The sequence below is a fragment of the Streptopelia decaocto genome, assembly GCF_964273445.1.
Source record: "Streptopelia decaocto genome assembly, chromosome: 14".
Taxonomy (NCBI): domain Eukaryota; kingdom Metazoa; phylum Chordata; class Aves; order Columbiformes; family Columbidae; genus Streptopelia; species Streptopelia decaocto.
The window spans coordinates 11,169,888-11,241,976 of NC_138669.1; the positions used below are offsets into that span (position 1 = coordinate 11,169,888).

At 38.9% G+C, this 72,089-nt stretch overlaps 2 protein-coding genes across 2 annotated transcripts; both read left to right on the plus strand.

Moving 5' to 3' along the window:
- Positions 1–1,938: 1,938 nt before the first annotated feature.
- On the plus strand, positions 1,939–26,137 carry LOC309446235 (formin-F-like; the record flags this gene model as incomplete). Its single annotated transcript, XM_082065784.1, has 16 exons — positions 1,939–2,010; positions 2,191–2,277; positions 4,196–4,369; positions 5,720–5,868; positions 8,025–8,198; positions 8,814–9,240; positions 9,433–9,595; positions 12,016–12,127; positions 15,785–15,875; positions 16,452–16,538; positions 18,318–18,470; positions 20,070–20,199; positions 20,334–20,366; positions 22,114–22,217; positions 22,733–22,816; positions 26,033–26,137. 16 exons carry the CDS (start codon positions 1,939–1,941, stop codon positions 26,135–26,137), a joined length of 2,145 nt encoding a protein of 714 aa, XP_081921910.1.
- A 16,075-nt stretch (positions 26,138–42,212) lies between these two features.
- CBLN4 (cerebellin 4 precursor) lies at positions 42,213–47,136 on the plus strand (the record flags this gene model as incomplete). Its single annotated transcript, XM_082065497.1, has 3 exons — positions 42,213–42,488; positions 44,015–44,131; positions 46,886–47,136. The coding sequence occupies 3 exons, from the start codon at positions 42,213–42,215 to the stop codon at positions 47,081–47,083; spliced, it is 591 nt and encodes a 196-aa protein (XP_081921623.1). The 3' UTR covers positions 47,084–47,136.
- Between the last annotated feature and the right edge of the window lie 24,953 nt (positions 47,137–72,089).

Genomic DNA, 72,089 nt, shown 5'->3' on the forward strand with positions numbered 1-72,089 from the left:
TTGTAGGAACCTTCTGTGCCTCGGCAAGTGTGAATGAATTATCAGACTGCTTTCATTCTTTCCTCACTGTTCACATTACTATTTGCAGCTGGGAGCTATGCCATAAGTTACCTTTATATTAGCAATGAAAATTCCAAGGCTTTAAAAACAACATATTTCTTCTTCTTTTACTCTCAGTTTTTATTTGTAGGCTGTAAAAACATACAGTGTGTCTGCTGATCAGAAACTGCTTGAGATGTTAGAAATTTGGTAAGCTGAAGTGCGTTTGGCGTAGTGTGGCTCGGAAAAAGAGAACCTGGGGATTTACCGGTCCCCGACCTCTGTGGTGTGACTGGTTATTTTAGTGTTGCCCATGACACTTGTCCTGTGTGACTGGTGCTCGGATGGTCAGAGAGGATCTTGTTCTGCTGCAAGGCTGCGTTGCTGGGGTGTTTGGCAGAGAAGCCGCTGCATCTGTGGGGAGCTGTAGGTGTGGGTAAAGCGGCTGGTTAGGACAGGAAGGTGCTGGGGGTGGCAAAGCAGCTGCAGCTCTGCTGCCTGCCCTGCCTGCATCAGGCAGCAGCTTGGTGGCTGCTGCTGGGGCAGCAATCCTGAGTCTGGGGTGGCAAAACTGGCAGCTCCCAGTAGACCTGAGTTCTACCCATCCCAGCTCTTCCAGGCAACAGACCTGGTTCTCTAGGGATACCTGTGTTTAGCTCTTCGCTTTCTTTTTCCTATGGCAGGAACAGCAAAACCCACTCCAAGTCTTGGTGCCTCATCCTTGGAGCAGCCAAATTCAGGTTGGCTTGTAATGCTGAGATGCTTTGAGCTGCCTTGCTCTGAAGGTGTTAATCTGTTCAGAAGCCTCAGCAATAGAGATGTAGGGGAAGGCCCATTGCCTCTGTTTGGGACATCTCCTGCTCAGCCTGGGCAGTGTTGCTGGGGGGGGACTCTTCACCAGGATGACCATGTGGAAGAGTTTTCCAACTCTTTCAAAAGACACAAAAGAAAGATTTTACTGTAGTAACTGGTGGTGACTTTGTTCTCTGGGAGTAGGAACGTTGGCTATTATAATTAATTGAATATTGTAGCTAAGCTACTGGATAAAATCACAAGTTCCTCAGCTCTGGCTGTAAAACCTACACACTCCTTCCAAATTCCCAGTTCTGCTACTGTTGAAGAATGGATATCCCACAAGGGAATTCTGGTTTGTCTCAAAGGGAAGTTGTTTATACCTTCTACAAAGTCTGTGAAAAAGCTTTAGCAACAGCGTGAGCAGCTGTAGTTCTGGGTCCCTGGTTACTCCACTTGCCTTTTTCTGTGCTTGATTCCTGTTTGGCATTGCAATCCTCACCTGGTTCACTTAAGAGTGACATAACATTTTAATGTAAGCCTCTCAGCAGCGCAGCCTCCTTTTTGGGTAAAAGAAAATGGTAGTGTAATGCTGGCTCATCAATGTGTTTAGATAACTTTACGTGACAGTTGTACCTATTGGTACCCACACCAACTTTCCCCCTTTCACCCTGAAAATGTCAAATGGTCCTGGTTTTGCTTTGATGTTGTCTGTGTGCAGTATTTTACACTAAGGGTAAGACACAGACAAGCACACAATATTGAAGTTTTTGCTTCTTGCCAGATTTTCTAACTAAGAAAGGTTTCCTCTCGGCAGTTCTCTCTCCAGATAATACCACCCCATCTTCTCAAATTGTAAAAGCCCCTGTATATTTGATATCTTGTGGACTGTCACCTGTTTTGAAACGGAGATTATATTTACTGGGCATTTTGTTGATAGAAGATAAAATATGAATGAAATTGTAATTTTATGGCAGATACTGTAGCTGTAACTGTCACAAGTGCTCTGTATCCTCAATAGCAAGATGAAAAAAAACAGTATCTTAAAACATTTAATTGACTTTTTTTTTCCAGTTAAGCCAGGAAAAAATCCTCAAAATTATGAACATGGTGAAAAATAAAGAAGTGAGTATTGAAGGAGCTTTGCATTTGGCACAGAAAGAGGTGTTTGCTGCAAAGGTAAGGTCACTTCTTTGATCTATTTTGCAAGACATTTGAATGTATGAGCATGCTCTGGAAAGCCTGGATGAGTGTCAGGTACATGGTTCACTGGGGGAGGTTTTGCCTGAGAACAGGATTGGAGTTGAGTGGACAAAAAATAACATCGTGGACATGTTGCTGATTTCTGTTGTTTTTCAGGATTCACAGCTTTTGCTAACTGGCTCACAGTTTAACTTCAGTATCTACAAATACAAACATTACCGGTGGCAGAAGCGAATTTTACAGGTAACTTTAAAAATTCTCACTTTTGAAGAAATACATAAAAAATAGGATGCTTATGTTGCTCAATAAATGTTATGTTATAGCTTAATACATCCTGTGGTTTGGCAACCTGTCAGAGAGGTACAAAATATTAATCAGCTTTCTACCTTTTACACCAAAGATATTCTGGGGGGTAATATCTGAAAATCCCTCCATTGAACCCCTGGCAGTGCCGTAGAATGGATGTGATTATTTTAGAGGTTATTTCACCTCTAAAAACATGATTTGTCACAAAGATGCTTGATTATAATTGGCTCTGCCTGGGAGTTGTTCTTACTAGTTAGCAACAGTAAATGTGTATGAGCGATTTAGAAATACTTAGATATCTGTCCCTCTTGACAGGACATGACTTCAACTGCTATGTCTAAACCCTTGGGAAGCAATGTTCCTGGGAATATGCAGAAAGTTCCCTTGGCAGGCAGTGTATTTAATATCTGGTTACTGTTCTGTCAATTCTTTTTTTGACATGATGAACCCTTAAGGCTTTATTGACTTGCTGTGTTGTAATGGGACAACACTTGGACCAAACTAAAGCAAGCTTCTGTTGATAACACCTGCTGGTGATTTCCTGATTCCATGAAATCAGTGACAAAGTTTTCATGCTGTTTCCAGGAATCTGGTTTTCACTGAATTTTTCCTGCAGTTTGCACAAAATTTGAGAATGAGCAAGTCCAAGTCCATGCTAGATGGTACATACATCTCAATTGTAGAAAGGATACTCTCCTTATTTCTCTCAATATCCAGTTTTTGGAATTAAAAGATTATTCATTTAGACATAAAAGTGATGGAGAAATGGAGAAAGCTATATTATATGTGGAAGTTATCAGCTTGGGAACCTGGAGTAGTTTAATTCCAGTTCTCTAGTTACCAGTAGCCTTCAAAAGTCAGAGACAATAACGCGAATCATTCTGCTTTGGAGATTTCCTGCTATAAACAACGGAGGGAAAGGCCATGGTGTTAGCATTTGGTTGACGTGGTTTGCGCTATAGGAATGAAAGGTGCCAGGAGTCATTTGTGACCAAAGGTAAATCTCTAACTCAGGCAAGATCTGAGACTCTTTTGAATTTGTCTTCTCTGTGGGCTGCGTTCACTGAAGCTGGGCAGTCAGATAATATTCACATCTTATTGTATCAACAAAGCTGTTTCTGCTCAGCAGGGACTGACACATAGAACAGATACTGGAGTCTGCTGTACCAGTTTTTAACACTGCAAATGTAGATTATTCTTCCACTGCACAATCATGTTCTGAAGCAAAGAATTTTTAATTGCCATAGCTGTGAAGCAGCAATAAAATCACTTTATTGGCTATTATCATTCCTCCTTTCATCTATAAATGCACAATTGTATATACATATGTACAGACCAAGAAAACAACAACTGTGTTAGAGAAGATCTAAAATAAAACACAGTAATATTTATATCAGAAAGTAATCTCTCAGTAGTATCCTCTTCCTGACTCAGAGATGGCTGTTATAAAGTAATCACTTTCATTTTAGTACTGGGGCATACGTTGAACCTCTGAACTGAAATCTCTGCTGAGATGGTCGTGCTGCCACTGCTGCTGAATGGGATGTTTTTGCACTGGGTTGTTTAAGACAGGGAGAATTTAAAAAGAAATAATAGTTCAGGGTGATAAATTGATGCATATTAATCAAAAGAGACAAGGAAAGAGTTACAATGAATATCTGTTTGTTTTGTAACTAAAACAAATATAATACAGTATTTTGATGATGGAATGTCATTTTTTCTTCTATGCATCGGCAAGATAGATACATATTCCAAAGTGGTACTTTATTCTTGCGTGGTAATATCGGGGATGCTGTCTTTCCCTTTCAATGGAGAGAAGTGATGGAGCCAAGTAATGAAGAGCTTTCTATTCCAGATTGATTTCAACACAGAGACCATTTTTAACATTGAAAAAGGAATTATTAAGAAACAGTTCCCTTTCTCACAAGTCAAAGCCTGTGAAGATACTGAAAGGAGGCGCTTCAGCATTGTGTTTCATGGGCGACAAGATTATGAGCTGGAAGCAGTGTCTCTTGATGATAAAAGGAAGGTAAGTATTTACCATGCCATAGACAGATTGCTATAAATAACAGCTGATGTTATGGTAGTACCCAGTAAATCTCAATCATAAATGGGACTTGTTATGCTGTGCATTGTGCAAGCAAAAAGTGTCTTTATTCTGTGTATGTTTGTACATAGAACAAAGGAAATGTGAGTTTGTGATAAAGTTTGGCCTTAGGATTTTGCCACAGTTCATTAAGACTGAAGATGTAAAGCCAGCTCAAGATGTGACTTGAAAGTTGATGCATTTCTTCAACCGTACCTTGAATGCAGCTGGTCTGAGATTGTATTAAACAAGCAAAGAAAACTGATGACACACACAGTTCAATCTTAACTGACATTTTCTAAGCAGTTTTTTTCTATATGTATTTATTAAAATGCATGCTTTTAAGAAGAATGAAGGATGCCATTCTGATGCTGTGGAAAGAAAAAGACCTAGTAGTTAACCTTTTACCATCAAAATACGCTGAAATGATAAAATTTCCAGAGGAAGACAGCCTAGGTACAACTAGATATTTGTTTAGTTAAATAGTTTAATGTTGTGAGATTTTGTATGAGCTGTTTCATTTTGAAGTCTCAGCTCCTTTTGAGTTCTAGGTTCAATTAAATATTCTAAGGCGTTAGTGCAAACAGACTCTAAACTGAAACTTGAGAGACCCAAGTCTTGACATGAGTGCTGGCTTTTCACCTGAAGGCGAATATCCCGGGTGTTCAGGGGTGACCAAGTCTTGGAGTTTGTGTCATCCCACTTCTGAGGTCCTGCAGGCATCTGCACAATTTAGCCCAAGATAAAATGTCTCAAAAAGCATGGAAGTGTTTGCATTCAAACTTCTGATGTGACCGTTCTTAAGGGGCTTTTTGCAGAGAGATTCATCCCTTGTGAAACTTAATTGTTCACTCCATGTGCAGAAACTTCTATTCCAAGTGAATGGCACCTCATGGTTGATTAACTTATTTTTCAAACTAGATTACATTTAGGAGAAGAGCTCAAAAAGTTGCCTATGTTCTGTAGTAAGAACACTCTAATATGGCCCTGTGTAACAAAAAGAGAGACTGTAAACTTACAAAAAGTGAACATATTTTACAGTAACCTCTCCAGAATAAAATTATATTACCCTTATACTGACAGGTTTAGAACTGTGGGCATAAAACCAAATCATGGTTAAGTAGTTTAGCATCATAGAAAGACCCTATTTATTTTAGGTTAATTTATGTTACCTCTTTGGCTGCTGCTTATAGTATTGTCTATCATTTTTATACTTGAAAAATCCTCCTATTAATGTCTTATTCAAGGGAATTAACATGGAAAATATACTCTCTGCTGCCATTTATTATATAGATAACATACCTTCTGAGCAGAGTTATACAGAGCAATTCACACAAGAGATCAGCGGAGTCCTGCTCTGAAAGACCTGCAGAATGCGACGTGATACATGAAGGTCTGCTGGATTTGCAGCAAAACACTTTTACATCCACTGAATGGGTGAAGTACGAGCTGCACTTTTGTAGACCTCTGGGTTGTGGATTTTGTTAAAATTTCTGATAAATACTTTAAGATTTTAATTTTTGGATACTAACTTAATTATTTAATTGCAAAGTTTAAACTTAGATGCTAAATCTGCATGAGATGAAAACATTGAAATTGACTGTTAGTGGTACCCAACAAAATGAAGTTTTGGGGTGTGCTAGAGACTGCTTTGTGCATTACGGAGGCAAATATATTGTGGTGATGATGCTCAGAGTGATTTTAATGGCAGGACCTCTTTATGTTTACCTCTTTGCTTTTAACTCCATTTTCAATCATAAGGAAAAGGAGAAAAAGACTGGCAAAGCAGGCAAGTAGTGTAAGAGCCCTGACTCACACTGGCCAAATGGCTGCTCCAAAATTCGCAATTCATTTTTGTAACGTTCTGTATCTCCCCCTGTGGGGGTGACCAGCCGTGGGGGCCTAACGGGGTGGTGGTTTCAGAGACAGGAATCATTATTCAGTAGGAAATGGACTGTCACCACCATTTTATTCAGCCCCTAAACCATCACAGACAAACATGACTTCTGCTTCCACTTATTCTATTACTGAACTAGTGAACCAGCCACAATGATTTCATGTAGTTTACTACCCGTTCTACAGATAACCCACCCTTCCCCTGAGCCAGCTTCTAAAATACCTGGAAATGGTTTATACTATCAAAGGAGAAAAAGAGAGTGAGGAAAAATAATCTGTCTAGCAAAAACTAATGAAAAAAATTCAGCATTGTAATAATCTGTACAGGGTAATTATCTCAAAAGTCTTAGTTCACTGAAAATTATTTTAATTGTTTTTAAAAAGGCTGCCACCGTATGTCTCATAAATACTATCCTCAAGTGTATCCCAGGATTTGTTACCTTACAACATTTAGCAAGTTTGTTAACAAACAAAAATTGATTTTTATTTATCTCGTGAAGCAAAGCCCTTGTTGCTTTGTTCTTGATATTAATCCTCTCTTTTTTTCTTTTTCTGTTTTTTTTTTTTTTCAAAGTAAATAATGGTGGAAACATCTGGAGATCCGATTAAACTATAAGTCCCTGCTTTAAAGAAAGGAGAGATCAATATAACTGCCAGTTCCATTAAACAATTCTTATCACTTTTACTGTTTATGTGGGAATAGATGCAATTTATATTTTGTGTTTAATTCTTCTGGAACCACTAAACTTATTTAAATTCCTTATAGAACACCTTAATCAACTAGCCACACCTTGAAGAGAGAGTAGGGGAAAAGAAAGGTCTGATAGAACTGTCAGAATGATAAAGAAATGCAGTAACCCTCAAGAAAAATGAGAATGCAAATGCTTAAATAAGAATGAAAAGCACATACAGTAAAGCCCCACTTGTTGAATGGGCAGAGCAGAAGAGAGACTGAAGCAGAACATTTTGCTCTAATAGAAGCTGCATACGGGCAGGCAATTTGTGCTGGGATTAATTTATCATTTAGATAGGTAATACCCACACTTTGGCACAGTCATTTCTGATCGAAGCCCCAGAGAGCAGAATGTTTTGGCCCCTTTCTGCCAAGTGACTCATGGGAATGATTTGGGACCAGGATCAGTCTTCATGGAGTAAGAGCATGTGAAGGGACATTTCCAAGAGAGGGAGAGTTACTGGACTCTAAGGTTGGGCACTAACTTATATTATGATGACTTGTTTATAGCTTGGTGGCAGTAAAACCTGGAAGACACAGAAACTCTGAAGCCTCATTGTATTATGCTCAGTCACATGGTGAAATCCTGCAAAAGCTCAGCATCTAACAGACCCATCATCGCAAACAAACAGGAAGAATAAATAGAGAGGGACAGAGTGTAGCCAACAAATTAACAGGACTTGTGTGACTTTTAGTTGTTAGTCAATCTTAGTTTTAGCTCTCTTATTAGGTATGGCAGGCTGGAAGTTCATATTTTATGTCATAGTTTACTTACATGTCAGATGGGAATAAGAAGCCCTAATCTCAAAGGTTTTATGCTTTGATATTGATGCTTTTTGTCTGTTCCATGGAAGATGCTATAAAAATGGAAAGACTTATTAGCATTAGAAATTTCTTTAACAATGACAAAGCTTGTGTAAATAAGTAGTCAGTGAAGAATGAACTGTATCTCCGTTCTTTGTTCTTCAGGTACTTGGTACAACTACGTGAAGGAGAATTGACTTTATATTGCATAGGTCTGGGAAGACATAACAAGAACCCAGAACCTACAAGTACAGTTAATTTGTTAAGCGGTAATGTGAGTGTCAGCAAGGAGAATGGATGCAGTACCTTTTCAGTCCAGACCAAAGAACACAATTATTTGTAAGTATAGTTGGTAATCATCAATAATTTGTTAAAGCAGAACTACTGAAAACAAGGTCAAGCAACTGATAATCTCAGTGTTCCAGAACAAAATACAAGAGTGGAAGAATGAGGCCATCAGAATTATATAGATAACCCCTCCCATGGCTCTGTGGTGATTTGATGAGTGTTTTAAGGAGGAATCAAATGTACCTTGTTGTGGAATTGAGAAGATACATTGAAATACTGCCCACAAAGACTTGTCTAGTTGTCATGTCAGGAGCCAGTGAAGAAATATATCACCCAGCTTGATAGGACAGATGCATGAACAGGTCCTGACTAGCTCATGCAACAAGCACAGTAAGACATAGCACATTGGTCACCTTTCCCCAAGGTGGAGAAGAGGAATTACGAAGTAACTGCGCCACAAAGTCAATATATGGCAAAACTTCAGCTCTCTAACTTTAGACACGTAAGCAATTAACTCTCTCTGAAAAGGTCAGAGTCAGCAGCACTGGGCTCCTTTGACAAGTAAAGCTGCTGAACATCATTCTGCTTAAATAAGAAATATCAGTGGCTGTATTAGCATGTTATTTACACTTCCTTGCATTTATATAGGACACTTTTAAATTTCAGGTTTCGAATACCCTTTACTGTCCAAAATAACAGGACAGAGGATGTTAGCAAGCTCCAGAATGAATGGGTGTCTCTCATAGAACGGTACTGCCCACCGTGCAAGGTTGCCTCACAGCCTCAGGAGGGATCTCAAGGGTGCACCTCCTCTGAATCTGATTATGAGGATTTGATTGTACCTCTGGGTGAACAGAAAGAGGAGGCTCTCCACTTCGGTGTGAGTTCTGCAACAGCCAGTTTGAGGAAGTCTTCAATCCCCCAGACAAAGCCTGCAGAGGTGGATACAGCCCTGGCATCACCATCTCTTCCACTTCCCATAAGTAAGGTGGAGGTTCCACCCGCCCCACCTGCACTCCTGAAGCCCTGTGGCCTCTCTCACCCAACAAAGAGAACCAAAGCCTTTCACTGGGATGTTGTTCCTGGCGATAAGGTGAGAATTAAACTGATGGTAACAATTAAAGAAAAAAAAAAAAAAAGATTGTACCCTGTATTAAATGTCTATATCTCATAAAAATACAGCTGTGCCACAAAACAACCTGGGTGCCCTTCTGAATGTTTGGATAGAACAAAGTGACTCTGCTGTTTTGGCTTTTTGTTCACCCTGTCACTCCTATATTTTTAGATTCAGAAATCTCTCTGGGGATTGTGTGACCCATGCAAGAAAAAAATTGATGTATCCAGACTCTGCGATCAGTTCCAGATCCAGGACATGGCAGTGTTTTCAGGCAACGAACCTTCAGTGAATCAGCACATCATGTTAGATCAAAAAGTTGCACATAACTTCAGTAAGTGTATTAATAACTGTGTACTCCTATCTGGAAGCCTGAGGTGCATGCAATTTCTATTTATGCTTTCTGCCATTCAATAGGCAATGAGACAAGCTTGTGTCTAAATCATCTTTTAAATCAGTGCCCCTCTACTCATTTATAAAAATAGACCTCATGACTTAGTAGCTCGTAATGTTGTCCTTAATGATATACAGTAGAAGCACCAAGCTTCTCTTGTACAGAACACGTGGATATACCATCAAGCTGTGATGCTGTTATCTTAAGACAAACTTAAAATTACATATTATGCCTGCAAAATTGATGTTAAGACTCTGGCTTCAAAGACTTTTCAAGTTTTGTGGACTGGCCGGGTGAAAGAAGGCAACAGAAACAGCTTGGTAGCTGGAAATTTGAGTACTGTCCTCAGTCTCTCTCCTACATGGAGTTCAAGAATATTCAGGTAGGGTTACATGGATTGGTGTAAGAAACCTTTGAGACAGCTACAAACCAGGTGACAGGAATTCTCTTGGCCTTCCTCTGCCGAGAGCTCAGACTGTGAATGGCTGTCTTGAATGATCATGAATATCCTCGACTCTCATACCCCAGGTGTGATTCTGCCAAAGGCCTGACCTAGAACAGTATTTCACAACTAAAGAAACAGTTCAACACATGGTTCTGGTCTTACTGATAAAATGATGTAAAGGTCTTTCAATTACTTTGGTGAGAAGTGGTAGACATTAAAGGATCAAGAGTAATTGTTCTTCAAAGACTACTCTGAATTCTATTACAGAAATGGTTTTCCAAAAAAAGTTCCATAACCTAGCGCTGTTTTAAGAAATGTTACATGTGTAAAGAATTTGGGGCAGTTAATTTTGAAGTTTTAATGATTTCATCTTTATGAATATTGATAAGAAAGAATATACTTTGGAGATTGTATAAAGTTTTAATTTGAAACTGTAAATGGAGATAACTTGTTGGAACTATTGCATCCATTGACTCACAATTTGAAGAGTTAAAAGTGAGTGATATGGAAGTGCTGTTGCAGATAAAAAGAATTCTGTAATAGCACTTTTATCTACTAAATTATTGCAGTTTCTTTGAGGAAATTTATTTCTTTTGGTTTGCAAATAGCACTATTTTTCCTTTTGATCCTATTCCTTTTACAGCTTTTTTTTCTTAGAGACATTCTACATCCGTTTCTTAATCTTATGCTTAAAGTCCCATCAGTGAGATTTTTGGCGTGTACTTGTTATAACGGACATTACTTAGATCAAAAGTTAATTTGATCCTGAGAATTCTGATTAATCTTGCTGCAAGTGCTGCAAACCACAGTTCTTAAATTAATGAATAAAAAGATGAAGCTCCAAAATGCCAGCAGGTTAAAATTTCTTGAGAATTTGAGTGGGTTTCTGAACACAAGAAAAAATAAGAGTTCTGAGAGAAGATGTGCACACTAAATTCAAGCTCAATACATGAGAAAATGAAAATAGCTAGGTTATCTAGAGTCTTTTTGTAGACAAAATCAATTTCTGCTGTACAGAGAACAGGTATGAGAAGGAGAGAGACAAGAAAAACATCCTCAGATTTCCAATGAAAAAGTTTTGGGAGACACTGTAATGTATATCTTAATCCAAGAATGTGGGATCTAGTGGGTGAAAAACTGTTTAAGAGCCAAAATACCACCTTCGATCACTTGATCGATGCCTGTTCTCTGTCTGAGACCCGGTTTCCCATATATATACAATCATTATTTTGCCTAGGAAAATACTTCAGTGAAGTCTGATGATTCAGATTTGTTCAGTGGCTAATTTCAACAACTGAAAGCATTCAAGAAAATATTAAATACTTTGTAGACAGGTTGTGAAAATTTTAAAATCAACATTTTACTATGAGTTATTCACTCTGTTATGGTCTGCAGACATCGCCCCACCTGAAGTGATTTATAGTTTATAAGGCACAGGGAAGAAAAAATATATGAGGCATAAAAAGCATGAGAAGGAAGAAGAGAAGATTCTGCCAGATTTAGCACTAATGTTAGATCTCATAACAAAATTAAAAGGGTGGAAAGTGCATCAGAGGAAGTATAAATGGTATATACTCCATTGGCCATCAGTCTCATGAGAACCATCAGTAGCTGATTGGAGCCACTGTAGGTTCCTAGAACCTGAACAACTTGGTTGATTTTAAGAATTGGAGGGGAAAAAAGTCAACTGTACACATCCTTCTGAGTGCCTTCTGATAACAGTATCTTGATAGTCCTGTCTTAAGCATTGTCCATGGTCTGACAGACATATATTTTACTTGACTGCTACTGTGTATATTTAAAGAAAGCAGCTACTTTTTTCTTTTTATTTTTTTTTTAAGTTTTGGTGTATTTTTTTTTCCTTTCTTCCCTTGGGCATTTTATTCCAAGTAATCTAAGAATCATTTTCCTCCAGACATTTTTCTCAAAAGTTTCCGTGTGAAACCAAGCGAATTGAAAGAAAAACTATACATTATACATGAAGAGAGTGGTGGACTTACAGATGAGCAGATAACAGCACTAAGAAGGTAATCTTTGAGGTTCAATTGTTTGTTTATAATATATGTTACCTTTTGGAGAAGGCATAATCTTCTGTAAATAATGGGAAGTTCAGGAAAGATGCTACGGAGACATTGGATCTATCCTGGCTGTGAATAGAATACTAGAGTTACACACAGAAATCTGTCCTTTTTCCTCATGCTGTATACTACAGTAAAGTGGATTGCAAGAAATGGCACCAAATTGTCATGATTTTGTGACCTAGTTACAAGGAGCAGAGTTAGTTGAAGAGTAAGTTGTGGCAGTGAGCCAGTGTAACTTGATGATAAAACTTTACAATAGCTCTTACTACAGCATTACCTTCTACTGTGGGACTTGAAATGAAAGACTTAAAATTGGTTTGGTGAGGAGGAAGGCAGACAAGTCTTAAGGTGTTGATAGCATACTAAGGATATCAGTGTTTCTGAGTGGCAGAGATTTGTGGATTTAAAGCAAAATGCAAATTTCTGTACCTTTAAAAAAAATGAATTACTATATTGAGAAAAATAAATTTCCAGGAGTGTAAGCAAACTATTGGCATGTGAAATTTGTGGGAACTGGACCGTATCTCTTTGAATAGATTAAGATATAGAAAGGAAGGAAAGAAGTGGGATCACAGAGTAGTATCCATTATACATTCCAGTTCCCATATGATATATGGGCCTTTTTATTAAACACATTCATGTGAATACTTGATGTTTCTTGATTCAAAAAGAGAAAATAATCACGTGTTTTGTTAAAGTGAGCTTGGAAAAAGATGATGCTGGCAAAGAAAGTGAGGAAGTACACAACTGACGTTTCTACTTTTTGTGATATGAGTTTAATTTTGGCCTCAAAATCCTGATCTGAATCAGTACATCAACAGTAATTTTAAAGTCTGCAGAATCACGTCTGTACTTAGAAAGTGATGTGGACAAGAAGAACAGACAAGCAATGCACAGAATCAGTGTCATTCTGTGAGATTGTTCATACAGAACTTGCCTGAAGCATGAAGAGATGTGGACAAGACACCGAATATTTAAATATTTTGTATGTACCAGTGTTCTGGGGGGCAGTTTCCATGTTGCCCCAGTGCTTTACTGGTTGTACTCCACACTGGTGCACAGCAGATTATGAGCTGGTGGAGGGTGTGCGGCCCCACTGAAGGTCATGGAGCTCCGTTGCCTTTCAAAAGCTGACCTTAAAGGTTTTGTTCAAAAAAAGAAATATCTTCCTGTGGTTCCTAATTGCAGTGATGTAATTGATCAGGAGATAATTGCAGTGAAATGTTTTGGACATTGAGGGTACTCCACAGTTACACACATGGCTGTCTCTGAGGCAACTGCTGGTTGGAACCAGTAGAAGTGAGGAATCAGATAATAATAATAATAATGATGGTAGTGAAGCTTGAGAGATTTTTGTTTTTCCCTTTAAGGTTTCAGAGTCTTCCTTTGATAGAAAAATGCTGAGGAATTTTTTGTAACAATGGAATGTATAAGAGATATTGGATGCTGTATTGCCATGTAGGATCAAGGGGTTTCCTCTTGGTATTCTTATTTATTGCCAAAATCTAAGAATACACATACAAATCTTGTAGTGAAAGGAAGCTGTTTTTTCTACCCCAACAGTTTAAAAAGTGTTACTGAACAGCTGAGATGCATTTCAGAATTGAGGGCTGGATTTCCAAGGCTCCCTTTCAGGGATCACATTGAAGGAGCAGATGCTTGTATTGAAACATCAGCACTCACAAGTTTCTCTTGCACAATGCACTGTAGTAGACTTGGCATAATACATGCAGCAGGACATAATAGCATTTTTAAGACCTTTCCACTTGATTTAGGTGCCACGATGAACTATTTTACTGTTGAGAGCTGGTCGCCAGTTAATTGAGAACCTGTGGTTATGACAATTGAAACAGGATAGTCAGGGGCAGGAAAATTCTTCTCTGTGCAAATTATCTTTGTCATACTGTCTCAGCCTGAGCAGGTGGTCTAAATTATACTATTGTAGAATGAAAAAAATGTAAAGCCAAAACCAAGATTACAGTTTCAAGACTGTGACCAGTGAGCAAAATGTTTTGCTCACGTATGCAGTGAAGGTTAGTGGAGGTGGAGGCATATTATTAGAAGCTTCAGGACTTATTTTGATATCAAAACCTTTTCATTTAACAGTTCTTTGAATGATTCTTTATCCTGATGTATTAAAGTCAATAGCAAAACACTCTTTGTCTCTATAAACTTAATGTTTCAGAACAGTGTGGGATTTTTCATTGCATAAATTCCTTTAGAATTGCATTCATGTAAAAAGATATTTATGGAATGCATGCACATATTCTTGTGCTTCCTTTTCCATGGCTTCCATTGTTTAGTGATTTAAGCTTTAAATCTCCCAGATAATCTGATAGTTTTGTTTCATATACATAATACATTAAAACAATCTAATGGAAGAGCAGACTTCTGATTAAATGAAGATATTTGCTGTCAGCTTTAACAAAAACATTCTTTGCATTTGCTTAAAAAGTTAAACCATTTTAAACAATAAATAAAAAAGCTTTCATTTGCCAACAGATAACTGTTATTTTTAAATGAAAATGCCTTTTTTTTCCTGATGATGAAGGGTGATGAATGGAATATTTTGTAATCTACTTTTAATATAGATTTAATAATTCAAACCCCAACAATTATTCAATTGAAGTGTCATATTAAATTATTGACAACAGCAAGAAAAAAAAACTTACTGTTTGTTCTCTATTTAACATGCTAAAATATTTGCTTTATTTTTTCCATCTTTGAATAAATTTCCTTACTTTTAATGAAAGCGTATATCTATTCCCATGAATGTTTAATCATACTTGCTATAAATTTAGTAGGTTGTTTGCAGAGAAAGAAGAGAAGCAAGTAGACCTGAATACTTATTTAAGATTCTTAACACTCCTTCTCATATGTTAGCTATAACATCGATTTCATTTTTCTTCTTTAAGATATGCTATGAATTCCCGTCGGGTATCAGTCAGACAGGCAGGAAGATCCCCAAAGGAGGGGAACTGTGGTGCTGTGAGTTTATTTTTCCAAGTGTAAAGGCTTGTTTAAAGACATCAGGTTTCTCAAAACCTGCACCTCTGGAGTACTGTGGGAGAATATTCTGTTACCTTATGCAGAAGGATGAAAGTTATGGGTCTGTGTTGTGTGCTGTCACAACAAATCCGAGAAACGGATCTTGGATGTGATGCAGCACTTAGAGAGACAGAAACACTATTGCACGCTTTTGTGTCCTTGGCAATTTAAAACGTTTTAGAGGTAGGAGCTGGTCAGACCATGGGGCCCACTGGTAAATCAAACCATAGCATGAATGTGCTCTGCTTTTGTGCTGATTTTTCAAATAAGTTATTGCGGGATACAAGCTGAGTTGGCACAGCCTTAACTGCTCAAAATGTATATATAGTTTCTAGGTGCTTCTGACCCTTTGTATCCCCAGATAATTTTTGTATTCCATCGTGTAGTTGGCTCAAATGTATATTAAGTTCCAATAGTTAAAGGATAAATGTACAATACATAAACCACACTAAACAGTAAGAGATTCTGACGCATAGAATGGAGTGATTGTTTTATGTTACAGCAATAGAGAATGAAGAGGAAAAGGACTTTTGATTTTGATTTACTGCTTTACAGATATATGCCAACACCAAAAGACACAGAAAGGTACCTGTCATTCAAGGGATCTCCTTCAGATCTGCATGTGGTTGATCAGTTCATGTTGGAGGTAAGAGGGCACAGTGTTAAAAGACACCACATGCTATTTCTAGCACACTCTCTTCTAGATAAAACCACTACAAGAAGCTGTTGTTTAAAACGTAACTTTACAATTTCAGACAGAATAGGTAGAAAAGGACTGATCGGATAAAGGGTTGAGAAGGGTAGATGTTATGAAGAGAACTCTTTGGATCCCTTCTCCAAGTCACACACCCTCTCCTTCCTCCAAAGTAGAAGCTGATTTATTCTGAGTTAGATTCCCACAATCTTTAAGCAGAAAATTATACAGATTTAACAGTTCTTGTTCACAAGAAATGAGTGTTGTTGATTTTAATAGTGTCTGTCTGTACTAGCATACTGTGTTTTCCTGAATTTGCCTATACAAATGCTGCACATTCAGGTATGCGATTTATATATTTGTCATAGTATATCTACACACTTGAGGTATAGAATAAAATTAATGAATGAGCACAGAAATTAGGAAAAGAATAGTGTAGCCGAATTACTCAATAAATTATGAAAGATCTATGTGCATGTTTTGGTATAAACGTGAGTTTTGATGCCTTTTCTGTTCTGTTCTACTCAGATGTGTAAAATCCCCCACTTAGGCCAGAGGTTGGATCTCCTGCTTACCATACGTGAGCTCCCTGTCAGCATGAGAGATTTGGAGCCTGTAAGTGATGTGACTCCTTCATAGTGTGTTTGTAATAAAAATCTACCAGTTAGACAGTAGGGGGGCCAAGTGGTCTCATTGCATGTCAAAGTGCTGCAGTTGGGGAGGTGTGGTTTGTTTTGTCTTTCCTCTCTATGGCAAATATCTCACAGTACATAATGTCAGAAATTCATAGTTTAATAATCCAGGCAGTCTAGTGTATAAGAAAACGTTTCATGGCACTGTTCAAAAGTTACAACCAAAAAGGTTAAACAATTAAAAAAACCCAAACCTCTATACATTGTGACTTTGATAGCCAAGTGATAAAACAGAAGTGAATTTCACCATCGAAATTCAATTCCTTTTGTGGGGAAGTTTTTGCCCTACAAGCTGAAAGACTCAACCTAAAGTAATAGGTACTTAAAGCAAGTTTATTTGACCAGCATCTCCTAGACATTTACTATTTTCAGAAGAAGGATGTTCACCCTAATGATTATAGCATCGAAAAGGTTGCAAACCAGAGTTCAAGTCCCTCTCTGTCTTCTTCAGGAAGACTGAGGGGTGTGTGTGGGTGCAGATAAACAGTGTTCCAGTCTCATGGACTGGATCTTCCTGTTCCAAACTGCTGCCATACCTGCCAGGGTTTGTACATGCTTTGATTCAAAACAAAGTATTTCAACACGATCTGTTTCTATGAAAGGTTTTGCTCTCATTCTGCATGGGAATGAAAACAAAATTTGAAAGTTCTACAAGTCTGAGTTGTTACCCTTTGTGTGGCTGTGATTAAAACCATAGTAACAGTGAACAAAACTCGGAAGAGGAACAGATGGAAAGCACTGGGGACGTGCACAGATTTCGGACCCTACCTGGTACAATGCTTCACCTTTGCTGTCCTCCACTGAAACCAAATATTTCAATATTTGGAAGCTATTATATATAAAGGAAATTTAATCTTAATTGAAGAGCTCATTATTTGTCTAAGTATTTTCTTACTTGTGCATGGTAACACCTGTTTGTAAACCATAGATTATACACCTAAAATTCTATGGGACAATCTGAATTTTGGCTTTCAACACCTTCTGACCCTGTCAAGTGGTATCAATGTTTTAACAATGGATTTCAGCTCTCACACATGCTTCATCCTTTCCCTGTTTTTAAATTTGTGTGGTGGTGACTGATGAAGAGAGGTGTGGTGCTAAAAAAAAGATTTTTATTTCCTAATTTAAAATAAAGCTACCTCTTGTGTCTATAGCCCTGGAGGGGAGGTGACTTCCCCAGGAAAACAGAAATTGATACTGAGTTTGATTACAGGAAATTATTCTTCTTCCTTATGGGGAAACTGTGCTAAGAATTTTGATAAGATAAGTCTTCAGCTAGTTTAGACAGAAGGGAGGGAGGTGAAGGATGGAGAACCTTACCCTGTGCTTCGGGCTATCTGCTTCCCCTGATGCCTGACATTTGGTGCAATCTGGTGCATTCAAACAGCAAAATGCTTTTTCTTCATAAGCATTTTTAAGAGATGAGGTAGAAGTTGTTTTGGCAGCCAGAAAGGATGTGACCTCCATGGGGGCAGGGTGAGTGTGCCAGCTCCAGCTTTATCTTGGCAGGAGGCTTTGAACTGGTCCCTCCTGAGACCCCCTGGCCTGTTCCCCCAGGGAAGGTGAACAGGAGAGTGTCCATCAGTGAAAGTGTCAGTTGCTTCAGGTGGGGACAATGAGACTTTTGGCAAACGGACGGCATAGGCACCATTGGTTTACTCACATTTTCAGTTGGAACTGAAGGAAGATTTGTGTGTTTCAGGTAATAAACCAGAAAATCCAAGCGAGTAAGCAGCTGCAATCCAGCCAGAAATTTGTTGCTGTCTTGGAGTACATTTTAGCCATTGGGAACTATTTAAATGAAAAGGCTGGAAAAGAAAAAGCTAAAGGATTTCGATTGTCATCTTTGACCAAAGTGAGTAAATATTTTTCTTGTCATTAAAATCATCATACTATAAGGTATGTTAGTGATTAATATTAACTCAGTTTATCCCTGAATGTGGGGAAAGGCAATCATTTTTAATGAGTAGCTAACATTTTAACATCTGCTCTTGGTTACACTAGAAACAAAATCCTGTTTAACAATCTATTCTTTAATGTGTGTTACAACAAGATGCATTTCCCCATTTTAGACAGCAGCACTGGAGAGATGGGAGCACTGTGGTGTTGAACACACTGTGTTTCTAATGAGACAGAACATCAGAAAGCTGACTGCCCTGATATTGAGATCCCCTGGCTAGAAGAGGTGTCTGAGATGCAGGCCCTTTGTTAGATGCTAATTTAGATACATTTTATCCTGCTGTGTTGTGCAGAGCAGTGTTGTATGGATCCTCTCAATTTCACTGTAACTACAGCATTTCTTCCATGGTAGTTGCACTTTTATGGCACTGCAGTGATTTCTTAGCACTTCATTTTTACTTCGATGCAAAGGTCTTGCAACAAGTGGTACAATGCCATTTTAATGTAGAGTTTCAAAAGTGGAATGTGAATAAATTCATAAATTCAAAGGAAGTTTGCCTGCAATGGTTTTACACGCACCTGTCCCCCAAATTATTGCTCTTCTGGATGACTGAATAGGGGAGGAGGGTGGCAGTCCTGATCTTTACTCTTCCCTGATAGAGACCCGCTCTACAAGAAACATCATCTAGATCTTAATTCTTTATCTCGTCACTGACCTACCATTCACATAACATAAGGCTGAGTTTTCTACTAGTTTTAAGGAAACTGCTTTCCTCTCTTTGTCAGAATTTGCCATCAGAAAATGCTGCTACTGAACACAGGGTTTTTTCCCCTCCCCTTCCACACAACAGTGGCTGAGCATCATCCTAAAAATGAAAGAAATAAATATACATTTCCTAAGGTGTCTTGTACGTCTAACACTATTTTAAGATTATGCCTGATCTGTAAAAAGAAGAGAGAAGAATTTTTATTTTGTTTTTGTAAGGTATCTTTCCCATCTGGAGACTTTAATATGTGAGTGATTTATAACTCTAGTGACAATTCTGAGACAAAACTTGCATTTTTTTTTTTTTATATATATATATAGTGGCTGTAACACTACATCTATCATAATGAAAAATGCCTACAAAATAATTTTCTGCCACAGAGCACCTTCCCAGATTCCATTAAGTAGCTTCACTATCTTCATGAATACAGTGCACTGCTTTAAAGTGGAAAGGAATAATAACTGTGTGTGCAAATCCAAAATCAGTTCAATCAATTGGGTTACCTTAAGTTAAAAAAGACCCCTGTGAATAAGAAGACACAAAAGAACAAGGATGGTCAACAAATATGAAAGTGTAAAGCTGATCTTAATCAAGGGTGGCTGTGAAATGGCAGATTGAAAAGGAGAAGTTTAATTTCATTGTGTTTTCTATTCTTGTCGAATTTACCTGGGAGCTATCAACATCCCTGCTGTTTCTTTTATTTTATTTCTTTTTATTATTATTATTATTATTATTATTTTTTATTAAAATAGCTCAGTCTGTCAATTATTGCTCTTTTCTATTTGCAGTTGCCTTTGCTACGGGGTAAGGAGAGGACGTTCACCTTGCTTCACGCCCTTGTGGAGCAGATCTTCTTACATGAGCCTGATTTGGCTAAATTTTCTCAGGAGTTGACAGAATTTGAAGCTGTTCCTGATGGTACGATGAGGGAGGGGAAAAAAAGAATAATCAACAAATAAAAAAATGAAGTTCTTCAACTTCGGTGGAAACTCCCATCCTCACAATATGAACGATACTTATTAGCATTTTTTCCCCTCTCTCTTCCTTTCCAGCTTCCATGAAGGGCCTCAGTGCTGAAGTTGATGGTATGTAAATGTGGTTTCTAAATCCAGAGAAAGATTTTCACATGTTGTGCAGTCAATTGGAACTGTCTTTCACTGCACTTCTGTAGTTTGTAAAGAGAGGTAAAGGTTCAAAATATTAAGGTAAAGTGTTGCTATGGTGATATTTTAACCTTTCTTGTTACTGTGAAGAATTAAAAAAAAAATATTAAAGTGTGTCCAGGTGGTTTAGAAATAGAAAAACTACAGTGCCCATGGCAAATAGAGTTTATCATAACCTACAAATGTTGAGTGACACAAGTGCTCCATCAGAGTTAAGGCTGTATCAGAGTCTCCAGGAGCAGGTGATGCTGCAGGCGAAAACTTCCTACAGTTCAGTCCTGAAGTTCAAGAATTTCTTTGAACCAAACTGGTGTCCTTCTCTAGAATGGAGTCCAGCACTAGTGAAGTCAACATGAGGGAACAGAATAAGGTTGTTGAAATGCAACATGGACTTTGGGAGACATTTACAACTTCCTATTGAACAGTATCACAAGGTGACCAGTGAGATCAATGGATTTTAGATTCAACTCTTAGAGAGCTAATAGAGGAGGTGTATGAGCGGATGAACATGACTTGTATTGTGTTGAAAGTTTATAAAAAAATCTTTTGAAAATGTGGCATGGATGTTGACTATAACTACAGACCAATATATCTTATGTCAGCCTTTGATGACACACCTGAATGACAGTTGCTCTCAGCTTTCAGTTTGAAAACCCTTGTGCCTATTCTGCTGGGCTTTGGGAGTCAGCCAGGCATGGAACTTGGGTCTACCAAAGTGTGGTTTGTTCTGTTCCAGGAAATTCCAATCAACTTTTTAGGAGACATACATAACTAATAGTAACAACACCATTTACCTTCAATCACTTGGGTTCTTTGGGAACAATGTTGGTAGTAGTTCAAAATCACTAAATATATTAAAGCCAGTTTTGGAAAGTCATGGGTAAAGTGATGCAATAGATACAGTACCAGAAACCATTGGGAGCTGTCAAAGAAGGTGAATCATGGGAACTGGAGGAGATTAGCTGGCCTCTTCCCTCCATGGATTACTGATAGGTCCAGAGTAAATCACTTTTATCTTCTGAGTCCCATTCTCCAGAGCAGAGAGGGAAAGAGATGGACAAAACGCTGCGAACTGGCCTTTCTTGCCATGTAGTTCAAGGCACACTCTGGGGCTCATGTGGTGCAAGGGGGGAAGACTCTGGACTGCAACTGGGGTTGGTTCAGGACTGAGCCCCTGGGGCTAAGGCTGTGTTGTCTTTTCCCCTATTCACACCATGCGAGGTCCCTTGGCAGCAGGCTGATGTATTGCTTGGTGCCAGCTGACAAGATCTTTTTGCTGTTACATAGTGTACAATTTTTTGTTCTTTTATCTTTAAAAGAACCTTGAACTTTCTACGCAAAAAATGTAGGTTTGAAGAATGTTATTTTCACTGCTGATCCCAATGCTCAAAGCTAAGAAAGGTCAAATTTACAGCTACTTCATAACCGTACTATCAACCTCTTCATTATTCTGCAGTTGCTTGTGAGGTGATCACTTATTACTTTTTTTTCCATAAGACCTGTGCCTCTTTTAGGATTTCTGTTTCAAAACACAGTTAACGTTCCTAGATGAAGGCATTATAGACCCATATTGTCCTAAATTCTCCAGGGGTCCTAAATTAGACATTTGCACTCCTTTGGGCACAACTGAATGCTACTGAAGTTTCTAATTTTCTTTCTCTTTTGTTAGTTTTAAGAAAAGAATTGGAAAATGTTATTCAGTGCAGTCGGCTTATTAAACCCAAGACAATCAAGGCAACACCCCAGGAGTCACAGTTCTGCAAGGAACTAAAGGTAACATTATTGCAACTGCATTGTGGGCTGGAGGTAAAAAATGAGTTATCTGATCAGTTTGTGGTGAGTCCTGCCCTGACAAGGGGGTCAGGAGCATTTGAGGAGAGTGATTGGGAAATTTTAGTTAAGTTTCTAAGGCTTTGGTTCTGACTCCTTAAGAAATAGCAACTGGGAGTGTTTACTTCAGATGCAAAAATGCTAGACTATGCCAATTGTGAGTGGAAATTAGGACCTTATGTTGCTTCCCTAGTCTGTCAGTTTTAATAGATTTAGGTAGTGCCATTGGATGATACAGTAAAAAATTATCTAACATTGATTTTCCTTTTTTTTAATGTCTTTGACATCTTAATACTTGTAAGGAAATGTGTGTGCTTGATGTACGCTTATCTTTTGTGAAATATGAAATTTTTGTGACATGAAAATTTTGACTTGAATTATCTTGTTTTCACTGCTGTTTGATTTCTGCTTTAATATTATGCTCCTATAACCAATTAAGAAGTTTTATTTTATTACAGGATTTAATTCAGAAATATGAAGGGGATCTATCCCAGCTGTCAAAAAGATGTGATGAAATGAAGAAGCTTTATAGCAACATACTGGTACAAATCATATTAAAATACAATGAAAAGAAATCTGCATTTCTTCAAAGAAAAAAAGAAGGAAGAAGTGCAAGAAGTTTCCATACTTCCACATGCTTTATAGCTGTACTGTCCACAGAAATGGAAAAAAAAAATCACATCTAACAGTGGTGGCGTGTTTTGAGTGGCTTTTGTTTTTCTTGAGGTCTTACACACCACTTTTTAGCAAATATCAAAATGAAAAGTAGGTGATCAGGAACTTTATAAATTCAAGGAATTCAACTGTTGAATGTTTTCAATGTGTTACAGAAAACCACGTTTTCTGGCTCTTACCAGCAATTGTGTTTTTGGCTGGTAGGAGTTTGGGCTGAAGGTTTTTTATAGTGACAAGGGTATAGTGCAGGATATTGATTTATTTACTGTTATTCAAGTGAGAGGGAGACTGAGGTAGAGATGTTAGTAGTAGCACAGGTCTAAAAATGAGCAGAGAAAGGAAGCTCCATGGGCAGAAGATTTCTGATAGAGGGAACTGTCTCTTCTTGTTTATTCCTATTGTGTTCACCCACACTTGTACTGGAGAAGCACCTAATTTTCTCGATCATTTTGCCTCTGAACAGAAGAAACCCATCTCTGTCCAATACACTAGAAAATGTTTTTTTTGGGTCAGAGGGTCACACCAGAAGGAATTACAAAAGCTCCACGCTGCACTGTTAAAAAATGTTGCATGTAGATTTCTCATTTAGTACAATGTTCTTGGAGTGCAATAGAAATTCAGGAGATCTCTGCTATGGTAACAGTATGCTCCAGCAGAATAGTCACACAAGAGCTTTTAAGGTAAAGGACAGATTTGCTGAAATGCAGTGCTAATCTCAAACTTGCAGCCTTTCACAAGTGGGGAAAATGGTTCAGTGTAGAGTAATGAGCCAAATTTGTGTGGTAGTGAAACAGCTAGACAAAGAGCTCAGTGCCAAGCCTACAAAAAAGGTTGAATGACTGGGATAAAGCAAGAAGATATAAAAGGTGGAAAAATACTGTAAATGAGAGAATTAACAATTGAGTTACATGAGTGAAAATGTTGGAAAGTATTCATCAAATTCCAAAAGTGGAGAGGCTTTTGCTGCAATACCTTTGAGGGATGCTTTTTGCATGGGGTATGGAAGAGTTTGACCCATTTTACCTAAAAGTAATCTTTAGAAGGAGTGAGTGCCATGTGGCTGGTCCTGTTTGTGGAGCTGTGTCATGCCCAGCGAGTGCTGGATGTGCCCTCCTGCCTGTGCACGCTCCATCCTAACCCTTGTATTTGTCTCCAGCTGTGTATGTTCAGCCAGGGGATATTGCACATAGATATCTACAGCATCATGTGAGGCCCTTTGCTTTCCTTTCTTGTATTGGAAACTCTCCTCTGAGACTCTTATTTGCATCTGAAGAGGATTTCATTTTCTGTGTAGCTGGAAGTTTCTTCAGGTTTTAACCCAGCTACTTTATGTCCACCCTCCATCCCCTGGTCCCTTATTCTCTAAAGTTAGGCATGTGATATTTTTATCTCATTTAGAATATATTTTTTTCTTCTTAATAATGTTATTGCCAAGCAGAACTTTTTGCATATTTATGAAGCAGCAAAAATGTAAAGCAAATATAAAATTAGATGGGTGATCAAAGATGAGGCTATCATCTCAACAGCACTGGGAAGGAATAGACCAGCTTACCTGGGGGAGTATCTGATCTGGAAATGTGTTGTGGGTAGCCATGGAAGTCACGTTGCACACAAACCAAAAATCCACAGGCCTATCTTTATGATTTTATATTCTGCTTATAAAATCAATAATGACCTTGGCATAAGACATTTCTACGGAATGAACAATAAACTGGGGATCAGTGCCTGTGGTATAGCTGTGGGCTATCAACTTCTCACAGATGGTCATTAGCTCCAGGAAACGCCTCTCTCATTACTGTGTAACTGATGGTGCGCCATGGGTGAGTGGCGAGGCGTGCCAAAGATCAAGAGCTGGGAGCACCCAGGAGGTGCAATTAGGATCACAACAGGCAAAACTATTAATCAGGTGTCACTGGATAAGGTTAAAGTTTTTGCGACTGGATTATATGTCAGTGGTTTCTTTGACTGTGTTTCTGGTTTCCAGGCACAGGGTTTGCTTCTAAGAACATGTTAGATGATGTTCAGGTGAACATGTACAGGTAACAACAGATATCTGCCCAAACCTTCCTCTATTTTTCAGTTGCAATCTGAAATACAACTCCATTGCTGTTCAGCCTTGGGAGGGCTGTATCCCCCAATTACAAAGCTGCACTCAATTACAGCCAAGATGAGAACTTGTAGCAACACACGAAGACTTCTTAAACTTTTTGATGAAGCCTTCAGAGCACGTTCTCTGGGTTTGCTCTGCTCAATTAGAAAGCTGTTACAGGCAGAGTTACGTTCTTTAACTCATTGGTCCCCTTAAGGAAGAATCTTTGAAAATGATGACAAACTTCTTGAATTAAATCCGAGAAACAGATTTAATATAAAAAATCCTTTCCTAGAATGGAAAAACTTCTGTAGAAATGATTTTATTTAATGCAGGAATCCATCTCCTAGTACTGAGCTTTGCAGTTTGACTGCCTTTCACCTCTTGGGTTATAGCAGAGCAGACACAATGCCAATATTGCTCACGTCGTTTTCAAAACCTTTCCATCTGTTCACCTTTTTCAGGTGAAGGAAAGAAGGTAACAGGGGAAGGTAGCTCTTTGAAAAGTTACTTTTTCTCCCCCAAAATGCCGTCTTCCCTATGAATATTTTTGTTTGCAAAGGAAAGTGACAGAAAAGGATAACTTTTTTGGCTTGGACATGCTGCTACCATGCCCACCGTGGAATATAAACCATTTCCCTAATGTCTGTGTTTTATTTTCTGAATGGGTTTATCTAACAAACTGCAGAGCCAGGAAGCTTCATGATTTACTGATTTTTCTCCTATTCAGCTGGAGATCTGTAGTCCAGACAGACAGACTGGGTTACTGAGAAACCCAGGTTACTGAGTAATTCAGTGGCAACCCCTGGGGCCACTTTTGCTTGGGATGTTTTAGATCTCAGCTTGCTGGAGATTTTGGCCAGCTCTAAGTTTAATAATAATCATAATAGTATTTAACTTTTTGCTTGCTCTTTTAATTTCATTAAGATCCTAGACATGGTTTAGACTCCTTGGTTTTACTAACGGTAAATATTTTTCTCTTTCAAATTTACAGGTAAAATTTGGGGAGCCACAAGACCTAGACTCTCAAGAACTATTTGGATGGATATCTTCATTCATTAGTGAGTTTAGGAAGGCCTGTGGCGAAGTCATGACATAAGGACAACACAAAACTTATAGAGAGGTGAGGGAATGAGAAGTCCAGGAAATGATGTTCAAGTCAATTCATTTGAAAGTTTCTCTATTAATAAGTAGCACATAAGCAGTATAGAGTCTGTACAGCAGTATACCTTGATTTTAAGAGATATTCAATTCATAATGTGTAATTTGTAAGTGGTATTTGACTTGTAGGATCATAGATCACTTATGAGCCCCTCCCTCATTTTCTCTGATATATGTGTTTTTTTAACTTGAGATGCCTGGATACTTAAAGAGGATACACTTTTGACATTTTATAATTTCTCTTTCTAATATCGTACTTTGATACCCAGTCTTCTGAGTTTTAACTATTACTTTCAATGAATAAGTTTCAGTATGGTGATCTAATTTTTAATATTTTTGCTGTAGTTTTCTAAATGGTATTTTACAAGTGTTATTAACATGATGAAATGGGAAGCTGTTACCCACAGAGGAGAATATCTATCAAAAACTCTTGTTTGTCTTTCTGCTATTAAAGTGTTGCAGCCTTAGTATGTAATTGAGAAAGTGCCTGTTTTTTATGGCTAATGTAATGTATTCAGGTAAAATACTATAGCAGTCAATCAATATGTGAGATTTGTATTGGCCAGAGAAGAAAAATAAATATGTGTCATGAGGTGTCTAAGTAATGGATACTGGAGGCAATTATCCATGGTTTTCAATAGAGAAAATACTTCTGTTGCATTTATTGGGTTTTATGTATTTTTAATTAGAATAATTATCTGGAGCTCAAATATGAGAAGAAAAGGAGGCCTATAAATGCAAAGAAAAAATGGATGTGTTCAACATTGAAAGCAGAAAATAGTTCTAGAAGGTCATTGATAAAATTTGGCATTTTCTCTACCAGTTTTGCAAACAGTGTTATTTTAGAAAAAGTGGTTTACTTGACTTATTTTTGGTCTGACTGCCCGGGTCTCACAGCATTTGGGTTTTGGTAGAAGTTCTGAACTCTCTCCCTGATGTCAGTGCTGAAAGGAGTTAGGACTAACCATCCAAAAGGCTTAAGCACTTGCATCTAAAAATTACATTATTGCAACCCTGTCTCAGCTGGCATATAAAATTCCTCTATAGCTAGCATTTAATTTGCTGTTCTAGATGTGGCCACTGCTGAGGTATTTGGAGAAAGGTCCACCAAAGAGCCTGGGCACTCATCTGCTATGTGCTGCAATACCTGGGTTTTTAGTGCTGGTCACGTCATGTCAGACAGTAAAGCGCGATCACCAGGAATGCAGAGACAGTTGGACACTGTCTGGAAAGCAGAAATAAAAGAGGCCCAAGATGTTTTTCTCATCTTGGCCTCAGTACTTTAAAGGGCATCGCAGGCTACGGTTCCTGGGAGCTTATGGCTTCTGATGTGCCGTGACTGGCAGCACACCCCTATGTGGAAAGGCAGAAGAGCATTCCTGCAGCTAATGTGCTCATCGTAAAATGAAGCAAAGGCTTCATTTCATGTTTCATGTCAATCTCAATAAATCTACTGCCCTCTACGGATGCTCCCCTGGTCACGAGGGCAGGTGCACATACCTGTTTTAAAAGAGTGCGCAGGGATCACAAGTGTTCTGTTAAAATTATAGTTGCCACCTCTGTTTTGAGGAGTCACTGAGGGTGTGGAATCCTGCCCTGAAGGATTCAAATCCTCATAACCCTTCTCTCAAGGAAGTACTTTGGCCAAAAGCTGTGCTGAGCAGGCAGCATCTCATTCCTGGCCAGTGAGCGACAGCTCCAGGGAAACGTCTTCAACAGAAGGCATCAGGTATTAAGCAAGTGCGCTGACAAGCAAAGAAACAACTGCTCTTCCAGTTTTGTGAGCAGCAAACCTGGCACCAGCTGTGAATGCCAATGGGCCTCACTGCTTAACTTGTCTGCCTTAAATCCATCCCTTATCTTGGAGGATGCCTAAGAAAGACCTTCAAGGAAGAGGTTCAACAAACTATGTATTTATAATGCTTAATATCATCTTCTATGCACCTACCTATCATACATTATATAGAAGCTGTCTCAGGTGAGGCAGAGGATGCCTGAACTAGAGCTCTGCATTGCAGCAGCTGGGTGCCCGGTGGGTCCCCTCAGCTCCGTACTGCCCGTGTTGCTGCCCCCCGTGGGCTCATGCACATCTGCACTAGCAAAGTGCATTGTTTTGGCTTCTCAACAGGCTTGTCAGGACTCTGCTTCCAGTTGAGTACCTGCAGCCGTGTTTCTCAGAGGCAAAAAGAATACAATTAAAAAAAAACAAAGAGCAAAATTGGTATCCCTAATACTTATTTCACAGAAAAATTGTTTACAGAAGCAAATAAACGGATTTGATTTTAATGAAAACATATTGACTATGTTTGCCCCAAGTCAGCATCAGAGCAGTGCCATCTGGTTGACACTGAAGTCAGTGGCATCCATCTAGGTAACAGGAGCTCCAGCTTAGATCACTCATTTCTGATTGAAAGAGGAAAATTAAATTACTTTTAGATTTCTTGCATCTCTATACCACAATACCCTGTACAGTGTACATACCTGCACTGTAAACACTTGCGCTTTTCAATAGGTGTTGTTACTGCTCCAAAATCTGAACCATCTTCATTTATATGTGAATCATGTAACATAATCCTGAATACAAGTGCCATTTCCATGGTATCAAGATCCCTGCATCCCTGAACAGCATTCGTGATGGTCATGATAAGTTTCATGTTTTTCTACCATTACCTTAGCTCAGGAGTCCTGGGAAGTCTCTTTCAACTAAATAGTTTTTTGTCTCCTTTTTTTTTTTTTTTTTTTTTTTTTTTTTTTCCATGACTCACTTTTTTCTCTTAGTCCTTTTTCTCTGTTATTATATCTAACGGCTTGTACTTGTTTTATAGCTCAGCTGGCATGGCTTCTTCCAATTAAAAGTATATTCTACACAGTAGTCAATATATGTGCCTTTGTGTGAATATCCTGGAGCATTAATTTTAAAAATTAATGTATAAATACCTTCTTGGCAAGAAGCTGTAGCACCTTCAGAGAGCATGAAGCTTTCCTATGGAGTGGAATCTTACTGGGGAGACATGTTTCAGTTTTCTTAAGCTGTTTCTTCAGTGCCTGTGAGTCTCTGTGACCTCCTGATTTATATGTAAAAATAAATGAATAGACATTGTTCCCTACCTCACTCTTTTTTTCCTAAGTGTTATTTTGCATAAGACTGTGTTTTTCAGGTCTCTTAGCTAACTGTAGTCCTAAGTTTTAGTGGTATAAGGAATAATAGTTGCTACGCCTCAACATTTATTTGGAATTATATATACAAGCTCTAAGTCTACACATGGATAATGTCTGTGGAATCCTTCCCTAGCAGCTGATAGTTTTATCCATCAAACCTGTAGTCGTAAAAGTCAAAGAATCAGGTGAGCCTTCTGTTTGTGGAAACTAATACAATTGGGAGCACTACAAGTAGCAACCCATAATAACTGTAGTATTTATACATCTGGATTGTTTCCCTACCTAAATATGAAAGCTTAGTGATGATATTATATGAGCAGTTCTGCTCATTAAACTTGTCTCAATATTCGGTTGTGTGGAGTAAAGCTGTGGGTCAAATGCTGTGCTGATTTTTCTTTCACAGCAGCTCAGCTGTGTCAGAACTGTTTGCTCCAGAAGGAAATGGATCTCTTTTGATAGTTTCTTTCCTTAAAATGCACACTACTGGTAGTATGTGCAGCACTTCAGCAAGAGCAGGAGAGAGAATTTCTGGATCCCACAGTAAACATTAATTGTCTCCAGCAAAAATGTGACTGAGAGAAGCCCCATGTCCTGGGCTTGGAGCTTCCCAGACAGATCTCTGACTTCATTATCTACCCGGTGTTTCTGTGCATTCAAATCTGCCCTGAGAAATGCTGTAGGAAATGCTGGAGCTCGTGTAGACACAGGTCACAGAGCTGCCCTGAGCTCCCAGAGGGGCTGATCTTACATGCGCACCAGCACTCTCAAGGGTTTTCCGATAATTCAGTTTGAAATGCGAGTATCTGCCCCCAGAGGCAGAAACTTCCCAGGGTTTCCTCCAACCAAAAATGTAGAGAGCGGAGGTTATCCAGCACTAGACTCGGCGGAAAAAAATTAACTTCCATAAAGCAACAATTATATCCTAGGACAGTGGCTGAACTTTGTTTTCCAATTTTCATTTTGCTTTCTTTCCTATTTGAACTGCCAGAAGACGAGGCACCAGGCGGAGTGCCCCTGCTCATTTGTGTAAATGAACAGTAAAGCAAAAATTAAAACTGTGGTCACTTGGAAGGTGTTCTATGCATAAAAGCTTTGAAGACTCTTATGTATGCTGGTCTTCCAGATTGAATTAGTGCTTTTTAAATACAAACACCAATTGTAGGAGAAGAAGAATATTGTGTTAGACAAAGTGAATAAAAACATGGGGTCTCTAAAAGGGAACCTGTTGGGTACTCGCTCTACAATAACTAAAGCCTGAAAATATCCTCAGAAAATACTCACTCCTGTGCTTAAGAAGTTGCTGCTAATGATGACTCAGAAGAATCGCAAACAAATTTCAAGCTGCTTGACTTAAAGAAGAATATATTAAAAAATTCAAACTGAGGGGCTGCTTTCATGCAGGGCTGAGGTGCTCTGACTCAAAAAGCTCTTAGTGAGATCCTTCTCTGCATTGCTCACAGAAGTTTTGCTGTGGATATTCATAGAACCAATATCTAATTTCCTGATTTTAAAGACATTTCAGATTGCCAAAATGCTCAACTATTAAATTTTCCCAGCAAGCTAAACGTAAGTATTCATTTTTTTTACTGTTGCATCTTGCTACCCAAGTAGAATGTACCAGAAGTTGAACTGTCTACTCCCAGAGCAACAAAGGGAGAGCCTTTTAATGAAAACTCCAACTCAGACTTGTGCAGGTATGAATACTTCATGCAAATAAGATTCTATTTAGCATTAACTTGAGTATTTTACGTCACAGCATATTACTGTAGCTGATGTGACATGTCTAAGAAGCAGACTGTGCTTTCTTGGCTACACTTCAAAATGATTGCAGGGGTTGATAAATGTGCTTAAGCCTTACACTTGCTGCCTGTTTACTGAGGGATGAATTTTGCCCATTGAGGCTATGTTATTAAAGGACAGTCAGCAGTAATTAAACAACAGAAAACTACAAAGTAGGTAAATATTGCTTTAAGCTCGTTTTGCAAATTAGACATTTGAAACAAAAGGTTTCAGATGCTGATTTTAAGTCTCGGGGTGCAATTTAAAAATGCTGCAATGTCTTGAAACATAAGTAACTGACACTCTTTTGATTGCACAAGGATAAAAAGCCTAGTGATATATGCTATGGTGATGTCATTTGCTCATGAGCATTGAACTAAAAAAATAAAATAATAACCCCAAAGCTTTTGTCCATGAAGTTCAAGTACTGATAAGCATATTTATACTAAAATCCTTCTTGTAGGTCCTAGAAATTTTCCTGAACAAACTCTATAGGACTTGGCCTGAAATCATGTAATTATAAATAGAAATTTGCTAGACTCAGTTTCAAAGCAGGAACTTTTCTCAGCCAGTAAATAATTCCTAGACAATATCCCGAGTTGCTGTCATTAATGCTTAAATTGAGGTTTGTTATTTGTAATCCTGCCACTTAAAACAATCTGATGTCTCACTTTGTCATCAGGAATTAAGCTGATTAGGAAAATTAAAACCAGCCCAAATCCTTTTGATTATGGATTTACTGAACTTGCCCTGCAGAAGGACAACCCGGGTGGGATGATGAGCAGACGGACGCTCCTCTGGCTCTCGCAGCTTCTCACATAGAAGCACCGATTGATTATGCCATATCTGTGTGGGTGTGCTGGGGAAAACAGACATTTCAGGGAACGAAATTTAGAGAAAAAAGAGTTGTGATTCATTTCAATCGCTCCCACCTCTTCCCCTTGGTGCTGTGCAAAAGCTGCTGAGTTTATTGAGCCACTTAGAGAACAGGACAGGCTGGAGATTGGGATGGTCAGTTGGAAGGAGGGAACCGAAGTGCTAATCACTATTTCAAGAAATGTTTGTATATTTTTATATCGAAAATCCACTGGTTAAAATAAAGATCCAGCACTGGTACAGAGGCTCTCATCTGCCTCCCTTCGGGATAAGGCTGAGGAGCTGGACCCCCTGATTTCTGTGAAAGTTGTGACTGCACTTGGACTTTGGATCCAGTTCTGGGGACCAAACCTGCCAAAGTTATGCAGAGCGTGTGTTTTGGGTGTGTAAATCCTTTTTATCAATTTGTCTCTCCCTTTCTGTGAGCGGGTAGGCTGTTCTGACACTTTCCTTAAAGGGCTAGAATGCATGCAAAAAATAGCTGCTGTGTTAAAGCTTTTTTTATCTGAATCCTTTGAGACTTGGATAACTGCTTATGAGGATTCATCTCGATGAACCCATCCCGTAGAGAAACTTTGAGCAGCCATAGAGAAAGCTCAAAACGATTCAGTCAAGTGAAATTTTGTTTACCTGCTGAAAGAGAGCCAATGTTTCAAGCTGAAAATCCCATAGATTAGTTTTGGTGTGATGCTGGGAAGTTGGGCACTGCAAGTTAAGAAATGGCTTTTGGAGTCTCAGAGAAGGACACTTGTGCCAAGTCTTTGACCTCAGAGGGATTAGAGAATATTATCAGGTCTTTGGAAGTACTTACTGTTTGGACATTTGTTTAGTTTTCTTTCTGTTTTCCCTAGTATTTCTTTTATATATTTCAGTAGCTTCACTGGAGAGGAAAAGTATAAGGAGTTTTAGCAGAATCACAGAATGGTGGAGGCTGGAAGGTCATTTAGTCCAGAGCATGGTGCCCAAGACCATGTTCATTGTGGTTTTGAATATTTCTGATGATGGAGAAGACAGAGATTTCACAGTTTGTTGGTGAGTTTAACATTTCTAGAATTTATTAGCTGAAGACCACAAGAAAGACAGAATGTAAGATCAGGACCCTCATTTACTTAAGAAAGTGAGTAAAAAAATGACAATAGATTGTCAGTTAGGAAAGATACCTACCAGCTAAGGGAGAGAAATTGGTGTGTTTGATTTGATTCCTTAGCTGTGAAGTTATGTATTGTTTTCTTACCTGCATCTTTTAAAATAATTCGCTATGACAAAGGTAAATAATAGCTATTTATTGCTCTTGACAGCTTTGCTTGGACAGAGTCAGAAAGATCTGGTTAAAAATTACTCAGTGACATGCCCAGGAAATTATTCAAACTTAATGAAAAAATACTTTTAAATACTTCGTTTTTCCATTCTAGAGGTGTCTGAAGTTCATCTATAGGGGTTCTAGATTACATGTAGTTAATTATGCAGTGCTGGGGTCCTCTGGGATGAATTTGCTTTCCTTAGGAAGTTGAGAGGGGATTTGAAGGAGGACTCCTGACCTGGCTCTTGCAGCGTTGTGTGTTCCCATGCCCTGGCTGATCATCTTCAGCAGTATTGTCTGGTTTGGCCTCGACGGGAAATGCGTGGTTTGCAGGATACTTTCCGTGAGTCTGCTTTGTGAAGTACCACATATGCTTACAAATAATAGTGAAATGTGCTGTTCATGAGCAGTTACGAGAATTTACCTTTTGGATTAATGGACAAGCCTTGCAGGACACATAGGGAATGTGTTTCATCTTCACACTGCTGGCACAATTTCCAGATTAAGAAAAGATGGAAGGATGAAAGATAGAAAAATTAATTTGTTGCTTCTGTACTGCAGCGGTGATGCATGCATAGCACAGGGGTACACCACAAATGTGCTGGCAAGCTCTATAGAGGGTTGAGACTGCTGAAAAATAAGGCTGTATCTAACATGATCTTAATATTTCATTCAAACTTCAGGATCCAGGGATTTTTTTGTCCTTATTCACATGCGATACATCAAGAGGGATGTTTGGAGGAGTCTCGGATCTGTCCCAGTTGCCAAGGCATTTCTAGAGATTTGGAGAGCTGTGCCCAGCTTTGGAGATTTGCTCTTATGATGTTTATCCTAAAATGAGAGCAGAGAAATGAGCTACTTGAAGGTACCATGCTGTGACTTTTATAAATTTCACAATGGCTTGTGAATGTAGCAGGGCCGTCTGGTATGATCCATGCTGCAAGGAGTCTGGAAACTAGTCTGAGCAGCAAATGGATGCCATGAAACTTGGTAAGTTAAAACATGAAACCTACCATATCTAAAAGCCCAGTCTTTTTCTTCTATTAAAGTTGGCACATCTCAATAGATGGCACTAAAAATCCCAAGGCAAAGCCATTCCCCGTGGCTTCCTCCCTGAATATCATCACAAGTCTTCCAGTAAATCCACTCTCTTTAAATATCAAACAAGCAATACAATCAATAGACAGTACTCTAATTCACTATCTTAGACACTTCTTTTAATGCAAATTATTCCCTAAGCAACATAATTTTTAGTTTTTTATTGGTCCTTGCTATGAAACCACTCAGTAAGAAATCTATCTGGGACAAATTTTCCTGCGGGGAGGTAATCTGTGTATTGCGATTGATGTCAAAGGAGGTGCACTAAATTACACCACTTCAGGATCTAATTTTTCTGTGGTTTCCTTGACACCAAATTAGCCAACTATATCCACAAAATGTATTCAACAGTTTAAGCTAAATTGATTGCCAGCAGATTGCTGAAAGCTTTGCAAACTCCATCCTGAGTTCACTGTAACCACCTTGCTCAGTGAAATGGGCTCTGGAGCTTGGAGCAAATAACAAAACATGTTCCTTCCCTTTCCCTCCCACTAAAAGGGGAACATTGTCAGATTGTCCTGCCTATATCTGGTTTTATTCCATTTGGGCAAAAATCACGCTTGCATCATTAAAATGTAATTGAAAAATCTAAGATCATTGCATAGGTCACTGCAGAGCTTTGCAACATTATTTATTTTATAAAATTGCATACATGTATCAGGTAAATTCTTGTTGAAAACAAGAAAAGAACAGATGTGGGGTTTTTGTTTTGTTTTGTTTTTTCCTGGACATGGTCTGAAATGCGACAGTAAAACAAGAATTAAATTTTACTTTATAACAAGTTATATAGCTGCAAGTACCTGCTATAAAGGCAGTTAATGTATATAAGTTGATTTTATGGTCTTAATCCACTAAAGCCTTGTTTTTACAAGAGGGTTAAACATGTAAATTAGAAAGAGATTTATTGGAAATACTTTGAATCAAGATAAACACAAGAAATATCAAACAATTTGTGGGTAGCCTAGCCAAGATTAATGATGAAATTTACTGGCCTACTGATGTTGCAAACAATTGACTCCTACCTAGTGTCTGTGAGGGAGTAAAAAGAACCTACAGGGTCAAAGCTCTCAGTTTTACACCGATGTAAATCCAGATTAAGTCTATTTGACTCAGTATAACTGTGCAATATTTCTATTGAAGAGTAACTACAGAAACACGCTGCTGTAAGGAGTCACAGAATCTGGCCATGGGCATTTCAGACCCTGATTTGCACTTTGTGCTTGGGCCTGAAGTGTGCTCAGGTTTGCAGTATTGGCCAAATAGAAGGTTGGGCTGTGTAAGAAATGCTGAATAATGGCTGCAAATGCCAGTGCTGTCAGCACAACTGAACAGTTTTACCTTCACGCACATGGCAGACATCCTGCTGACTTCATTTTCTTAATCGCCTCTCAAATTCACACAGAATTTTAAAGTTCTCTTCCCTAAGATGGCCATCAAAACACAAATCTGCTACAGTGCAGTGTCAGGGAAATTCAAAAAGCCCAACAAATATAAGTAGAGAATTGTTTTTCATTGTTTTCCCTGTTCTGTGGCTGCAGAAATTTTTGTAAAAATACTGGAAGATGGAATGGAATGAATAGAGGTACATTAGAAATAGGCAAACATATGGAAAAAACTTACTTAAAAAGCTAAACAAGCTTGGCTTTTAGATTAAAATAAACCAAGGGAAATCTAGGCTTGATTCTGCATCTGCCCGAATTAAATAGCAAAAACTTGCATTCATTTTAGTCTTTCCAGCAATGCACATATATATGGCTGAAGATTTTATTATATTCCTATAGGATCTATTTACATTTTATGCCTAAATAAATGAAGTGAAATTTACTCTATAAAATATTTACAGAATCTTCTTGAGAACCATTAAGCTCATTAGCCAGGTGAATTCATTTTGGATTTGGCCAACAAACTGTTTAACTAGCTGAGAGCCACAGGACCAGCTGTCTCAAAGACAAGTTAGTCTGTACAGGAGCCAACAGCCAGATGGAGACGACAGCCAGCTCAATATTTAGCCTGAAAGAATGTCAAAAGATGGTAAAAAGTTTGGCCACTCAGCTCCACAAACACAAATTTGAATCATCATCAGTTTTCTGCCTTTGAATGGAGTGTTTTTGCCTCCTCTGCACCCGTTCACCTCCCGCGTCCTCCTTAGGGTGAGCTCAGCAAAAAGACGAGTTGAGCAGAACCAGAGCTGGGGTTTTAATCCTGGGAGGAGGTGATGGGTGCTCAGCCAGCTCACTACAAACCCGCATTCCACACGCAGCAAACAGAAAGCTCAGCTTGACAGAAGGGATATATAATTAGGAGAGAGAAAAAAGAAAAGGAAAGGAAGGAGGGCTCCTGTTACCGACGGGTTAGTAGAATTCATAAGGCCTCTAGACACAAACAAGAAGCTCAAAAGCAGGAGAGGAAGTCTGAGGCAGATTATTTCTCCCTTTTGTAAGCCAAAATACTAATTACACAGAGCAAGATGTCTTCTTTTTTTTTTTTATTTTCCAAAGAGATTTGAAATGTATCATGCAATATTGATACAGAAATTGTATTTAATGTAGGTTTACAAGCCAAGAGGTAAAAGAAATTGTAAATGTAAACATGGTGTTTTCTCCTTATTCTCCCTGCGGCTCTTCCCTTTGTCAGAAAGATGCCTACCACGCCTGCCTCGCTGCAGAAAGTTCCCTGTGAAAGGGCAAAATACTTCCAACTGGAGACAGTTTTAGGCTTCCATAGTATGTGTCCAGAAAGGGAAAGAAACTGTGAACTTAATCAAACTGAATTTCCATTCTTGAGCATCGTTGCTATTTCTTTTACTCATTTTTCTTTCAAAGGAATTAAAAAAAAAAGATCCCTGTTGGAGGGAGCTGGATCAATACTAAGAAATTCTTTGTCAGATAAAATAAGAACAATCATTAACCTTGCTGCTTATGAATTAAATGCAAACTTCACTTTTCAACTCTTTTTTTTTTTTTTTTTCCCCGCAGCATCCTCAGCAAACTTTCCTCATATTGTGCAGCAATTAAAACACAGCCCAACCGCCCAAAACAAATGCTGTTATTAATGACCTTTAAGGTCTTCTCCTGCTACGTGGGTGGGAAAAAAAGGAGGTATTTCACTATATAATTTAGGTATTTTGTTGTCGAGTGCTCTTCAGTCTGTTACTTAAGCGTGGATTTGAGGCTGGATTCTGTACGATATTTATAGATCCAATCTCTCTGGGAGGATCACGCGGATGAAATTGAGGGTCGTACCAGCGGGTCAATGTGTGGGCTTCCCCACTTCGTTCACGCAGCTGATGGTGGGATCAGCCTCAACAACCCAGTTATCAGCTTGGAAATTATTGATAGCAGGCTCCAGTATTGATATCTGGTCTCCAGTTAAGGACTTGATCCATCGCCTCCAAGAATTTGTTTTAGCTGCCACTGTGACTTATTTGAATTGTGATTTGGTGCCATGTCTGAGTAGTCAAAAAAACCCTTTATCTACAGCATCATTGACAGTGATGCTTTAATTTTGAATGTCTGAGATGCTAACTTTATTGTAGGTTATATTAATTTAATTTCCAGGAAGAATTCAATTTTTATATTCGGTTCACCTCTCCTCCCCACCCCTACCCCTCATGCACTTTCCCTGATGACCTTTATCTTCCTTTCCTTTCCCCAGAGCAGAGGAAATTCATTAGGGTTTCCTTTGTGCTTGTAGGACTTGGATGTTAAATCACAATGGCGGTGTCACTTTTTCCTTATCCTGTTATCCTGCTGCCTTCTCTGCATCCTGCAAATGGCTTACTGCTAAGGAAAAGTTTTAATAGTCTTATTCAACTCTTGAATTCATATTGTTGATAAATGTCATCTGAAATCTGAATACCAGTTACCCTCTGGGGAAAAGGATACTTTACTGAACCATAGTGCCTTCCAGTTCCAAGTGTGGAGTAAAAGTTCTGCTCGAGTTGCTGCTGGTTTCCACAGGGGAGGCAGCTCCGTGGTGCTCTGTGGGTACCAACTCCGGCAGGTAGTGCCTCTGCTCAGCCCCCATCCTTCAACTCCATCAAAATTGTGAATTCTACTGAGCTATAAGCAAGCCAGAAACAAATCAGAGTCAATAGCACTCTAGAATATGTTTTAGACATGGAAAATAAAATAATAAAATTATGAGAAAGGTTTGTCCATACCATTTTATAAGTAGGAAAATATAAAGGAACATGTCCTAAGTCAAAGGTGCCAAGACAGGAATAGGAGCCACAATGTCTGAGGATTTCCACTCTCCAACACTGCAATTCAAAGGGGTGGTTCAAGTAAAATACGAGTTTCAGACCAGAACCACCTACGAGCATCTGCCCAGCATAGATGCAGGCAAAATACAGGGGCAGAAGCTGCTCCCTTCTTCATGTTAGCATTATTAAAGGCCTCATTTAATTGGATTTCCTTCAGATTAGGGTACTACTGATGTCAAAATTAAATGTCGTCCGCTAAAACATTTTTAGAACTTGTTGACATTTCTGAAAAATGTAATCCGCGCTGCAGGACAGAGTCCACTTCAGTCTCTTTTTGTGGGAGAGATATGACGTTAATCATCGATGTCGGTCTTACAGTTGTCTGTACAGACTGTTAGTTCTAAGAGAATTTTAGTTATATTTTCTGATTTTGCCAGAATAGCTTGTACAACATGAGCAGCACTTAGCTTTTGCAGATTGTGATCTCAAAAGAAAGTTTAAAACTGCATGCAAAATGTGTGTGCAAATTTGTTCCTAACTTGCATTTAACTTTATCCCAACTGAGCTCTGAAATTAAGTAGCTGTGTTCACAAATGGCTGTAACTAGTTAGCTGCACACAGCTGAAGTAACCTGCTTGCACAGAAATGTGTGCGCAATTCGGGGAGAAAAGTATGAGGGTGAGAGATGCTCCTCATCTTGACTTTGCACATCTATCTGCTCTGTGAAAAACAGGTCCTTAGATATTCAAGTCAGAGAAGTGGAATGGGAAGATGGTGTTGCCAGGCCAGACTTAGCAGGTACCTCTACCTGCAGACAAGGAAATAGGAAAGTCAACTTCTGAAAAATCTGATTCAAAACCTTGTCTTGCTGATCAGTTGGGTTTCTTCGCTTTCAATTTCTTCATCTGAGTTTTTGCTATTTTCTCGTTTTTCTATTTTTTTCCTCACTATAGAGACAGTTGATGTCATCATTGTCCACAACAAAATGGAATTAAAAGAACTCATCTGAAATTATTGTAAACTTTTAAATCTCTGACAAGTGATTAATCTTTCAAAATTGTCAGCAGTTTCAAATTTCAAACTAAATTATATATATATTTTTTTTGCTGATATTTGTGCTGTGTCAAAAGGTTACTCATCAGCATGAGGTACAGAAGAGTTTTTAAGCACAAGATGTTGAAATAGTGTGGAATTATTTATTCATTTGTATTGATTTAGAAAATATTGTGGCACAAAATCTTTTGCTGTTTTCACAGAGATTTGTTTTTCAGGAGTCCTCTGGAAAGGTATTCCTATGCATTGGCATAAATCTTTTAATCTGCAGACATCCTTTCTATGAAAGGGACAAAATTTTGCTGCAAGTATTTCCTTTATTTCTTGTTTCCTTTTCTTGTTTACACCAAGTGGTACTTCTCAGCTTGACTCTTCTCTCCATCTTTGTTGGTGTTACTGAATAAGAGAATTTGATGCATTCCTAGAAAACAGTAAAATTTCTTTTTATCTCTTGTCTGACCAATGGGATTCCTTAAAATTTGAGTCTGGCTTTCTGAATTTTGGAGGGTATTGCATTTGTTTCTAGCTAAGAGAGCTTTTGGCTGCTTTATGGTTTCTCAAAGAATTTGCTGAGTTCTGCAGACTTATTGCTTCACCCTCAGTTTTCCACATTAACTGAAAAATAGTCGCAGCTCACACTGGCCTGGAGAAAACTATGGTGTTCAGTAGAGAGTGGCTTACAGGGCTTTTTATCCCTCAGCTTAGTTTCCTGTTGCTTCTTTAATTTCTTTTGTTTGTTAGTGTCCAGATTTATGGTCAGCATTCATGAGTGCATGGAGCTGAGGTGCTGTGTGAGCTGTCTGCATCCCAAGCCTCTTCTTCTACACAATGGGAGGCAGCAAGATGTGCTGGCACTCACATCTCCAGAGCAGATCAGCTCCTTTCTCACCTGGCTTTGAAAGGCAGAAAAGCTTCACCCAGGTAGAGGTGCCTCTGGACAAGAAGTGAGTGAAGGCTGCTGGTGGTTAATGGTTAACATGGGACATATTTGTTGCAAAGCTCTTATAGGCACAAAAAATTGTTGTATTGAAAGGTATCTACGTAAAAATAATGCGCTTAATTTCTTACGAACTATTGGCACTGTGGTGTTGTTCTGAATGGAAATCTGTTCAGCCAATGCTGCTTTGTGGGTGCACTGTATCATTTCTAGCAACCTTTGAAGAGGGCTGTGAGACTACTTCAATGGGACCAAGAGATCCAGGAAAGACCTCCTCCAGAAGCCATCAGCAGCACCAAGCCAGTTGCATTTTTAATAATCTTGAAATATGTGGGAGTAGTAAGCTAAGGAGTCTTCTCAGTCTTCCAATCCTCTCAGCGCATATTAAAAAAAAAAGTATATATACTAGACAGAGGTGTCTAATCAAAACATTACCAGAAGCTGCCATTTGGCAGCACCATGAGGTGATACCTGGCAACATTAATCCTCAAAGAGCAGACAGTAAATCCCTATCAGTGATCCAAGCGTCCAAGGGACTGGCTTTGAGTAGAGCTGCTTCGCTCCTGGCTGCATGACAGGGAATCAGCGGCAGCGCGCGCAGGGTCAGGGTGACATGCCAAAGCGCAAGCTGCAAACACATGCACAGGAGGTCTGTGCCCTGGGAGACTCCTCTGGGTTTAGAGGCTGCCTTTCAACCAGGTTGCAGTTCTTTACCCCTCTTCCTTTTGAAAACAGGGGCCGTTGCAGTGTTTTGATGGTTTCTGTTTGGCTTTGTAGCTGCTTAAGAAGCTGTCTGGGAAGACAAGTGTGTGTGTCTGTGTAGTAGGGGCCAACTCCAAGAGGATGGTCTCTAGTAATGAAGCATCGTATCTGCCCAGCTAGGTGAGAGCTGGGCAGGTTTGCTATGACATAACTCTTTGGGGGGGTTGGGGAAGAGAGTAGGGGGGAGAGAGAGAGAGAAGTGGAGTCTGCAGCACCCTGGCAGTGCTATCAGACACAGGATCTGGCAGCTTTGGGGGAAGCTCCCAGCTCTCCACTCCACTGCTCAGAGCATCCTGGATCTCCAGCTCAAAGGGGAGAGAGAGCCAGCAGCAGCAATCATGGCAACGTCAAATGGTTTTATTTCTTCGTGACCTCTCTCTTCTCCTCTCTCTCAACAATAATCCACCTGAGGGCTTTTTTTTTTTTTTCCCCTCTTTCCTCACTCCCCACTCCTCCTCCTCACTCTTTTTTTGATGAGGAGAGAGAGGAGAAAAGGGAGCACTGGAAAGTGTTTATTTTGTTCAGCAGCTTTTTGCGGCATGTTTTAAAGAGCTCATGAAAGGACGCAGGTAAAGGAAGAAGGCACGAAGTGGTGGCTGAGGGGGGAGGAGGAGGAGAAGAAGGAGACGCAAAAAAAAAGAAGGACTCGGAGGGAAGAAGCCGGAGGAAGGAAGACAGACTTTCAGCGCGGCGTTGCCGGGAGGTGCGGGTGTGTGTCTGTGCGTGTGTGTGTGTGCGCGGCGGGAGCGGCTGCCGCTGCTGCCGGCGGTGCCTCCCGCTGGTGCGCGGCGCGGTGGCCGGAGCGGGGCGCGGAGCGGCGGCGCGGGCGGCCGCGGGTGCGGACCATGGGCTGGCGGCTGCTGCCCGCCGTCCTGCTGGCCCTGGCGCTGGGCGGCCCCGCGGCGCGGGCTCAGAACGACACGGAGCCCATCGTCCTGGAGGGCAAGTGCCTGGTGGTCTGCGACTCCAACCCGGCCACCGACGCCAAGGGCTCGTCCTCCTCCCCGCTGGGCATCTCCGTGCGGGCGGCCAACTCCAAGGTCGCCTTCTCGGCCGTGAGGAGCACCAACCACGAGCCCTCCGAGATGAGCAACAAGACGCGCATCATCTACTTCGACCAGGTAAGCGGTGCGGCCGTGGAGGGGATCCCCGCGGGGCAGGGGTGCTCGTACCCCCGCCGGGACGCGGCTGGGAGCGATCAACAGGTGCCGCCGCCCGCTCGCCCCGCGGGAGCCCCCCCGTTCCCACTTCGCCCGTTTCCTTAATTCCAGCAAAAAGTTGGGGTGCAGAGGGCGGCTGCCTGCGGGGACCCCCCGCGTCCCAAAGCTGGAGAAACGGAGGGACCAGGCAGGTGGCGGCTGGAGGCTCGGGGGGAGCCGGGGACCGCCGCCACTGCGGAGAGCGTGTCAGCGTGTCACGCCCCGCAGTAGTTTCCCACCTGCCCCCCGGGGATGGGGAGGGCGGAGCGGGGCGGGGGGGCCCACCCGTGCGGGGCAGCAGCCGTCGGGGCGGCGGGGGCCGAGCGGTGCCGGCCCCTCCGCACGGCGCTCCCGGGGCCGCGGCTGCGCCAGCCTCCGCGGAGATGGGTCCGCTTCCCTTCTCTGGGTAAAGTGGGGCCAGCGCAGGCCGTGTAGGTTTTAGACCTACGGGGTGGGAGAGAGGAAGGAATTTTTAAGGAAAAAATAATTTAACTTTTCTATGACAATACAGGTTCATAGTACAGCCCCTCTCACCTCAGTCACTAATATTAACGTATAGATGCCAGCATATACTGCATATACCTGTCCTCAGGCAGGTTCAAAGTAATAGACACTCATGGTTATTTTTCTTCCTGTACCGCTTTATAAAGAATGGTAAATTGTCGTGACAACTGAAGCCACATAGTTCATGCTAGCAATGTAAATTAGCGTAACTTCACGGACATTCCTAGTTGCTTTCTGGAGCTGTGTCTGGCATAAAGTAGCCTTAAAATATCAGTTAAAACTAAAGCATAACTAAATGGAAAGCAAGAAAAATTCAGTCATTGAAGAAGATATTTAGCATATGGATGATGCACTCATTTAATATGTTCCCCTCTGTTACTTGTCTCTGTTTAATCAAACTGGAATTATTATTAGTGCTTACAAAACCAAATAAAGCAGCAAAGGCTCACAGCCAGATTTTGCTCAGATATACCAGCTATTTCAGTAACTCAGTCTGACTATAAACTGGTGAATGAATTATATCATTCACATACATCCTTCCTCTCACAGCCTGAGACTTTCAGGAAGACAGTGTTGAGTTGACCATTGCTTTTTATGCCACTCCCTGACTTAGTGCTTTGATGTCATTTTTGGGGAAAGATGAATAAAAATTCTTTTTCTTAATCTCCTCTAAACATCTCTAGAAGAAAGGTCTTCAAGGTACAACAGAGTAGTGAAGAAATGTTTTCCACCCTAATTTATTTGTACTGAAGTTGTACTATAAATTAAGTAAATATCTATTTGATGAGTAATATTCTAACTTAATCAAGAGCAATGAATACAGCAGCACAGATGTAGATTAAAAAAATTTCCATAGGTGAATGGCTTCTAAGGCTAATAGTCTGTATTTTTTATCTAGCAGTGAATACCTGTACTAATTCCCTTCCTGTATTTTTTGTTTGTAGATCCTAGTAAATGTGGGGAATTTTTTCACGTTGGAGTCTGTCTTTGTAGCACCAAGAAAAGGAATTTACAGTTTCAGTTTTCACGTAATTAAAGTCTATCAGAGTCAAACAATTCAGGTACGTTGATCAAGTACGGTTATAAAATATTTTACTTATATTGTTTATTTAGAATAGGATCTTGACTGAACACAGGCGTATTTAACACACTTTCAAGGAAAAATAGCTTAGTTTAATGTAACCGGTGGTGTAGAGTTCCTAGCAGTAGAGTGAACACAAGCTGACCAGCTGTAATACAGCAGGATTGTCACCTCAGATATATTGCCATAGCTTCACTTCTGCACTGTAAAAACTGAATATCTGGGGTGATATAAAGTGTTAAGTAGAATGAATCACCCCAGAGTAAAACAGGGCTCTAAATTTCACTTGATTGCATAAATACTTTTCAAGAGTCATATTTTGCTACAGGTTAAACTCACTGTCTTGCACACAGGATTTCTGGGGATATGTACCAGATTTGACTATTTTTGTAACCTTTTGTGACCTGGCTGCCAGCTCATGGGGCCAGGTATCTGCTCATGGCATCACTCTGCTGTGGACCAAGGTTAGTTAAAGTGGTCTACTTGTTCTGTAACTCTACGGGAATGTTACACCTCTATAGGGATGTCTTCTACGGAATCTTCTTAGCAGTTTAACTTTTTTTTCACCATATAATACTTAAGAGATGTGTCACATATTAAAAAAAGAGTGATTCTGCATTTTATTCTGTAGCTTGATAGCAGCTGAACTACCTAACTACAAGTATGTACTAGCTTAAAGGAAAAGCCTTGAAGTTCCTGAACATCCAGTTGCTGAGCCAACAGTAAATTCCTTAAAGTACATTCCTTAATCTTCATGCCAGGTCAAGCAATTTCTGTGACATACATGCTGGCTTTCCAGATCTGGAATAACTTCTGTGGCTTCCCTTTTTTCAACCCATGGGACCAGTGGATTCATAGAAGTATTTGATGCTTTTCCCCTGGTCTGTCTGGCTCCTGAACATGGTTTTTAGCCTACAAGGCTGAGATGAACTGGATTTCTGCAGGAGGAGAGATCAGCCATTTCTTTTTAGCAGCTCTGGCTTTGGGTTGCTGTTAAAACTCCTGAGAAAAGTGTAAATGGTCAAGATGACAGAGAAAGCTGGTGCAAGACACAGCCACATCCCTGGTGAAATTTGCCTTCAGTTTACAACATGATGTCATGGTTCCATCCAGGTCAATGACAAAAGTCTTAAATGAAATATTAACCTCATGAAAATATCTATAATGAGCTTATAAGCTATTTAATACACTCAAACTTTGTTCCTTTCACTCCCTTAAATGCCGAAGGTTGAAATGGGGTAGAATAACTTCAGCTTCATTAGATTTAAAGTAAATATTGCCAAGAAAGGTGTCAAGGCTTAGATTCTGGAAGTCCAGTGCAGACTTTGGTGTTTCATGTACCAGGTTTTCAGACTGCAGAGCTGGGGCTCTGTTACAAAACAGGGAACGCTACAACCTGGGACGTGGCCTGAAATCTTTCATAGATGGAGAATTGCTAAAGTGATGGGTGGGTTTGGTTGGCTCCCTTTTGGCAGAGATAATGTGAGACCACCCAGTGCAAACCCGTGATGTGTCTTCTGCTGTGACTCAGCTGTAAGATGATCTGCAGGGTAATCTGACCTAGTGAGATGGTACAGAAGGAATGAGTTAACCAAAACCAAGCAATGAGTAAACTCCTGATGCCCTTTTTTTTTGCATGTGCAATAACTAGAGGGAGGACCAAAAGCCATTGCAGTGGAACCAACCAGCTTGAGTGTCAGCCACATGCAGATTTAAAAACCACTAAATCACCTGAAGGCTTCCTACGTAAGAGATGTTACTATGCCCACGGAACATCTGTTAGTGCCATTAAATATCATTAAACTGAAATTGGTTCCCTGGGGACATCTGATTAAGTGGGTTTCCCAGATAGGCGAATCCCAAATAAGGGCTAGATTCTGCTACCCTGACTTGTGTTGAGCACTAATTTATTCCATGGTGACTCCCATTAAAATTAATGGGAGCATATGCAAGGCCAGCATACTTGATATGAATAAGCATTTCATAATTCACCCCTCTGTGACTGCATTATAGCTGCTTAAAAAGAAAAAGCAGAAGAAAGCTAATAGCTTGCCATTGGGGAAATGAAAAATGCCTGGATCTGTCCATTCCCTCAGTCCCTGCCCATCTTTATTTACAGAGCGTTTGTGTGATGTTGTTTTCAGAGCAGAAGCTGTGCTGACTTTCAGAAGTGTTTCACAGAAAAATGGATTCACTACCAAAACACAGTGCAGTGGCTCATAAAGCTGAAGGTCTGTTCTAGACTTTAAGCTGCTGTCCATAATGGAAGGGACGTGTATTTTCCTCTCAATGAAGTGTAAGCTCCCAGCGTTTGACATCTCATTAGGTGCCTTTATTGCATCTTTGGGTGCACAAATTTCTTGAAAAATGTCTACTTTTTTGCTTCTTTAGTGTGCCTCTAAATAACCCGTGAGGTAGGCAGAGTGAAACAAACTGAGGTGTAATATCTCGCAGCTCCATATTACCAGAGTTACAACAATTAATGTTGTGTTGCCTTTCCCCCTGGCTGAGCCCAGATCAGGGCAGCATCCCGCAGACTTCCCCCATGAAACGTGAATGTGCTTCTCCACTCCAAATAAATGTAATTATCCATTTAAAATAAATAAATTTTAAAAAAGCAGTGAAGATTGGGACCTCAGCAGACCTCTTACACTGTAATGTGATAGTTTTTCATGTTCTTCTGTTAATTAGAGCTTTTCAGTGTTTTTTTTTTTTTTAAATTTTTCTCTTGTAGGTTAATTTGATGCTAAATGGAAAGCCAGTTATTTCTGCTTTTGCTGGGGACAAGGACGTCACACGTGAAGCTGCCACTAATGGAGTCCTGCTCTATCTAGACAAGGAGGATAAGGTTTACCTGAAGTTGGAGAAAGGTAATCTGGTCGGTGGATGGCAGTATTCTACGTTTTCTGGCTTTCTGGTCTTTCCCCTGTAAAGTCAATTTTCCTGTGACATTCATCCAGGTGTGGACTCATCATTGCCTTTGTTACACGAAGATCATTATATCATCACGGGATTGATGTTTCTTTATTGGTTTTTCAAGGGTGAATATGGATTCTCTTTATGGATTTTGGCTCCATCTGAACTACTCAGAAGTTTCACAGAATTTTGTGTGTTTAAATACAATATATTTGGATTGAGACTAAACAGACAATAAATATCTATGCTTAATGTCACAGTCTAAAGCTGCCTGCAAGATTTATTCAGATTTCATTTACTGGACTTACTGGATTTGTGAGAGATGTGGATTTTCTTTAATTATGAAAAGACTGGCAACCAGGTCTATAATTTAAGAGAGCTTGAGTTCAGACTTCAATCAAGAGTTAATGTGTTGCTGCCAAAGAACTGTATATTGATATACTGGTCATACATGTTTTTGTCATGGGACTTAACTGACATGATCTGTTCCATTGTCTTGAGAAAAGTAATTATTATTGATAAGTGGTTGACTTTGATTCTCCTCTGCGTGTAGTGTGTTGGATGGTTCACCCATATATTTATGCTCTGTCACCGGTTACAATCAAGTCTAGCCTCCATCAAGCTAAGAGGTTATGGTTGCATTTTAGTTGGATATGTAAGGTGTTCCTCTTTTCCACGTGCTGTTTTCTACAAGGAAGAGCAGAGTATGACCATGAAGAGAAATATTATTACCAGGGTTAAAGGTGATCATTCAGGCACAACCCTGCAAAACAGCTGAAGGAAATCTAGCACTTGTTCTTCAATTTTAATTAACATGATTGATAATAACTGCTTTATTAAAAACCTAAGGGATTCCTTCCTTAGACACAACCACTTCATTAGCTGGAGATGAGATTCCCCTGTTTGTAATTGTGTCTATTTTTCAAACCTTCTGTTGTGTTAAAGGTATCATCTAGTTTTGCCTTAACTCCACAACTGTATATAATTTTAGATCTTACGTTTAACAAATACTAAATCCAAATAGCCGGTACCTAACTTGGTGCAATATCTTTTTGGCTTTTTGTACAGGTCATATGAATTCATAAACTTATTTATTATATCATTGTTACATAATAAAGATTAATATATGTTAGCTGAATTTTTGACCTTTGGATTTTGGAAGTCACTTCATGCTATTTTTTTATTGGATGTAATTATTATATGCAGAGTGTAAGCTTTTGGTCCTAGAGGTAATCAGAATGATCTAGAGATAACCTATGCATTTTATTTAAAAAAAACATTTAGACAGAAATCCTGGCTTCACTGAAGTTAGTGTTAAGAATCACATTGATTCCAAAGGATTTTGGATGAAACCTGTGCTTTAGGTTTTGCCATCAGCATTAAACTCCAGTGCAATCAAACTGAATATCAGTTAAAAATTATTTTCACATAAACTGCTAATGAAACCTTCATCCCTCATGCCCAAATTATACACTGAATTGGATGGGTCTTTGTGCCTTGCATATCATGAAGGATATGGTTCTAAATTAAAAAAATACTCCACACTTTAGAATGTTTCTAGATGGAAGCATATCCAGCAACCTGGGACATTCTCGAAAAGCCAGTTTAGGCTTGGAATTGCTCTTTTAGGTAATCTAAAATTAACAATCTTCACTTGTTAGCCACGTGCAGTGTATCACATTGCTCTAAGTGCTGTAAATGGATTTCAGTGATTTAAAGTCTTGGGCATGGCTTGCTGATGCTCCTGATAAAAATGTCAGGGAATCAGCGGCACAGAATTGTGCTCTAATTCCATATTTGTTTGGACTCAACATACAGGAGTTTTTGAGGAATTTCAGGAGGGAAGGTGGGTACGTTTGCACCCCTATGATGTAAGTTAGATGAGAAAGGCATTTATTAGATATAGTGTTGTTTCTGTTCAGTTTAGGAGGAAGGGGAAAGTCATGGCAAGAAGCAAATGAGTTACATAGCTGAAAAATAAGAAAAAGTTTTCCATTAAGACTGATCAAAATGTATCATCACTGTACTCCAAAAACGTGTGTGTGTATATATATGTGTGTATCTCACCCACCCCTGAGATTGTAGCACATAATATGCATGATGTTATAAAAAAGTTATTTGTCATAAGAGTTTATTTCAGAGAGGAATATCAGTATTTTGTATAAAATTGGTAAAATCTGAAAGCTCACCTTACCCATGAATATATATTTAATGTAAAGGAAACGTTCCTATATAAACAGAAGAAAAATGGCATTAAAGGTGTCACTATACTTTTCAGACTGATCAAATGTATCTAACTTCTTTAGTTTGTAAACATATGATTTTTTAAAAGTTGCCTTTAGCATTCAGCAATAATACTGAACTATCTTAATATGCTGTTGATTTCCCCTCGGCAAAACATTTCTGATTGCTTCAGAGTCATTAACAGTTATTTAAACTTTAACTAGAGAGTCTAGGAAGTTATTCAATTAAAGAGAGACATTCTGAAGGAAATGTCTTAAATTTTTATTCTCCGCCTCTAAAACCAGAATTACTAATTATTTTGCTGGTTAAAGGGAAAAAAGTTTCGGAGAAGTCACCTTAGAGCAGCTTGTGTTATCTACAGCCAACGCTGAGCACCCACTCTGCTCAGTTGGACAACTGCACACCCATTCTCTCAGCTCACATTTTAAATGATTTGATAAGAAAAAATGTGGTTTCTTAAACTACAATTTGAGCTACTTTCCAGACCTGGAGCTTGTTTTCATTGTATTGTCCCACACTTCAGTTATGTCAGAAGAGTTTCCTCCAGAAAGGTGTTCTGAGTAGAAAAGGTAACCTAGATAGAGCTGGGACTGCAAACCAGACTGCGGAGCCAAAAATGATACTGAAAATGCACCATTCAAAAGAGCCCGGGCTATGGAAGGGTTTTTGGAAAAGGCACTGAGGTAGCTTTGGAAATTTCACAAGCAGTTTTGTGTTTCCTTAAAAAGGAAATGCTGACTTTTGTTTTGTGTTGTGTCATTTTCTAGTGTCTGAGTCTTAATTAAATCACTTTTGCCAAGTCACGGCAGAGTGAGTATTGCACCCTCAGTGTTACTACTGAGAAAATAGAGCCAGGGCTGGGAAATGAGCAATGCCAATCCGAGTACCAACAGGCGTCCTGTTCAGTTTGCTGGATTGCTCCTTTTTCTCATACAACACATTTTTTTAAAGACAAAATATGGTTTTGGAATGAATGGCATATTGCTATCTTAGTCCATATTATTTAAATGTCTATTTCTAGAAAGATGAATGCAGTGAAACAGGATATTTTAAAATGACCTGGGAAACTCACAATTAGCTCTCTCTGTTTTTATGTTATTTTATTTTTTGTGCAAGCCCCCAAAAGAACACATCTTCAGTATGTATAGTATTTTTACAAGCAGCTTTTAGGATAGAGAAGATAAATGCAAGAAGCAGTATGTCATAATCACAACCAGGAAGCCGAACTATTAACATGAAATATGTGCTGAGGCAGAGAAGCAGATATATGTTCTCCTCCTTTTATAAGGGTTTCTGAGCTGGTAACGTGTTTTACCTTAACAATTCATTACAGTTGCCCTTCATATTTTAAGAGCTCTTTTTATATATATTCAAACTCTTTGCCTTCTAAAGACAGTGTTAACCAGATGACTCAATGTAAATAAATTAAGATCCCCAGTGACAGAATTTATTGGCTGGCACATGCCACAACAACATATTTTTTGTGCTATTGCTGTCCAGATGGAAAAGACTCCTTTGGGAAAAGGCATTTTCTTAGACACTGAGCTGAAGTTATTTATCTGTTGCTGGTTAGGAACAGGGAGGGAAAAACAACTTCCTACCCTAGAGCACTAAGGGGAATGCATAGAAAGAATAATGATAAAAATCAGTCATTGTTATATAAGTGATGATGAGAATAATGGAAATGTGTCTTGAATAGTCTGTTTAGTGAAAGCTGTGATCTAAGGCATTTGATGGAAGCAATCACTATTTTAATCTCCACAGTGTGGGGGAAGGGAAAATGCCAGTTGCATCATTTTTAACAAGTTCTTTTCCTTTTTTTTTCTTCTACCTTTTGGTTCTGCTTAGCTGAAAAAAAAAAAAAAAATTGATCAGAAATTCTAGGAAAATCATTCTATGATTCTATGAAGTGATCTAAGAAAAGTTCATTTCTGAAGAAGGATGGAGAACTTTTTGTTTGGTTGGTTTTTGTTTTGTTTTTGTATCTGATGTGAGGGGGGAAAAACTAGCAGGAGAGAGAGAGAAAATGACGAATTTGAGTTCACCTAAATACATTCTTGACCTATTGTCCAGTTCAGTGAATTGCCTAAGTATGTTCTGCTTATATGCATAATACTTTTCTACAATGCATGATGCTGACCCATCCTGTTAAGGCCACCATGTTGTAATTTAATGGCTTTTAATCCTGCTGGAGGAAACTAGATGTAGAAGTGTAGTGCAGAGCACTGGAGATCAGCAAATAAAACAGCTTTATCTCTATATTTACCTGTGTGCCTGGATTTACTCCTACAAAGCAGGTCTGTCATCCCTGGGGCATTTTGGTGCAAAGGGCAAACGTGTGTATGGACGTTGACACACGGGAAAACAAGCTGAGAGTGTGGATATTTCTGAATTACTGCTGACACAAGGAAAAAGCTGTACCCTAATCTCATTGTGAGGACATTTAAATGCGCTGCATGGTCCAAATGCTGAAAGGAGGCAAATCTCCGACGCACCTGGGCAGAGCGACCAAAGCTCTGCGGAGGGGACGAGACCTGCGGTCTGTATTGACCCAGGTGCTGGTGGCCTCTGCAGAAGTCTCAGAGCAGAGTTGTGACAGTCAGGCATGCTGTTAGCTGTCCTGGAGTGTTACTCAATTTAAAAATCAATGTTTGGGGTTTTATTTTATCCCTTTCTTTGCAAACAAAGATCTATTTACAGTGAACATGTGGGAGTCTCAGGCAAAGGCAATCTTTAAAATTAACACTGCCTGAAGAAAAAATTAAGAAAAATAAGTTCTTCTAAGCATATAGCAAGGCTAAATTTCTCTTAAGATGAAGGTATGCAATTAAACAGTAAAGTAAATTAAAATAAAGATACATCTGTGCTCTACTATACAACTAAACATAAAGGAGCAAAATCGATTCTGGCGTCTATCCCACGAACCTGCAAACCAGCTCAGAAGCTCAGTACAACAGTATAAAAACTCATTATACTGGCTATTCCTACTGTGCAGGAGTAGAAAGAGCCACTGGGCAGCCTCACCTGGCAATGCTGGTCCAGCTGCTGCTAATGAGAAGCATTTAAGGAGGGGAAGGTTAGTGCTGGTGTTGGAGCATCTTCCTGCAACCACATGGCTCGATGTGACTTCTCCAGAGCTTCCCCAGCACTCCTGGTCAGCCTTCCTACAAAAATAATAAAGGCTTCTGAAGAAGGTAACTCCAAGACCATCTATCTTAGTGTCTTGAATTCAATATGGGTTAAGATAGTCTAGGTTTAGTCTGTTGTATGATTCAGTCATCATGTACATTTTGTATAGGAATTTCTTCACTGAATGAGTATGGAAGATACTGAGAGACAGCTGAAGATATATGATTGAATAACAATGTTAGAAACAGAAAATATATTGAATAAAAAAATTCTGACTTTCTGGTTGCAATCCAAGTCCACAATTTAGATAAGTTCTATTGAATATTATGCACATATATCTGGTGGAAAAGGTTGCGAAGTTTTTTTGTGCTTGTCAGTGTTAGTTCTGGCAAAGACATAGAGTTGGCTTAAGTGGGGTTTTCAGTAATGATGGCATGTGAGATAACAACTGTGAGTATTCCTAAACACTGATTATTTGTCAAAAACTTACTCTGAGATGAGAAATTTTACTGAGCACATAGTCTAAGGGTTTCAAGATAAAAGACTGCTCAGGAGAGCTGGACAAAATGTAGCTTCTACATTTTATGGAGGAAAAAAAAAGATGGCTCATTATATTGTTTTCCTTTAGAGGCAGGGTAAAAAAAACAACCCAAAACCCTGATGTACAACAGTACCTGCAAAACCTTAAAAACCAGTCATCTGCCTCTTGGAACGTCACAATATTATCTCAAGTTAGGGCCACCCAATGGATCTATGGAAGAGTCAGGTAAGACTTTCTGCTTTTCCCTGAGTTTGTGCCTTCCAGACCTCAAATGTAACCTTAAAGCTGCCAGGTTATTTGGTGGTAGGTAAAAAGGGGGAAAAAAAAATCTTTGGAGAAGTAATGTCCATCCAGGTCAGTGGAACATTCACCCCAGTGTGATATGGAATAAAGTTCCAGCCTGTCCTGGTGCTCCTCTTGGCTATTGGAGCACACGCTTTGCTGGAGGTTTCTACTGAAGGTGATAAATCTGGCTGCCTTCCCATTATGGATTATTGTCAATAGAAACGTCCTCATCTCGCATATTGTTAGTGACAATGGAAACATATTGTTTAAGTAACAAATAAATCAGTAACTGTTTAAGCACTGTGGATTTGTGTAACTTCAGGGACAAGCCACAGATGCCTGTAAGCTTAGTCTTTTCCTCTATAGTAAATCTGAGTTTAAGGCGTTCAAAAGGCATTGTTAGATTTTTTTTTTCCTGTTTTCTTCTGGAAAGCTCAGCTAAGGAATTTGCTTTTCATCATGCCCCTTAGGGTTCCCACAAAGTAATAAGTCAGCATCATTTTCTAGCTGCAGTTGATAACATTTATTGCTAATTCTTTAAACCCTTCTTTAAAAGAAAACAAGTCTGCAACCTGCATTGCACCCACAGGAATAATCTTTCTTTTCCTCAGTTTGGTAATTCAATTGTGACTTGTAAACTTGTGCAGTTGTAGCAAAAAAAGTATACAGTCAACTCTAATCTATCTTGAGGAAAGTAAAAAGTGCTTACCACTACTGGTGTAGTAAATCCTGGTTGCTTTATTAAATAAATGTAGAATTTCACTCAGAAGCCATAAGGAAGAGGAGTTTTAGAACATATGAACAATTTAGCACATTTTGAAGCTGAGTAAAGATTGATTCAATTTTGGAGTGAGATTTAAACTGATGGCATACCAAATACAACTTAAATTAACTTGAAAAGTATAAGCATTATTTATGTCTTCTGAATTGTGAAAGGCAAACTGGTCTACTGGAGAAATTCTTGAATATCATCATCTTTCTGCTACTGTAAAAATAACGACTAAAAAAGATCCCATAGCTATTTATTATTGTAAGTCAGATCTTAAATAGCCTTTTCATAATCATTACACATGTAAGCAGGACAAGATCCAGCAGATAGTTAAGCACACATACAATGCTAAAAGCTGAAGTGATTTCACAGATTTTGATATACTTGCACCCATGTTTAAAGTTATGTGTCTGCTTAATTCTTTTTTGCACCAACAGAACAGACTTTACAGGAATAGGTAATGCTTTAAAAGGTAATGCGACATGCAATCAACCAACCAGATTTCCCTTGCTGTGCCAAACCAAGGACATTGCTCAAAGACTAAATCTCCTCTCCTCTTTAAGGAGTCTCTGACTGAACTGTAATAGTGTGGGGGGATATGGGCACCAGACCCCAAATTCAGAGAACATCAGAGATGAACTCACGTTAGGATTCATTAAAAAAATCTGCTGTCTTCTGGAAGAGGAAAGGATATGACAAGATAATAAGAATTGGAAAGCTATACTTGTTTTATCATCTCTAAACCTTCCCCCAAATAACCAGGCTGTTGGCAGTGCAGAAGTACCAGCATGGAGTGGGTTACAAAATACATATTTTCCTTTAATGTATTAAAGATGCTTTCTTAAAATTCATATGGGATCAAGAATACACACATTCCCTTTGGCATTCCATCTGATGTCGTCTACACAGACCGAGGTGAGTGGTTGGCATTTATCTTTGAAATGGTTAGGGACTGGATTATTTATGTATTTATGCATCATGGTTTCTAGATGCTTATTCTTTACCAACAGATAAGGAGCCCCTCTTTAGACTTATAAATGTAAGCCTGGGTGAAGTTGTGGCACTGCAGAATATGACTACATTGCTAGGATCAGTTTCTGTGACGATGAGCTGCCGGGTCACCGGCCTTGAACATGGCACTGTGGTTAAAATGTAGTTTAAAAAGTACTTTAGAAACAGTTATGAATGACTTTCAGTATTGGTCATATGGCTGCATTTAAATGACCTGCAATGTGAGTTTTTGATGGGACGAGGCTGGGTATCCTTGTTAGCTGCTTAAGTGAAACGAGAACTGAGGACCTGAGATGAAACAGGGCTAAATAATCTTAATTTATGGTCAGTCTCTAAATTCAAATCTCCACATTCATAGGAGCTGTAATAAAACAATGTGTTAAACATTGAGTAATCAAAAGCAATGCAAAATATAGTACACCAACAATATTTTTTTTACTTTGAAGTTGGAGAATTTTGGAATTGGTCACAGAGGAAGCAAGAGCCAGACAGCACAGGGACATTTTTTTGCTCCCAGCTTTCTTCCCAGCTACTATGTTACAAAAATATTACAGAATTAAACAGTGCAGTTTAGCAAAGTTTTCCTCAGCTCTGTGCTCATTACTGTCATTCTGTGGGCTACAGAAATGCCTGTAAGCCACATAAATAAATTAATGCACTAAGTGAGGGTCAGAACTCAAAGTGCTTAAAACCTGGTTCTAGTTCAACCCAAATCAGCTCACAGGTAGGGGACTGATGGCTCCAAAAGCCATGGGTGTGAGGGGAGCTGGAGAAGAGACAGTTCAAGCTGAGAGCAGAGGGATGAACTCAGACTCGCCTTGGTTGCTTAATTTGCAACCCTTGGAGGATTCTTGACTGTAAAAGGAGAACAACTGCTGAGTCTGGGATTGGAAATAATGCAAGGTGAAGAAATGCATGAACGAGGTGACAAGACCCTCTGTTACTATTTTATTTTTTTTTAATAATATGGCCTCAAGCACAAAAAAAATAGGAAAAGTTATGCTTTATTGCAGTGCTCTGGCCAGAGCTGACCTAGTCAACGAATGATCTATGTGCCCAACAGATCCTTAAAACACAATGTTTTTACCTGATATAGGAAACTCCCTCTAGAAAATGGTACATATATTGCAGAGTGGTGTGCAAAGAGTTTTCTAAGTTGCAACCTTGAATTTCAGATTTCTAGTGATAGGGGAACAGAATTCAGCACTAAGAGTCCTAATTCACCTCTGCAATTTTAGTAGAAGTCATATCCAAACCCCAAAGGGAATTACTTCTGCAGAAACTGTGGGAAAAAATAATGCATATTTCATACTGGGACTTCAGCTTGATTCATTCTTATTCCAGTTTCTGCATATTTACAGCTTTGAAAAGCTCTCAGGGTGGACTGGATGATTTGTCTTGAAATATGTAGGATTTCTCAGCAACTACGTGTATTTGAGACATTAGTAACTATGTCTATTTACACTGCCTTATGCATCCCATGTCTTTATTGTGAAGCAGCGTGTTAAAGTCTCATTGTGAATGCTCTGTTTAGGGGCAAAATAACCTTGGGTGAATGTAGCTGAATTTCAGAGGAGTATCTGGGAGGTTTATATTATCCTGTACTTAATGCACTTTTCTCCTCAGCATTAAACATTTTTAGTGCACTCTTCATCCATATACTTTATATCTTTGGTTGGTCTTTTAGACTGTTTCTTGGGAGAAAAAAAATGAAAATATGTATTTGCAAATACAGAGGCTGATTTGCAAGAGTCTAACTTGCTGACCTGTGAGCTAGGCCAGCTCTGCTTATTTCTGCGTTATATTTGACATGGCTAAAATCACCTTACTTGCTTTCGTGAGACTTTGGCTAAAGCCTTTCATTTACTGGGTCTGCAATTTCTCAGGAAGAGTGTGAGATACTTTCCATTCAATTTGGATCTGAAACCTATATAGACTCAGCCTATTCCTAACCTGGAACTGAACTGTATTTTCTTTCTCCAAACCTAGATTTGATGACAATTCAGCATAAAAGATTTTTCTTTTAATGAGAAGTACTGCAAAGCGTATACAATGGAAATCAACAGGCTTAAAAGCAAGGACCCAGAGAAATCTCTTCTAACTTCTTTCTGTCTAAGGGAACTGGCACTTGTCTTCATTACATGGTGATAAGAAATCTGTTTGCCTTGTCCTTTTTGGACACTTCAGGCATTCAGTATGTGCCGTAGCTTAGAAAAGCCACATTTCAAGGAATTCTGTTGATAATTCTTTGTTCTCTAACACAAAGAAATCACAGGAGCAAAATTAGTCCTGATTGTTAACAAAGATATATTGAGTAATTGATGAGCTCAGCATCCCCCTTGCATCCTGCTGGTGGCTTTCATAAAGTTCTACTCACTGCCGTCTGCCAAGGTTTTCTGAATTTGTTGTGTAGGCACAGATAATACAGTCTTAGGTAAACAGATGACTCTGATAATCTTCAGCCTATTTATTATGGCCACGCTCCTTCAGAGCTGCACACTGAAGAAAGGATGAGGATAAAGAGGAGGAGAAGGCAAAGACTGTGCTGGACAGGACAGGAAAGGTGTTCCAGAAAATTAGCAACAAGGAATCCAGCTTGTTTCACTATTTCCATCAGCTCATCGCTCAGTGTCTTCCACGGCTAAAGTAAAACCACAGGTAAGCACATCAGTACGTTTGAATTCAGACAGAGCTGTATCTATTACCACGTGCCTGACAGTAAGTAATTGAGGCTAAGGTAGCTTATAAACAACTCTACTTGCTTATGGAAATAGATATTTTCTTATTTAAGAGGGACTGTAAGCACTATAAGGACTATGAACGGAGACAGACCTCATATGACAGGAAAAGTTGGTACTGATACGATATTAGGAAAAACTATCCTACAACTAGCGGAAATCTTAATGTTGGATCATAATCTGCGTATAGTTTGGTTATAAATAGAGAGATTAGAGGTCAAAATAGCGGACTAAAAGTAGAAAAATAACATTTCAGGGTAAGCAGCTAAACCCCTTTGTTAAGAACAGCTCAAGGTTGTAAGTATTTTCTATAAAAACCTCTGGTAAAATTCGGTTTGTTAGAAATCTTCAAGTCAGTGTCAGAAAAACACCAGCCAGTGAGAATCTAGAAATCTGCATCCTTTGGAAGTCATTTATTCAGGTAAAGGCTCGAGTTTTCACCCATTTTCTTCCTGTCCTCACCAGCACCTATGGATTTAGATCTTTAGGATTCAGCCCCACGTTTGAAGCTGCCGCCTGTCTCGATTTGGTTAAAAATAAACTGTGTCTTATTGTCTTTTATAAAGCAGAGCAGCAGCAACAACATCTGGCAAAACAGACACCGGCATGTGTTATGTCGCAGCTTTTTCAGGTGGCGCTATCTCACCCTTCTCCAAGATGCAGAGAGAAGTTCGTTAACATGTAAACTCTCCCCTGAAAACCTGATCAGACCTTGTTTTTCCTTTGCAGTGCCATAAACTGGGCCGTAACCAAGTCCAGACATGCAGCTGCCTAATAATGTTTAATTGCTTTATAACTCAGAAGCAAATTACGTGGATTTAACTGTGTTATAAAATAAGGCTTTGCTATCATTTCTTTGCAAAGTGCAAACCCCTGGATTGCTTTTTGGAGCATTTGCTGTCTTTTTAAGATTTCAAGTTAATAGCTCTTCTGAAAAAATGTGAAAGAAAAGTATTTATGACATTATAATCTCAGTTCTCATATACCTCAATCTTAGAATGTGTCATCACTTTTTATTCAAGTGTTAGCTTTTGTTCTAAGTTTTCCTTATTCTAGTTTTAATGAAAATTTTAAGAATGTGATGAAAATATAATCCTGATGCTTAATTATGGCATAAGCCTAGTAGAGTTTATGCATAACAAAAATGTCAAAGCCCGTATATTCTGCTAGAAGCCCTCACTTTTAAGCAATGCAATTAATTATTCTTGAACGTTCTAGAGGTTTATTGCTTCAGATAAAAGAATCCAGAGCACCTTCTTTACTATTATTTCCAGAAGAAAAACAATGTAAAATAAAGATAATTGAAGTATATTGAAGTATCTTTGACAGACAGGTTGTTTTTCTTTTTAAGGAATTATGTTCCTTTATCAAAGAACCTCCTTAAATAAATTTATGAGAAGCTACTTTGCATACAAAATTTTGGTTTATGTCAGCCTAGGTCATAATTTACTTTATTCTCTGCCTTTAAATACACCACTGTACATTTACACTGATGATCTGCATGCCAGTTTAATTATCTAATGTCAGCTTCTGTAAGACTGATAAAACTATTAAAACAGAAATTCAGGGCTGGGGTGGAATGGTGCTACTAAAATTGAAAAATAGCCCTTTAGTTCTGTCAGCAATACTAGCACCGCTAAATTTCTTTCCAATGTAAAAGGTGTTTGGTGTAAGTATTGCTGAATGGAAGCCCACGACCGTATTATGAAGACATACAGAGCTAAATCTGAGGGCTGTGCCTTCAAGAATTGCACTAAGCTGGCTATTTTATTGTGGTTAGGATTTTGACACTAATTTGATCGACTGCCGTACACATCTTCTGGAAGAGGGGAAAAAAAAAATCCATTAAACTGTTACAGTTAAATAAAAGCCCCCAGCAAATTGCTTGCTGCAGAGAGCTGTTTGCATGAGAAAGAAGCAAGGGCATAAGAAGCTTTTTCAAACTAGTGGCATGTGTTTTCTTGATAAAATGTGTAATTCTCTGCTCCTCATTGTGCATTTCAGTCATCATGTCTAGCTACAAGAAACTCACACTGATTTTTATCAGTTTGATTTAAAAACAATGTATTTTTCCAACAGCCAGATTTAGTAATAGTTTCTTATGGAGCAGCTTTTATTTTGTTTAATCAATGACATTGATTTCCCTTTAAATATAAAGATTGCGCAGTTCAACACTGAATGCAACAACAGTATTTTAAAGATGAAGTGACTGCCTGGTTTGTTAAGGTATCTTCTCAATAAATCACTCATTGTTTAACAATTTTGTTTAGAATTAACCTTCAAGAATTAGTAGTTTTTGATAGTGAAAGCTCAACTATAAGTTAAAACAAAGGTCTTAGTGTTCAAGGCCCCCTATATACATTTTGGATTATTTTTTTCTAATTAACTTTTATTTAAGTAAAATACCACTGTATAAATTTATTTTTGTGTGTGTATCATCAAGTCCTAATATTCACTGCTTGACCCTGAGTTGCAATTTGTTGTCATTGGGCTCGCTGGGTGTGCGAACACTTCTCAGAGTGATTAAGGGTTATGGAATCTGGCTCATTACTATGTGTAAAAATGACAGACACTGGGATGAGGGAACTTTTGCTTTGAAGCCCCTACTTTCTCTGCTTTCAAGAGAAATACCTATTGCTCTTTTGTTTTGTTTTATAAAACCTATGATCTGGAATTTCTGGGATTTTTTTGGCTTGCTTCTCCTATTCTTTCAAAATATTCTATCTTTCCTTCTTTCTGTTCTTGAGGGAATGATGAACAATTATAGCCTATGAACAACTAAGAACAATTAAAAGCTCCCCTTTGTCTCACTTTTCCAAGCCTTTCTCACAGAAAATGTTGGAGGATGAGGTCTAAAGAAAGCAAGATCCAAAAAACCCCAGACCCATCCTCTTATTATTTAAGTGTTTTCATTCAGAGTATTTAAAAATACTCATAAGTAAGAATGCACTCTGAGCCAGTCCCAGTTCCTCTTCCCTTTTTGCTTCCTGCCAAGTTTTTCCTGCAGTAAAAGATGCTGAAAAATAAAAAAGAAAAAGAAACATATCTTTACGCTCTCCTTGTTTCTCTTTGTTACAACTTTCTTTAAAAGAATATAAGAAATGTTAGAGAGTGATAGCAGTGAGGGAAATCTGTTCCCCAAATAACTTTCATTTTCCTATGTAAGAAATTGAAAGGACTCAAGTTTTTAATTCAAATTATTAGACTGGAATCCAGCTGAAAGAAGAATGCCTATTTCATTCTGGATTGAAACTTTTGAGAAACCTTTAATGGAAAATTTCTGAGTGGATTTTGATCACCAAAAAGTATTACAGGAAAATGAACGTGAAGCATTTGACCATCTGCAGCATGAACTGTTGAAGTCTGATCTTTTTATCCTCCTTGTAAAGAAAGGCTGGTGTCTGTCGAGGTGAGGGTGTTTCTCAGTTTTTGCTGCTGCTCTTTGCTGCTTTTACCCGAGCACATAAATCTGCAAAGCTGGTGAGACTCATTCTTAAAACATTAATATTTATTAAATGCAATTAATGCTTTCACACACCGTTTATACCTAATAGAAAAGTTCTGTAAGCTTGCTACAGTGTGTGAAATGCATTTACTTACAGTATCCAAAAATATCCTAATTTCTTTCTCAACATAGTCAGTACCAGAAAGCAGCAGCTATAAGAAACTAAAAAGCCCTTTCCGTCTTGATTGAAGTTCACTCCTGTACAGCGGAGCAGTTTAACTGGGGGTTCAGAGACACCAAATCCTTGCACTGGTGCTATGCAAAAGGGTAACATTTATGACAGGAGAATGAAGAGGAAAACTATAACATGACTTGAACTAATGTATAGGAAATTGTGCGATGTCATGGAACATTTAAACTCCAAATCACAATTCTAACATAAAAAAAACCCCAAATGAACCAAAATATCTGTTTCTGACAGAGTAATATACTAACAAATTATCATTGCAACATGGATTACTGAATATTTTGGGTGGAGATAAGACTGGTACAGAGGCTGGTGTGCAGGTTATCGTCCTTTCTCTTGTGGGTATTTTTAGTTTGCTCAATATGCTTTCTCTCAGTCCCTATCCTCTATTATGTCCTATATAGAGCTGAGCTAATTATATTGATCTGAGAATCACTAAAGAAAGCTGTCAGTAAGACATGAAGTGGGAGTTGGAAATGTTAGCTCTCCGTACACCTTAATTTGAGAATATCTTCAAGAGGACGACCGTGAGTGAGGGCTGCGCTTTTGGTCCCAGTTATCACAGAACACTGCCAGGAAAGCAGACTTACAGGATTGGCAGACACTTATTAGAGCAATTAAGCATGTCTTCTTTCACATTTAGTGTTCTGCCCATTTATTATGAAATGAGAGAGGAAACCTGGGGCCACACACTGTTGTACAGCCTCAGGAAAGAGACCAAGGTCCTGTAGTGAGGAGTTTCTCTGGTTCTCAATTCATGCTGGTGGTTTCATACCTTTTCACTTTGTCCTGAGACCCTCAAAATTGTCTTTCCACCACCATCAAACTCTATTAGTATTGCCTCTATAGCATAACATGTTTGAGATCCTATAATGCAATTAAACTGGTCTACATTTGACAACTGAATTGTGTTAAGAAAGGAAAATCATTATAAAATGAATATGGCGAAATTCCATGGATGATACTCTACTGCTCATGTGTCACTGAAGCCAAGGAGAAAGAAAGGACATCATAAATGCCATCAAATTTTTGTTCTTTGTTTGTTTGATTTTTTTTTTCCTCACAGTCACAGTGATGATGGAATATGAGCAAATTCTTATTTACTTTGTTCTGTGCCACAATTAGTGAAAATCAAAGTGTCTGTGGCTGCATTCTATACTGTAAATTATTAGGTAATTAACCTTAATTCACCCTGCTGAGAATCTCCAGCTTTCCAACATAGCTGAGAGCATCTTTCAAATGTAACAATACATATGACTGCATCACTGCTTAATTATAAATAAAATGAGCCTCTAATGCAACGTGAGGGATTTGAATGGAGAATGTAGAGGAGGAAGAGGGAAAAAGAGAGATAGAGAGAATTAAATAATATTTCATCAGAGCAGAAAGGCAAAGATTCATATCGCAAAGATACAAATATAAGAACACCCCACCAAAGGATGCTTTACTTGCACACTGATTCATTTTGCTACATTTATTGTCTTCCACAAGGATCGTGTTTGTTCTCTTTCACAACAAAAAATGTTTTATGTTTAAAAAAACAGAGATAATAAGTGACTAAACCAAATTATCTATAAATAAAACTGAGATTGTTGGAACCTATATTAGGGGTACCCATTTCTGTTTCTATGGCAGAAGCGGGCCCTAGCAATGTCAGGGACCTTAAGATCAAACCAGTTCTGGAGCTCTAAATATTTTCCACCTCAGCATGACAGCTGCGTTCAACAGGAGAAAGGCTCTATTAATTCTAACTACTGAAACACATAAATACACGTGTTAAATATTATGAATTATTAAATATTAAATGTTATCCTCTGTTTTTGAGGACACACAGCTGTTGGCTATAGAAACTTGATTTAGGTTTGAGGCCCTGAAGTTGCAGAACCAGAGTAGAAACCTCAGGCAGGAGAGCTTAAGGCAGCTTTACTGGCAACAAATTCCCTCCATCCTGGAACAAGATGGGGTTTGTCCTCTAGACCATTTCCCTTTGCATTTCCCATCTGTGTTGTTTGGAGAAGTAGATAGACTGGTAATGCAGAATAACCCAGAAGGGATGCATAACATACGTAGGAAAAAGTGTTGCAGATGAGGTTAGATAAGCTCTAGATTAGGCAGCAAATCACTGTCCGAGCAGAGTCCAGGAAAGCAGACCCATGTTCTTTTACTGCAACCAACATACCTTATTTTAGACATGCGCTCCACCCTGTCTGTGAGAAATCTCATATAGTTTTGTCAAAAGTTAGTATGTTGCTTCTCAGCTTCAGCCTTGCAGCTGTTAGCAGAAAGTAGCTAAATTATGACTTATTGCCCAAATGATATTAATGTGAGAAATGCATTATTTTCACAGTGAGTGAAATTGCTGTGACATTATATTTGTATGGAAAAAATAGAAGGAAAAAAGGAAAAGGACACATCTAGTAACATATTGGCTGATTATGTGGCTATTTCAAAAAGGCAACTATGAATTTTGTATCATCTGAAGGAGGAGGGAGGAGGAACAGGTCTGATGACACATGTGAGATCTGTCATTAAATTGCAGCAGTAAAATAATACTTCAAGATTTCTATGTGCATGAAAAGAACTGAAAGGGCTATTTGTCTCTTCATGGGTGTGAACAGCTCCTATTGACATTAACGTGATAGGCTTGATCTATGTTGAGCTCAGCTCAAGGGATGAGGTTCCTTTACTCTGCATTAAAGTGGTGAAGCTTATTGGAGGAATATGTATAATCTGAGAGACGCTTTTAAGTTTAGCAAAAACCTTCAAGTCCTGTATGCTGTTAGCAATAAAGGGCTATTTAAGCTCTCCAAACTCGATAAAGAAGTGCAGACTTCTTAAAACAAGGGAGTTGTGGCTGCATTTGCCCCACTATGAGAGCACGTATGTATGCGAGTGTCAACGCAAGGGTATGGGGCTGCAAGAAAATAGACAGAAAAGAACCTTTATACTTGTAGCTTTCTATTGCGTGCTGGCATTTAACATGACTGCAAATATTGCACAGTCCATGCTTGAAAAATACACTGAATAACGTTCATAAAACTGTCAGCACTGAGAGACAAAAAGGGTCAGGGATAAAACTCAGGGCTGTTAGATGTGGATCTGCTCCACACACAGATGATGTTGCAGATGTTGGTGCTCTACATGGCAAGAAGAGCAACACAAACTGGTGGCCCTGTACCAAATAACAGAAGGCATGAAGGCTCCCATTTTCAGTGGGAATTTCCTCTGAAGTTCAAGGAACGTTTTGACCCAAAACAAACACTGTTGGCAGGTGAGGGGGAGAAGTGGGGTGGAGGAGCTTTGCCAGTTCAGACAAACAAGTAAAGCTACACAACCTTGCAGGAAGTCTCTTACAACTCAATACCAAATGGTGATTTTCCTCTGTCTTTTCAGTTGTCACTAAAAGCCAAATCTGACAAGCAGAAGCACCTTGTGAGTCATAACTAAAACCAGCTTGATAGAAAACAACTATTTCTCTAAAAGCTGAGCAGCAGAGGTCAGATCCAGATACTGGGACTTTCCATAAGAAGGCAAGGAAGAAGGAAAGAGGTTTCTTCCTTGTTATCTTGATCCAGAGTCAGATGGATTTTTGCTCTGCATAAAAAAAGTACCACACATGTAATCTTTTCCCTCTCCTGGTTCTTCCTCAGAGGCTCAGGAGGCTCAGCATCACCCTCAGTATCAAACAGCATCCTCCCACCTCTAAGGGGAGTATATTTGTCCACCTATCTCCTCCGCACAAAATGTTTCTATTTTCTGAGCGGCTTCACCAAGACCAACAGCTAATATTTCATATAGAGGTGAAGAGGTGGGGGCTCACAACTGCCAGGCTATGTAGCTCTAACAGTCACCTCATTTTACATCTATGGAACATCTGAACCTGATTTTCCCTAATCAGACACCATTGACTTTCAGTACATATGGATATATTTTTTTTTTTCAATGCCTCCCTTTTTCCACCCCCCCCCCGCCCTGTAAATGAGATGTGGCTAAAAATCTCCCTATTTATGAATGGCAGTTCAACAGAAATAATACTTTATATAGCCACCAGATTACAAATCAATACAAGAAGTAGCATCCTCCATGCAAACCAAGGAGCACAGTAACCCTCACCAAGATGAGTCACACAGAAAAAAAAAAAAGCAATAGAACTTTGAAAATAAAACATACACATTTTTGACAATAGTCACCATTTCATGTTTGCTTATAATTATAATTTAATTATTAACCCAATTTTGTAACTTTTTTTTAAGTAGGTAGTTAGCGTTAAAGTACTTTATGCAATTATCTGCTATTAAACGTCCTCATTATACGGCAACTGCTACATAAATTTTCCTGTTGTTTAAGCATATTTTTTTGCCATTTGCAGATTTCACTTGTAGTCTAATAATACAAAGCATATGATCAGAGATCAACAGTCCTGTTCTACATTCTTGTTTCCAATAAAACATCGTTAAATATTTGATACAACACATATTGACACATATTTCCTCTTGGAGGTAAATTGACAAACAGCAAAATTTTGGATGTTGCCTTGCCCACTGCCATAACCATCCATCTAAAAAAAATAAATCTATGTAATGAATCAAAGGCTCATCCCATCTAAAGTCCCCTGCTCTTGAGTTGAACTTCTATCCTGGCTGAGCAGAGAGGAATCCTGGATTGGACAGAGGCCAATTGGAATAAATTATCTCAATTTCACACACTTCCCAAGTGGTGCAAACAGACTGACTTCAGCAGAAATAGGGCAATTTATGTCATTTGAGAATCTTTCACCTGACTTCAAGAAAGGAAATAAATTTCTGCCTCTCACAGTGGTCTAAAATACCAACAGAGGGTCCGAAGTCAGCAGTGGATCTCCCTTTGTGAGAAACATTGCCTTCTTGTGGCACAGGTGATGTTCTGGTAGGTAACGTAGTACATTCAGCACATAGAAAAGGACTTTACGTTTCTTGTGAGCTCTGTAAAAATAATATTGTGTAAAGCCTTTCATATGATTACATATTGACTCTTTCACAATATGACAGAGGAAAGTACTTCATTTGAGCTCCCTGAGAGAAAGGGGAGGAGATGGAACACAGATTTTTCTCATCAAGCTTTCCTGAGAAGTGTCTGATTTCTTATTGTATACATGGTAATAATTTTGGACAATTTTAGAAAATGACATGAGGTGCATGTTCTGAGCAAAAGGAGGAAAGCAGGCTTTCACAAAGAAAATCAGAACATATCAATATTTAAGTGTTTGGGGACATTTGTGAGCATATTATAAAATTAGGTGACTTTGCCTAAAACTGGCACATCGTGGTCTGCAGCTCTGGAAGCTGCAGTGGCCTCGGTAGGTCCTGAGTGTGCCAGGGCTGCTGGGAGATACCTGAGCTGCACTAGATGACAGAGCAACTCCTCACACCTTTCCAGATGTGCAGCTGTGCTGGGAGAGGGTTTGGCAAGGCTCCCAGACATGTCTGCACTTCTGTGGGAAGACAGAGGTAACCTGCGACAACAAACGTTGCCAGGTTGATTATATTTGCAAGCAGAGAACGGCAGGGAGAAGGGGAAGGGTTGGCTTTCCATGTGGCATTTGGTCTTCAGGTTTTCTTTACTAAACTGTCACGTAGGGTGATCTAACAGTATTGCAAAGACTAAAAGAAATTGATTTAGCCATTAAAAAAATAAGAGCTCTTGGTGCTCTATCAGCTGTAGCTGGAAGGAGAGTTCAGGCTGGCACTAGAAAATTTATTAAATTGTTTGAGTCCACAGAGAGGATGAACTTGCAAAAACTCAGTGGTTGATCTATTTTAGTATTTTTGGAGAGCAGCATAGTGTTCATCTCCTGAAGTAATACCAGCAAAGTATTCAGAGAGATTTTTATACAACCACAGCTCTGCTTTGGCAAGATGATTAATACTGATAATACAGTTCTATAATTTTCTTTAATGCAGACTATGAAAGCCATGATTATCCTGGGCTCAGACTGAGCTGCGTCCTTTGGCTTCCTGAAGTGGAGGAGGAATTGCTCCTGAATTCCACTGAATTCCTGAATGTACCACAGAGCAGTCACTGGCCCCAGATTTCATAGTTCAAGAGACTGATTTCTGTGAAGTTAAGCTGCGCAGTTCATAAAATGCATGTGTAATTGCTTTCCTAAACTCATTAAGCAATTCCCAAGCCTGTGCATCTCAATCAGGTAATTGCACACCTAAATTTCCATTTGCATATTTTCTCTCACCCAACTGGCATATACAATTACTGCGCACGGAAACTAAGAGCACTATTTTACATCCTAACAGGCTCAGAATCCAACCTCTAGGTCTTATCTAACTTTTGTTATACATTTCACATTGTTGTGTTTAGAGTGGGTGCTTGCCATTCCTCATTCAGAACACATAATGTAAGTTTTTCACTGTAAACTGAGATAACGTATCAGGCAGTCTCTGGAGGTGTTTCAGATAAATATCTCATATAATTAATAAATCTAGAAGAATACACATTGATCTGGTTACTTCTTGTCCACCACTGATAACAATAAAATATAAAGATTGTGAGGAAAATGAAATATTTATGTAGGAAATTAATAGGAGAAAAGAAGAATACAACTTTCCTTGTTTTTCATTATTTTCATGTCTATGAGCTTCTCTTTCTCTACTACACTCTTTTATTGGCTTTGTCAGATTCCCCTTTTTTTACTGAATTGATTATTAGTTATCCGTATGGTTTATCAGCTAAGGCCTCAACTGCACCTGCCCCAAACTACTTGCAGACAAAAAAGAGAAGGTGGTTTTGGAACATGATTTGGAAGCAGAACTCCTCTCCTCAAGGTAAGATTTTACTCTATTTCATGTAAACATTAAATCTTTATCTCTTTATGAAAGGTGAGAAGCTTCAGCAGGGATAGTGAGGTGAGCACAGGCCTGGGAACAAGGGCAGGTTCCTGGGGCTGTGTCTCAGCTCCCCAGGCAGAGGGTGGACATGAGCTGGGTGAGGGTGCTCCATCCAAAACGATGCAGATAAAAACGACACTGTGTTTTCTGGCCTCAGGAAAAGGTCCAGACTTGAGACCCCGCTTCAAAATTGTTGTAGCATCACCCTTTGTACACATAGGCAGGAGTCAGGTTCCCACCCTTGCCATCATCAGCCTAAGGCACAAGACTCTGAACTAACATCAATCAAAGCTGCAGGAAATTTTATACATTTCTAATTTTACCTATCAGATTTTATGGATAGAAAAAACAAATACCATCCCTTTTAAAGGGTTCTACATCCCTGAGATAGGAAATGGATAAGCCACATTAGTGTTAATGGAAGCAGCGTGCATGCATAGCAGAATAAACACATTAAGTGCTGTTAATCATCACTTAAATATAGAAATCTCTTTGAATAAGAACAGTGCTGGCAGCTCCCCTGACTACAATGGTTTGGGATAAAGAGCCAGAATTGCCTTTCATTTTTAATGATTTCTGAAATTATGTTATTTTTTCATGGATTAAACTCTTAGAAGGTATGAACCAACAAAAACTGCATTAACTTTTGTGGAGTAGTGCCAATTCATTTCTTAAGGCAATCTGTCTCTATATATGATCAAGAAATAAGATTAAATATAGCTAATATAACTTTTTTCTAGATTTGTTAAAAATATGCATGCTTTCTCACCATTTTAATGAGAAAGTAACATTTCGTGGTAAAATAACCTTTTTTTTTCACAAAAATAGATTTTATAATATCATAATTGTATAGAATTAAGACTGCTTAAAAATAGCTTTTATATCATTGAAAGTAGCTTCCATCTTGAGTGTTCTTCTTTGGACAGAAAAGTTGCTATGGACATTTACAGCTTGAAAAGTTCAGTTTCATGGAAAATAGTCTACTTAATCCAAAATTAACCTCTTGAAGCATAGACAAGGAGCATCACAGTTCTAGTGGTCATGGTATCTGGGAGCTGCAGGTCAGGACAAAACCTCTCAAGCCAGTGCAAGAGGAGCAGGGACTTTATAACTGCTGGCAGCCTTGATTTCTCTCCAAAGCCATATCCCACTATATGAATTTATACTTCTAGTCTTACTTCTTTTGCACCATACAGAATCCTTTTGTGACCAAGTGACAGATCCAGTGACCAGCATCAGACACCAAAGTGTACACTGGTTCAAACGGGTTCTTGATGTCCCACCCCATATTAATGTCCTTTGAAAAGCTGGAAATAATAGTGTAGCTATGGTGATGGTTAGTAAAAATTCAGAGTTGGCAGGTCCAGTTCCAGTTTTTGCATAGATTCTTATACCGCGTATTATTTGCTACTAAGGCCTGAACTATGGAGACAGGGTTAACTTCAGCATCTTGCCTATGTCCATGCTGCAATCTGCTTCACACAGCCTAGTAGGAAAGGACATTTTTTTAAAACCCATAGAACCACTTTAAAAAAATGCTTTTTTGATAGCTTACTTATCTACTGAACATGTACTTTCTCCTGGTTTCTCAGTATTACTGGCTAAAGTCCTTAGGAAATAAGCTAGAAGAAAAGTACAAGACACCATCCACAGAACTATTCATCCAGCTCAGCCTGTATCTTCTTTGCTCTTGAGCTATTTCTGGGTGGCTTATAGAAATATCTGACAGCAAAATTACTTGGGTGCCCAGCCTATGTGTTCAAACAAAAGAAATGATACTATTTTGCTAAATTAATTATACTCTTCTGGGTGAAAAGATGATTCTGTAATTAATTTATTCGTACCAAGCTGCAAAAGTTCAAATTACGCAGACCTTTCTGACTATTTCTCCCTGTTTGAGGTTCTACAAACTTAAAATCTTTAATGTGGTCAATGTTGATTGATTCAGACACTGCAGAAAGAGAACAAAAAATCTGGTCTTCTGAAACACTGATATCATCTGGAGGCATCAATTGCCACTGAAGGAAATACATTCCCAGATAAAACATTTGATTCAGATTTACCACAGTCTGCCGAGCTGAGGGCTAGCTCCTTCCAGATGAAATATTTCTGTATCCTGTGACACGTTATCAACCTCCAGCTCTTTGAATGAGGTTCAAATCAGGCCGAGACTTTGTCAAATGTGGAGAAATAAATGGAGTTTCAAACTCTGCCTTTCTAATGTGGCCCCGGGCTTGTCAATGGCAGTGCTGAATTCTGCTACTTCCTCCTGCAGGTCGAATTGTCTCATCTCCAGTCTCAGAAGCTGCTTTACTTGGAGGTCAGCACATATTCGGAGTATAGCTGGGCACCCTACAGGGCTTTAATAATAATCTATTTATTTTGAAGAAAAAACACAACCTTAATGAGCTCTTACTTTTCCTTCTTTCATTCAAAAGATAAGCATAGCTAGATTTTATATGCAGAGATAGTAAATAATTTCAATGTTCCTTTTCCTCCGATGCCTTTGGTGATCCTGATGAGCAGAACCCTATTAGAGCTGCTGTTGTGAGTCTGTATCTCCAGCAACACGAGACGAACACACCTTTGATACACGCGCTGTTTGGAACACGCTTTATTGCCAGTCTGCACTGTGAATTTGCTTGCCAGAGAAGTTATAACGCAACTGGGAGCACCAGATTGACTGTTTTATGAGCAACAAGAATTCAAATGTGGTTCTGTTCCACTGGGCTGCTAAAGAAAGAAAGAGAAAGAAATGCCTGCTGGAGTGGAAAACCAGCATTTCTTGTCTCATACAATCCATTTATTTCTGTATCATTTGTAGGAGGTATTTTAAAAGGACAAATATTTTTAAAGCTACAGTCAGTATTTTATTGCCTTCTCATAACTTATTTAGTGCCTCAAATCAAATGCTTTATCCTACTACGTTACAAAAATATGCAGAACGCAGCTATATATCATCTGTAAAAATGTCACCCACTATTAGTTTCTTCTGTTTAAGTGCATCTTTATTACCTACTGTAATTATGAGAAATTTAGGCTGGTTCATATATTTCCCAAGGTACAGAAATCTACAGTATCTTATTTTTCCAGTAGACAGCAATGCAATGTGCCTTTCTCATGGCTAGGCCTATCACTATATACTAAGACTAATCAGTGATGTCAAATACAGAATTTAATTTTAATGAGGTTCTTCTAATTTTATTATTAACAGCTTGAACGATCACAGCAAATTCCAGATGATGTGTGGCAGTAAGTGCTTTTCTGGTTCAGAAATGAACCATCACTTAGCCTAAAAATTCCTTGCAGCTCAACTGTGATTATATATACAGAAGCAGAGAAAATAGTACTTCTATTAGAATCAGTGACAAGCTGGCATAAGTCATTGGGATACAGGAATGAAGATCACTCATACGAGTAAAAGCTTTCTCAATTGAGTCCTAAATCTTTAGGATGAAATTCTGGCCTCACTGAAGTCAATAGCTGATCCAAATTGTACCTATATTGGACAAAGCAGCATCTCCCAAAGAATATATTTATATGAAACCCAGTTTGTTTAAAAGTCTATGTGAATTTTGTCAACTTCATGAAGCAGATTGAACAGAAAAAAAAGATTTTTGTTTAAATTAAACTACTAAACTTTAAAACTTTTTTGGTCCTCATACAAAATATAAATAAAACAATACCATGGTAACTCTAAATTTTGTATTATAATAAAGTCTCTTTCACTCAGTT